Source organism: Plecotus auritus (assembly GCF_963455305.1).
Source record: "Plecotus auritus genome assembly, chromosome: 6".
In the NCBI taxonomy this organism is placed as follows: Eukaryota; Metazoa; Chordata; class Mammalia; order Chiroptera; family Vespertilionidae; genus Plecotus; species Plecotus auritus.
The window spans coordinates 7,675,638-7,747,726 of NC_137773.1; the positions used below are offsets into that span (position 1 = coordinate 7,675,638).

The 72,089-nt window shown below is 39.1% G+C and overlaps 1 protein-coding gene across 3 annotated transcripts; it reads right to left on the reverse strand.

The window, feature by feature from the left end:
- Positions 1–13,355: 13,355 nt before the first annotated feature.
- SPDL1 (spindle apparatus coiled-coil protein 1) lies at positions 13,356–36,147 on the reverse strand. 3 transcript variants are annotated; one of them, XM_080673216.1, is made up of 12 exons: positions 36,104–36,147; positions 31,220–31,401; positions 28,570–28,746; positions 25,611–25,805; positions 24,378–24,527; positions 24,183–24,281; positions 23,994–24,104; positions 21,930–22,070; positions 20,037–20,140; positions 19,300–19,487; positions 15,860–16,190; positions 13,356–13,928 (listed from the first exon to the last, which is right to left on the reverse strand). In XM_080673216.1, exons 2-12 carry the CDS (start codon positions 31,376–31,378, stop codon positions 13,781–13,783), a joined length of 1,803 nt encoding a protein of 600 aa, XP_080529342.1. In that variant the 5' UTR covers positions 31,379–31,401; positions 36,104–36,147; the 3' UTR covers positions 13,356–13,780. The 3 variants fall into 3 exon arrangements, with proteins under 3 accessions (XP_080529342.1, XP_080529340.1, XP_080529341.1); XM_080673214.1 differs by having other exon boundaries at positions 35,987–36,144; XM_080673215.1 differs by lacking the exon at positions 36,104–36,147 and adding an exon at positions 35,715–35,786.
- Positions 36,148–72,089: the final 35,942 nt, after the last annotated feature.

The following is a 72,089-nucleotide window of genomic DNA, read 5'->3' on the forward strand; positions in this document are numbered from 1 at the left end:
GCACCAAGTTTGTCCCCTATAGTTTACCGGGGTGGGCTCCCTTTCCTGTGTGTCTCTTTAATTCTCAGCCAGAGAACACCTGCACCCAGGGTAACTAGGAGACATCTACCTGGTATGTCAGTAGGTAAGTGCCAAGGGTTTTCTGTTCCATCCTCCACTGGTGTCTGACATGTGGCTGTTTTGGGGAACTGAAGCCTCCATAGTATTATTCAGAATTTCCATCTCTACTTGTGTTATTCTTAAGAGTCATGGCACATAGCCTCTATTAGCATGTTCTGAGTAGTTCTAATATCCTAGGGCTGAAACTTGTATTTACCCAGCTTTTACTTATCAGAGGAAACTCTAGGTGCCTGTCAGGACCAAAAAAGACTCTAGGTAAGAAAAACCTGAGTGCTCAGAAGTAATTACCTGCACCAAAGGAAGCAGCAACAGCAACAACAAAGACTAGATAAGGATGCATTTAAATAAGTCCGCCTTAAGGTAACAGTGAAATCTCCAGAAGTCAATATGGGAGTGGGGTTGGAGCTTTACTGTTTAATAGGGTTTGCTCTACTCCATTAAATGGTAATAGCCTCAAACCTTACTGCTAACTAACACTCCACATGGTGCGAGGGGGATCTGTCTAAATGGCAAAACTAAGATGTCAAGGCCCTGGTTAACATACCTCAGTGCATCCTCCATACCCTTTAGGATACTAGTTAAACTCCGAAGAACATCATGCAGGCCCCTCATGATTGGATCCCAGCTGTCCTCTACAGCTTCATTTCCTGCCTCCTCCACCCTGCCCCTTCTTACAGCCCCACTCCCCTGCACCAAACACACTCTATACCACGTGACACCGTAAGACAGAGGTGCTATCTTGCCACATGGTACTGTTTGAAGTCTCCAAGTCCTTACATGTGTGTTTCTTCAATAAGAACACCTCTTCTTCTGGGAAGACTTCCATGCTAACCACCCCCACCACCACCACCTGCCAACTCCTTCTTCAGTTAGACAACCCTCCTGGGCACCCACAGCAGCCCATTCTCATGAATTGCTTTTCTCAGTCTTTAGCTGCCTCTTCTGTCCAGAAACTCTAGGCAAAGCTGCCAAGACTCACGTGCACACAGTGTCACCAACCCTGTTTCTTACCCATGTCTGATTGGCACTGAGTGATTCCTTACCTAGAGAAAACTAGGTTGCAATAGAGATCCAGAACCAGTAGTGCACAAATTTGAAAGATGACCTATTTGTTTAACAAGCACATTTGATTATCACTGTGTTTAGTGTGTTTTTTTTTTATGTCAAATATGAACAATCAAGGGATTTCACCTAAACTTCTAGATTTATAGTTTTTCTCAAATCAAATATGAAGGTCTGGTAATACAGGGTCTGCATTTCCACAAGGCAGAAATCAGCGGGAGGTAACTCACTGCCCTTTAGTTTGCCATGATCTCCAGCACTCCCTCTTGTCCCCCTAATACTGAGGCCAAGTCTCATTTGCCATTTATCATTAAATTATTGTTTTTCTTAAGGTAAAGATAAAAATGAAAAACTGCTTGAGCCCATGTTCCATCACAAGTGGGAAAACAAGAGAGACTGACAGGATATGTTTCAGAAAACATGGGAGAGGCGGGTATATATTTATAGATGTGAAGAATAGTCCTAGAAGGAGGTGTGTGTCAAAAGAGTTTTTCTTCAGCTGCCATAATAAAGCAAACCCACTTTGCTTCATTCATTTAAGGTGCCTGCTGAGTCCTTGTAGACATTTGAGATGTGACCCCCAGTGGGTTTATTGGAAATTAGGTAGGCCAACACTTTTTGGTCTTTATTTTGGGTGATATGGAACCAAACCAGTCAGGAATACAAATAGTAGGTGTTCCTGGAGTGCCAGAAGCCAGTTCCAGGATGTCATAATTGCAAGAGTTTCATCAAAAGGTTGATGGAACTTGGAGACTCAACAAGGGCTGAGTCACATATGTAATCACCTGTTGGAATGGCTAAAGGCATTTCCCCCAAACCTGAATAGGATGATTGTTTGCTGCCAGACAGCTCAGGGCATCTTAATCTACATGTTATTGCCTCCTGTTGGCCAAACATCTGAACAGTCGTAGGCTATTCCCCAATCTGACAATGGATTATGTATCTAACCCTACCCGTTGAAGTGTATATCTCCACCTTGCCTTAGGACAATTTGTGTTAATAAAAAGCAAGGGGTCCTGAGACAAAAAGAACTTGGTTTCTTTAGCCAGGCTCCTCTGACCCCCAATGCCTTTCAAAATTATTTTTCGTCTTTGGACTCTTACTTAATCTACACACAGCCTTTCTCCAGATTGCTGAACCCTTCTTAATGCTGGAACAAGAACCCAGTGGCGAGTGGGCTGGCACTGCCCCCACCCCCCCCCCCCCCCCCCCCCCCCCCCCCGGCATCGGAGAAAGCAAATTGCTAGAGCCAAGGAGACCTCTGGAACAATCTCAGTCTAGAGAAATCAAGATTAGAGCAAGTACATGGCTAACAGGAGACAATAGATTTCTCATAAGCATTTGCATTCTGACAATAAGCCTCCAACAATCTGGGTGTGTCTCTCCCCTAAGAAGCACATCTGCACAGCATGCTCAAATTGTTGACTTACTTGGCTTCCACCCATCCCTAGAGGCTCAGACCTCCTTTACTCCACAAACATTTACTAAGAGCCCATCATGTGAAAAGCAGAGTGATAGGCACTGAGGATATACCTTGGCAAACAACAACAGACAAGATTCCTTCTCTCGTGGATCTTGTAGCCCAGCAGGAAAGTACACAATAAGGTTTAATAAAGAAAATAAACCAGCAAAGTAATGTAAACAGTGTCTTGGGGGAAGTGGAGAAGGAGAGAGTCAGAGAAGACTCCCTGAGGAAGTAATATTTAAGAAGTGACACCTACAAAAAGAAAATTCCAGAGTGAACTAACCACAGATATAAGAAGAACAAGCTTGAGTCATTCAAGAAACAACAACAACAAAAGAACCATTGTTATGGGAATGTTCTGCAGGTGTGGTAGGAGGTGAGTTTGGAAGTTAGGTAGGAACTAGATCATGTAGAACCTTGAAGGCTATGGTAAGGAGTTTGAATTGTACACTAAGTGCACTGGGAAGTGATAAAGAGTCAAGCAGCCTCCCGGACGGTCAGGTGCCTGCCTCACACTTAGAGCTCGGCTGTGGTGTTCTCCTGCTGAACATCAACAATTTCTTAGAACATTAAATTCAGACAAGGCTAACTCGTGGCCATGATGGATAAAGATAAAAACTAGACTGCTCTGCAATCATGAAGAAACAGGAAAAAAAAAAAAGAACATTGTATAAACTATAAAAATTACTAAAACATCTTCCTATCATGGCTAATACCAGTGACTGGTGCTTTTTTTCTTTTCATCAATTTCAGCTTAAGCCTCATTATAATCTAAAGTCCTTCTTTCTATGCAAGATTTATTAATATATCTAATTACAGAATTAACTTTGCTTCCTTAAACATTACCCGAAATCACCAACACAAGCCCAAATCCTGTAATAAAATCCTTTCTAATACCCTCTTACTGAGACACCCTATGGCTCTCCATGGTTGTATAGTCATAGGCAATAAACTAAACGTGTTCTACTTTAGGTTTGTTGCTGCTGCTGCTGCTGCTGCTGGTGGTGGTGGTGGTGTGTGTGGATTTTAGAGAAAGAGAGAGAGAAAAGGAGAGGGAGAGAGAAACATCAATCAGCTACCTCCTGCACACTACCTACTGGGGGTGGAGGCTGCAACCTGGGCATGTGTCCTGACTGGGAATAGAACCAGCTACCTCTCAGTGCATGAGACAATGCTCCAACCACCCGAGCCACGCCTGCCAGGGTGTTGGTGGTGGTCTTTTGATGGGGGCCATAAACCAATGTCACTAGAGGATTTTAAGTAGGTGGTGATAGAATCTTTTAAAAAATTATTCTCATTGAAAAATAAACTCTATAGGTTAAGAATAAAAGCAATAAGACCAGTTTGAGGCTGCTTTAGTACACAGGGAAAGATGATGACTGGATCAAAGTGGTGGGGGCAAAGCAGTTAAATTCAATAAATATTTCAGAGATGGTATCAGCAGGACTTGCCTGTAAAGAGTATGGATACAAAGATAGAGATAAGTACAGCCAAAGCCAGAGACCCAAAATTAAATCAGCCTATACAAGATAAAAGCCTATTTTCTTTTTCCCATAAAGTCCTAGATGGCATTGCAGGTCTATGAAATTATCAGAAATGCAGGCTCCTTCTTTTTTCTATTCCACCACCTATCCCTCATGTTTACAAAATGAAGTACAAGTACATGATCCACGATGGATCTACTACCGCATCCCCATTCCAGCTAGCAGGAAGTATGGCAGAGGAAAAAGAGGGCATAGCTGAGACGTAGCACACATCACTTCTGCTTATTTCTTTGTCCAGGACCTGGTCCTATGGCTACACCTTACTGGAAGAAAAATTGGAAAATAGAGTCTTCATTCTGGGTGGCCATATGTCTAACTAAATGGTCTACTACTGCAGAATAATAGGAAAATAGTTATTGAGACAGTAGAGGGGCAAGACAAAGCCTGGCTGGAGTTAGTTAAGGAGAGAATCCTATATAATAAAAGCCTAATATGCAAATCGACTGAACGGTGGAATAACTGGTCGCTATGACATGTACTGACCACCAAGGGACAGATGCTCAACACAGGAGCTGCCCCCAGCCCGCAGGCCCCAGGCCAGCCAAGACTGGTGCCAGCAGAGGCCCCCTGATCACCCTGCTGGTTGCCCCACAGAGGGAGGGGACCAGTGGCAGTGGCAGTGGCAGTGGCAGTGGCAGTGGCGAGTGGGCTGGCACTGCCCCCCCAATAACCCCGCAGGTGCCTCCTTCTGTGGGAGGCGATGGGTGGTGGTGGCAGGGTGTGGGTCTGGTGAGCAGGTGGCACTGGGCCGGCCAAGGCTGGTGCCAGCAGGGCCCCCCCGCCCCCGCCTATCACCTCGCTGGTCACCCCACAGATCGGCCCTGATCGCCAGCCATGCCTAGGGACCCTACCTGTGCACGAATTTTGTGCACCAGGCCTCTAGTATAAGGTAAGAAACAGCAGTGAGCATAAGCAACTCTTTGAAAGAGTTTTACTGGAAAGGAGAGCAGATAAATGGGTGGTACCTGGAGGAGACCATAGAATTAAGAAGAAATTATAAGAGGTGTGGTGGCCCTAACTGGGTTGGCTCAGTGGACAGAGCGTCGGCCTGGGGACTGAAGGGTCCCAGGTTCGATTCTGGTCAAGGACATGTACCTTGGTTGCGGGCACATCCCCAGTGGGGGGTGTGCAGGAGGCAGCTGATCGATGTTTCTCTCTCATCGATGTTTCTAACTCTCTATCCCTCTCCCTTCCTCTCTGTAAAAAGTCAATAAAATATATTTAAAATAAATAAACAAACAAACAAACAAATAAATAAATAAAAGAGGTGTGGTGAACATAGAAATGTGCCTTTTAAATCTACTGCAAAGAGCATAATTGCCTATGGTCCCAAGTGGTGGCTTCTGAAAATATTTCCTCCTCAGTCACACCGAGACTACATTTCTCATGGGTTGTTTATAGCCAGTGACTGGGGGTGGATAGGGTGACCAAGGTAGACATGTAAATAATATACTGTTCAAACATATGTGTATCCTATGTTTCCCAACTTTGTGGACAATTTGCATAGTAAAGACTCTTTTCATTTTACTTTCTAATGTACAGCAGTAAAATGAAGTTATTAAAAACAATGAGAGAGGGTTTCACAACCAGAATTTAGAGGAAATGTGAATAACGGATTATTCATGGTAAGGAATTCATTGTAACCAGATAGGAAAAACATTGCTTCAAAAGGCCATATGTTCAGTTAGAAGAAATCACTTTTTTTAGGTTTTAAATTTCACTCTTCTTATTCTCTTTTGAACTATTCATTGCCTGTGCTTCTTTTATAGTTTATATGCAGACTTTTCTTATCTTCTTTTTCTATATAATGAATCTCTCAAGGCTCACAGGATGTACCATTATTAAAAAGAACACTAGTTTGGGGATAAAATTTTCTGGATTTAAGACTGGGTTTTCATATGATTTCACTCATATGTGGGATATAAAACTAAAATTCATGAAGACAAACAGCAGTGGGAAGGTGGTGGGGAGTGAAGGGGGCCTAATTTATGGTAAGGGGAGAAGATTTGACTTTGGGTGGGGGCACACAGTGCAATATACAGATCTTGCAACATAGAAACTCTGAAAGCTCTCCTATATAATAATCCTATATAATAAAAAGCTAATATAGCAAATGACCGAATGGTGGAATGACCGGTCACTATGATATGCACTGACCACCAGGGAGCAGACACTCAATGCAGGAGCTGCCCTCTGTTGGTCAGTGTGTTCCCACAGGGGCAGCACTGCTCAGCCAGAAGCTGGGCTCACAGCTGACGAGCACAGCAGCAGTGGTGGGAGCCTCTCCCACCTCTGTGACAATGCTAAGGATGTCCGATTGACCCCAGGGCTCCCGGACTGTGAGAGGGTGCAGGCCAGGCTGAGCGCCCCCCTCCCCAAGTGCACGAATTTTGTGCACCAGGCCTCTAGTATAATCATATTAACCCATATCACCCCAAACATTTAATTAATTTTAATTAATTAATTAATTATATTAGGGGAATAAGACTGGGTTCCAACAGAAAATTCTCATACCTTACATTTACATCTGCAATACATTTAGAATTGATATTGTGTTAGGTGGAGATAGGGAAGATTTTTTTTCCCCATCCCCATATTTTATACAAATTGACCCAGCATTATTTTTAAAAAAGACCATCCATTCCACTCCTGCATTTGTAGTCACTTTTTGGTCACAAGTCAGATGAGCATATGTGTTTGGCTCTGTTTATGGATTCTCTATTCTCCTCCTTTGATATATTTCTCAGTGTTTGCATTTATATTATACTGAATTAATTATCATCTTATAACAAGCCTCTGTATCTCTTAGTATAAGTCCTCCATTTTTTTTCTTCAAGATTTCCTTGGCCTTTGCATATAAATTTTAGGATGTGTCCTGTTTAAAAACAAAACAAAACACACTTGCAAGGAATTATATTGGAATTGTGTTGAATCTTAGATCAGTTTGGAAAGAAGTGATGGTACATTCCACCATTTATTTTATTTTTTAATATATTTTTATTGTTGATAGTATTACAGACATCTCCCATTTTTCCCCTCCTTTGCCCCCCTCCTCCCAGCCCCTGCTCATCCCCCAGATCTTCACTACTCTATTGCCCATGTCTATGGGCTATGCATATAAGTATATAAGTTGCCGGGGTGTTTCTCAGCATCTAGAAGGGTTCAGGAATCTGGAGAAGGGCTGTGAGTAAATTAGTAAAGAGACTAGACATGAAATATAAATTGAGAAGGCATTTTGGGGAACCAGAGGAGACCTAGCTTCAATAACCAAGTTCCCTGAATCTCTGGACCCCTAGCTTTTTATTAACACAAATTTCCCTAAAGCAAAGCAGATATATATATCAATGGTACACAGTAGGCATTGTCAGGTTGGGGGAACTGCCTTTGGCTGTCAGGCAGCAGGCAATAATATATACAAATCTTTAGGTTTGGAGAAATGCTTTCAGCTAGTCCAGCAGGCAATAATATGTATCTTCAGCCCTGCTGAAGCCTCAAGGTCCACCAACCTTTTGATGAACTTCTTGCATTTATGACCTGCTGGAATTAGCCCACAGCAATAAGTTTTTTGCTTTATCTCTTCTCATCCCCCCAACCCCACCTCGAGGTATGTCAGTCTGTTCCATGCCTCCATGCTTTGGGTCTTATACTTTATTGGTCAATTCATTAGGTTCCACAAATAAGTGAGACCATGTGACATCTGTCTTCCTCAGATTGGCTTATTTCATTTCCAGGTCCATTCATGCTGTCCCAAAGGGTAAGAGATCCCTCTTTTTTAGCTCCACCACTTATTTGGATCTTTAATTTATCTCTACAATGTTCTGTAGCTTTCAGTGTATAGGTTTTGTACATCCTTTTGTTGACTTTATCCCTAGGCATATATATAATTTATGCTATTGTAATCCATGTAATTTTTAAAAATTCATTTTGATTTGTTTTTACATGGCATAATTAAATTTTTAAATACCCTGTATTTAATAGGTACCCTTAATAAACTCAGTGCTTACTTTTATTTTTTTTTTATTTTTTTTTAAATATATTTTATTGATTTTTTTACAGAGAGGAAGGGAGAGGGATAGAGAGTTAGAAACATCGATAAGAGAGAAACATCGATCAGCCGCCTCCTGCACACCCCCTACTGGGGACATGCCCGCAACCAAGGTACATGCCCTTGACCGGAATCGAACCTGGGACCTTTCAGTCCGCAGGCTGACGCTCTACCACTGAGCCAAACCGGTTTCGGCTCAGTGCTTACTTTTAATAGTTTATCGATAAAGTGTTTTAGATTTTCTACATATACTGTTATCATCTGAAATAATACCATTGTAAATCTTTTAATTTTAACAGAATTTCAGAGTCACAGAAAAGTTTTAACAGTTAAAAAATATCTGTAAACTCTTTACCCAGATTCTCCAAATGTTAACATTTCATCACATTTGCTTAATCATGCCCCTTTCAATAAGTGTGTGTGTGTGTATGTTTTTTGCTGAACCATTTGAGACTAAGATGCAGACATGATGCCCTTTTGCCTCTAAATACTTCATAGGGTATTCCTTAAAAACAATGATCAAATTCAGGAAATTATAATTGACACCATATTATCAGCTAATCAAAGTCCTCATTCAAAATTTTCCAGTTGTGCCATCAGTGTTTTCTATTGCCAAAGAAAATTACATATCACAAGTTGCATTCACTTGCTATATGTCTCTCTTTAACAGGATCTGTTCCTCCATCATTTTAAAAAAAAATGTTTTCATTGAATTTTTAGAGAGAGAGAGAGGGATAGAGAGATAGAAACATCGATGAGAGAGGAACATCATCGATTGCCTGCCTCCTGCACAGCCCCTACTGAGGATCAAGCCTGAAACCGAAGTACGTACCCTTGACGGGAATCAAACCTGGGACCCCTCAGTCTGAAGGCTCTATCTATTCAGTCTCTATCTACTGAGACAAACCAGCTAGGGCTGTTCCTCTGCCTTTACTTGTCACTCATGATCTCGGCATTTTTAAGATTACAGGCCAGTTATTGAATAGAATGCCCCTCAGTTAGGGTTTCAGGATGTTTTGTCATAATTAGATGCAAGCTATGCATTTTATGGCAGGAATATCATGGAAGTGATGTAATGTTTCCTCACTACTTCATATGAGGACATGCACACTATCAATTTGTCCTATTACTGTGCTGTTAACTTTGATCATTGAGTAGGGTGAGGTCTTCTAGGTTTCTCCATGTGAAGTTTACTATTTTTCCCATTGTAATTAATGTGCATTTGTGGAGAGATACTATGAGATGACGTAAATAGTCTATAACTCATCATACTTTTATTTTGTTATTTTTTTAATCCTCACCCAAGGACATATTTATTCACTCTAGAGAGAGGAAGGGAGATAGAGAAACATTGGTTGTTGCCTCTTGTACATGCCCCAAATGTGGAATAGAACCCGCAATCCTTTGGTGTGTGGGATGACACTTCAAAAAACTGAGCCACAGTACCCATGGGTTCATCATACTTTTAGTCCACTAGTTTCAGCAACTATTGATAATTCTTTTCCAAATCACTTATTAATTACCAAATAGTGATTTTTAAATTCTACCATTCTTTCTACATGTACTAAATGAGAGTCTACTGTGAGACTCTCTTTTTTATTAATTTATTAATGTATTTATTCAAAACTATGGTTTCATGGTTTCTTATTCTACTCAATATAATCCATCACCATCCCTTATTTAGAGGCTCAAATTGTCCTAGATTTGGACAGTGGGAGCCACTTCAAGCTGGCGCCCATGTCATTTTGACATGCCCCCATCATTGAAGCACTTTCTTACTTTGGGGAACAAGATGTTTAGGGTCATCTCATTCATTTCAGCCTAGTCCTGAAAGTAGCCATCTTTCAAAGAAATGGTTCACTTAGTAGAGAATGACATTATGAAACTAAGATCTGGGTGCTAGATGTGTTGAATGAGCTCATTGCTATTGAGATGCCATTTTCTAAGGATCAGCAGATAGAGCTAGGAAGAGAGTGTGTGTGTGTGTGTGTGTGTGTGTGTAAATGTGTCTATATATCTGTGCACATATTTGTATGTATATATATATATGTATATATATTATATATATAATTTTTAAAACTCTTATCTCTCAAAAACCGAGTTCATATGGAATCCAACACCACAGTAGTCATTTTTACCCCTTTTCATTCATTTAGCCTTCACCCTCATTTAGTTGGTTTAAATACATATATATTGATTTCAGTGATGAAGAGAGAGGGAGAGATAGAAACATCAACGGTAAGAGAGAATCATTGATTGGCTGCCACCTGCACGATCAGGGATCAAGCCTGCAACCTGGGCATATGCCCTGATTGGGTATCGAGCCATGACCTCCTGGTTCATAGGTCGATGCTCAACCACTGAGCCACATTGGCAAGGCTCCCTTCATTTAGCTGAACTTCCTTCTCCAACAGTGAGAAATCTGGTTCCAATTATCCACAATATATTTCTTTGTTCAGTTCTTCAAAAGTTTTCCCAGTCATCTCTTGTTGAGATGATTACTCTTGAGATCACTCAAGGAGGTTCATGGGTACAAAAAAATCCTTCTTGTCATTTTTAAAAGGTTTTCCTATAGCATTAATGCCTAAAGAGTAACTTCAATGCAAATAAAATCCAAGATTTACAATTTTTTTCCTTAAAGTTCTTTTAAAGTCTGTATGATTAATGCCTTCTTCTGAATACTGTTCTGGGGAAGTCTGATGTCAGATTAATTCTCTAGCCTCCGTAAGTGCTTGATTTTTTTTTTTTTTTTTTTGGTGTGTGTGTGTGTGTGTGTGTGTGTGTGTGTGTGAGTTTTTGAGGATTTTTCTCAATTTAAAAATTCAATAGCATTGAGTGTTCTAGAATCTACAAGAAAATTATACTTTGCTTCACCTTCATATGGCTTTTGGGAGGGGAGGGCTGAGTGGTGCTGGTGGGGTCATCAGTTCACAAGGTGGTCTTATTTTTTGTTTCCTTCTTATAAAAGCTTTGTCTGTTTTTGCCTGTCATGTAAATTTTGGGGTGTTTTTACAAGGTTCCTAGTCAAAGGGTGCCCCCTTCTGTCATCATAGTGAAGTACAGTCTTTAATAAGTAGTGTCAGTGGTGGTGATTTCTGAGTCCTCTGATAATGTGATTAGTCTTACAAGGCCCCTCATTTCTCTTTTGCTTCCCCCCTCACTTTTCAAACTACAGAAAGAGCCTTTTTTGTTAGAACAGTTTTAGGTTTATATTCATTGCCATGCTTGATAGTGCCTCATAGATCTCTTAGGCTCTATTCATTTTTCTTCCTTTTCTTTCTGTTCTTCAGTCAGAATGATCTCAATTGGCCAATATTTTAATTTTACTTATTCTATTTACTTTTCAAATCTGCTGTTGAATGTGAGCTTCTCATTTGTTATTGTACTCTTCAACTCCACAGTTCCAATCTGGTTCCTTTAACCTTTTCTCTTTATTGGTAGTCTCTATTTGCCATTGTTCTTATGTCATTGGCTCTTTAAGCATATTTAAAATTGTTTTGATTTAAAGTTTTTGTCTAGTAAGTCCAATGTCTGGCGCAGTTTACTTTTTCTTATTTTTGGATCATACTTTGTTTCTTGCCTTGTCATAGTTGTTGAAAATTGGACACTCTTGAGTATTATCATGTGCCAACCCTAGAAATCAGATTTCTCCCCTCACCAAAGTTTGTTGTTGCTGACTGTAGTTGTTGCTGGAATGCTATTCTCTCCATGCCTTGGGAAACCTCTGAAGGAATCTAAGCTTAAACATTAAAAAAAAAAAAAAGTAAAAAGCCACCAGGCAGTTTCTTGTTTCCGTCTCAGTTCCTTTAGCACATTGGATATTCTATTACAACTTCTACCACTCTTTTAACTTTTTCACCACTCACTAACACCTGTGCCGTTGGACAGGTAACTTAACCACTTTGAGGCCTTGGTTTCCTCATCTCTAAAATGAGAATAAGTTAAATATAATATCCAAATCACAGAGATGAGATTAAATGTGGCAATACATGAAAGGGCTTGAAACAGTGCTTGGCACATTAGGTTGATTCAAATGTTAGACATAACTGTTCATACTAGTAATACCACTACTACCATTACTCATCTATGTGGGTCTACTACACTGAGAGCTATGAAGGATTATTTTTGCACTCCTAACACATAGCTCATAGTAAAAACTCAATGTTGGAAGAAATTGATCTATATTCTATGATGTAGAATTCAATGAATAAGCTATTATTTTTCTCAGGTTAAAATAGTTTTCTAGTGCCTTCAGCTACTTCTTTTGGAAAGAGATGTTATTTAATGTGCAATATCTAATTTCCTGAGGGTATGCTTTTTGCAACAAATTAAGTTTATTATTTATTTAGAAGAGGCAATTTCCTTTTACTGAATACATTTCAATAGACTTATCTAACTAACCTACTGTGATAGTTAATTGTATGTCACCTTGGTTGGGCTATATGTGGTTAAGCATTATTCTGGATGTTTCTGTGAGAGTGTTTCTAGGTGAGAATAACATTTAAATCTGTGGACTTTGAGTAAAGCAGATTTCCCCTCATAACGTGTGTGAGCCTATGCATGTGATTAGTTGAAACCCGAGATAGAACAAAGACTGACCCCCCCGTTGTAGAATTCTCTAGCAGACAGTTTTCAAACAAACTGTGACATTGGCTCTTCCGTGGGTCTCCACCCTGGCACCTTTTGGACTGCTGATTTTGGACTTGCCAGCCTCCATATGCATGTAAGCCAATTCCTTAAAATAAATCTCTCTGCCTCTTTCTATACAGTATAGACCAGCAATTTTTAATTGGTATGCCACAGCAGAAACACTGGTGTGCTGCAAAACTTTATAAAACATGCAATACATTTAGTCAGGGGCACTGACCTCTTCCCTTAGATTGTCAAATAAAAAAATGACAACAGTCAACACAACAATAACTATCTGATGTGCATGAATCAAAATTATACTCCCCCCTTTTTGTTAGATCAGCAAAAAATATATTTTTTGGTGTGCCACAGAATTTTAGTAATTAGACTACTAGTATGTGTGTCATGAGATGAAAAAGGTTAAAAATCACTGAAAGAGTAATACACTCACCTATAGTATATATGAAATTAAGTTATAGACCAGTCTATAATCATTTAAAAGAAAAAAATCTTTATTTAGAAAGTTTAGTCAAAAATACAAAGATGAACATAGGTACTTTAAACACTGACAAAATCCAGTTACAATATAATATATGGCTCTGATGGTACGTGTTAATATCACTTAAAAATCCATATACAATGCAACAAATAGATTTATAACAACACCTTCCTTCATTTAGTAGTTTATTCACACAGAAGCTCCATGAAGGACCATCACTTAAAGAACTCTCCTGGTTAGAATAACAACCAAATTTAGAACATTTGGTCAAAACAGTATGAACATGCCAGGTCCTGGCACAGTGAGTAGAAAAAAATAACCTACAAGGTGGTATACTTCAGATGAGGACAATCTTAATTCACCTCCATAGCAACCTTTTGGGCAAGTGTTACTTTACTCTTATTAAAGATCAGTCTTTACTGCTGAGCGCACTGAGTCTCTGGAGTTGCTTTAGAGGACACGTATAAAACAGGGTGTGATTTCTTACAAGTTTTCTTTTCCAATTTTCTTGCAGTTTCTTTTTCTTCTTTAACTTCTGTTTGAAGCTTTGATTCAGCAGCTAACCTACAGGCATTAAAGCACCCACTCTGAATTCAAGTGTGGTTAACAAAAAGAAAGAAGAGAGCATTCTCTAGTATAATGGGCCTCTAGTAAGTATGGTGATTTTTTGATTTATATAAGGAAAAACATTATAGTTGACTCTAATACCATTAAGAAAACTAAGTCACTGACTCTCTAAAAGAATATTTTATGTCAATAGACTCACTTTTTTAAATGTTTAAAGAAATATCTTTAAGGTTGATAAAAAGTCATGGCAAAGCCTAAATTAAAGAACTAGAATATAATGAGGGTGCCTATCATAATAAGCACACCTAGTGAAAAGTTTACAATGCTGTAGCACTAGTTTAATGTTAACATAATATACAAAAAGCAAAATGCATAAGGTAAAAATAACATGAGATCCTGGGCTGCATAAATAGATGTGTATTTGTCTCATAAAAGAAATCAAATTGAGTCTCAACTAGCAGAATAATAATTTAAGAAAAAAATAAACAATGACGAGATATTTCTCTTCCACTTACTTTCTTACCTTTTGACCTCTGTTACTTTAATATTTTTTTTAAGGCTAAGGCTCTTAAAACATGAGTTTCTATAGTTATACATGTCTAGACATTTTCTATTTTAGTCACAAAATCAAATAGGCAGAAACTAGAGGCTTTGAAGTTTTGATATAAAACAAAAATGAACTTACTTTTGCCCTGGCTGGTTTGGCTCAATGAATAGAGTGTCAGCCTGCGGACTGAAGGGTCCCAGGTTTGATTCTCGTGAAGGGCACATGCCCAGGTTGCAGGCTTGATCCCCAGCAAGGGACATGTAGGAGACAGCTGATCAATGATTCTCTCTCATCACTGACGTTTCTATCTCTCTCTCCCTCTCCCTTCCTCTCTGAAATGAATAAAAATATGTATTTTTTAAAAATGAAATTACTTTTGATATTTAAAAATGTCAAAACAGGTATCAAAGCCCATACTTAAAGGCTTAGGATAAATCACTTAAAAAGCCATAAAAAATTTTATCGAAGTTTTCCAAAAGGCTGAAATTTCTTAGACCATTAGAAAGCCATTTTAGGAGGTAAGTTGATTTTTCTTTAATCACCATTCTTTTTTTTTTTTTCCTTTTCTTTTAATATACTAGAGGCCCGGTGCAAGAAATTCATGCATGGGTAGGGTCCCTAGGCCTGGCCGGCGATCAGGACTGATCGGGGCCTTCCGGATGCCAACCGGGGCCTTCCGGATGCCAACCGGGGCCTTCCGTCCCCCAGCTACTGGCGATCAGGGCTGATCAGGGCCTTCGGGCTGCCAGCCGGGGCCTTCCTTCGTTCCCTGCCACCCCCTGGTGGTCAGCGCACATCATAGCAAGTGGTTGAACTCCCGGTCAGTCAAACTCCCGAGGGGACAATTTGCATATTAGTCTCTTATTATAAAGGACTTTTATTGAATTCAGAGAGGAAGGGAGAGGGAGATATAGAAACATTAATGATGAGAGAGAATCAGCAGCTCCTGCATGCCCGCTCCTGGGGATGGAACCAGCAACTTGGGCATGTGCTGTGACCGGGAATTGAACCATGACCTCCTGGTTTGTAAGTCGATGCTCAACCACTGAGCAACACCAGCCTGGCCTGGTTCCTATTGAACCAGGAAAACAATAACCGTACACTTATCCAAACCAACAAAATGTTTAGAGGTATTCAACTGTGATAATTGTTTCATGAAACAGAAAAGTGTAACTTTAAAATATAATTTCCTTATTCAGAAGTGCTTTCCCCTTGCAATCATTTAGTCTTTCTTAACGTTTTAAAAATGTTGAAAGTAGACAGAAGAAATTATACTGCATGTAACACTAAGAAAATAGATGAAGAAACAGCACAGTTCATGCAGTCATAGAGAAGAGGTGGAGAGAAGTGCTGGTTGCCTTGAATAAGAGAGGACACTGACCTGTGAGAGTCAGGGGAGATTCCACTTCTTTCACTTATGGCTGGAACTTCTACAAGTTTCACACATTTCTTTTCCTCCGTTGGCTGAATATTCACGGTCAGGTTTTTGTGAGGAGAGAGAGTGACTCCTGGTATGTTTACAGAAACTGTCTTTCCCAACTGTAAGTTGTTAACTTCTAAGTTGCTAGTACAGGACTGTGCCTCCTCTTTCTGAGATGGTGATCTAGAAACTTCTACCCCGACAGCACTGTTAGAACATACGTTGTTAGGGGTGGTTATATCCACAGGCAGTACCTCACGCCTCTTTTTGAGTACAGGCACTTCAATTTTCTCTGAGAATAAATCATTAAAAGTACATCCAGTTAATAAATCAAAGACACAATCCACATAAAGAGGTAGAGTTATATAGTTTTCCTTTCCCCATTCTTTTAAAACCCACTAATTTCCTTAATAAATATTTTGTTTCTGTCTTTTATCTTTCTTTTTCATGGACTCCATTAATTTTGTCTTTTAAAAGTTATTTGCCTGTCACTTTCTTCAGGAACTCAATATATCTGTCTCTAGGAATGAACACTTCAATGTTCTTTTCTGGTATTGTGGTAAAGGTTGTGTGGGGCTTCATAAGATCACAGTGTGAAGGTGAGGAAGGATTCCATGGCTAAGAGTCAAGGAATCCAGGTCCAAATCCAAGTATACAAAGCACTCTGCAGGTGGATAACCTTGGGCAAGTATTTAACCTCTCTGAGATTTTCTTTATCTTTAAAATGGGAATTAAAAGTACCCACCTGATTCAATATTGTGTTTTGTAAGGATGAAGTGAAAACAAAACACAAAAACAGGTCAAAATGTCTGAATATGATAACTTGTGCCTATTAGCCTCCCCTACAAAATATATTCAAAACCTGAGTACTTCCACCATGGATACCTCCATAGTTCAAACCATATTATTATGTCTCACTGCAGACTACTACAATGCCCTTCTAGCCCCATTGCTTATCATAACACCACTCCATTCCCTATGCAGCTCCACATCCAGTCACAGTCACTGGTGCCCTGGACCACGGGATGGGAGGCTTGACCCTCTCCCAGGCCATAGTCCCCGTCGCTGGACCACAGGATGGGCAGTCTGGCTGGTCCCCATACCTCTCTCGCAAGCTCATTTGTGCCTGGCTGGTCCCCTTTCCTCTCTCCCCAGGGTTTAGTGTCTGAGCCGTTAAGGCATGAGGGCGCGACGACCATTTGCATATTAGCTCTTTATTATATAGGATTATTTCCCCTTTCTCTTTCACTGCTCCTTTAAAATCCACATCATCTAGGTTCACTATACTGCCTCAAGTCTCTTTGCTATGTTCATTCTGTTCAGCAACCTTTGAAATTGAAAATGGATTAATTCTTAATCAGGAGAGCCTATGAGAATTAGGGAAAGAGAAGCCTTTTTAACTAAAACACCTTACTACTGCTGACAGCTTTCCCATTATCGTTGAGAATAACTCCGGTCATCGAAACAGTAATGAAAATAGTGTTACGCATGTGAACAGTGTAGGCGCAAAAACTGCTGAAAATCTATAACCTAAAACAAGTAACAACACTTTCTTTGTATAAGAACCATCACATTCTTAGACTTATTTACTTTTAGCCTTTTATATCTTAACTAGAGTCCCAGTGCGCAAATTAGTGCTCCTTGAAAGAAACTGTGGGCTGCGAGGCCACAGTAGGCACAGGGGCAGGTCTCAGCCCATCCTCCGCGCCCCCGCCCGGACCCTCCCACTGTGGCCCCTGGTCCCATCTGCCGGCAGCCCCGCTCCCACCGCCACCACTCCCACACGCTGACAGTGCCGGCCCTGCTCGCAACCGCTGATGGTGCAGAGTGATTGGGGCTGGCGCCAGCAGCGGTGTGAGTGGGGCTGGCACCAGCAGCGGGTATGAGCGGTGGCTGCTGCCCAATCACACCCCAGGAGCATGGGGAGGTGGAGAAGCCCTGAAGGGCAATCAGGGCCGGCAGCCGCTGCTTGCACCCACTGATGGCACCGAGCGATCGGGATCGGCGCCAGGCACAGGCAGTGGGTGTGAGCAGCGGCTCTGGCGCTGGCAGCAGGTGCAAGCGGGGCCAGTGCCAGCAGCAGGTGTGAGTGCTGGGCGGGACTGCGGCATGCAGGAGCAAAGAATTTTCAGTAACCACCTAGGCTCGCCATAATGACAGTGACTGGTGCCCGCCTTGGTCTGGCACCCCCGCTCACCTGCTCCACCATCCAGCTGCAGCCAACACCCTCCATGTTCCGCACATGCCCCCTGGTGGTCAGCGCACGTCATAGCGACTGGTTGTTAGGGTTGTTCCACTATTCGGTCTATTTGCATATTAGCCTTTTATAATATAGGACTAGAGGCCCATTGCATGAATTCGTGCATCAGTGGGGCCCCTCAGCCTGGCCTGTGGGATTGGGCTGAAACCAGCTCTCCGACATCCCCCAAGGGGTCCCAGATTGTAAAAGGGTACAGGTCAGGCTGAGGGACCCCACCAGTGCACGATCGGGGTCGTTGGCCAGCTGGGGAGGGACTGCAGGAGGGCTCCAGGGTGTGTCCAGCCTGTCTCACTCAGTCCCAATCGGCTGGATCCCAGCAGCAAGCTAACCTACCGGTCAGAGCATCTGTCCCCTGGTGGCCAGTGCACGTCATAGCAAGTGGTTGAGTGGCCTGAGAATATCATTAGCATATTACACTTTGATTGGTTGAACACCTGACCGGTCGACCAGACACAGCATATTTGGCTTTTATTATGTAGGATTTAGGTATAGTAAAATCACTCTCTTTATTATATAAATGGGTATTTTCTATCTGAGTGATTATACTTGCTAGTTGTCTTCTAATATTTGGTTCTACTATTCTTCCTTAATAACAGAATCCCCAAGATTTCGTTGGGAACATGGACCCTGAGAAAAAGACTGCATTTCTCAGCTTTACTTGTAGGCAGATGAGGCCATGACTAAATTGTGTTCAAGATGCATATTGACAAACAATGCAAATGAAGTCTAGATCCTGACTCTGGCCAGTCCTGGAATGCCTCCTCCAGATTTTTATGAGGGGAAGGAGTAACTACCTATCCTGTTTAAGTCTCCATCATTTTAGGTTTTCTATAAACAGCTTTAACTGACATAGCTCCCAAACATCAGTTGCCTCAACAAAATTGAACTCTTTGGCATTACATTAGATGCTGCAATCTTAAGTGAAAGTCTCAAATGTCAAGGTTCTCCTATACAGATACCCAAAAATAACTATTATATTCATGCATACCTAGTATCCAGTTCTCTTTGAATTTTCCTACACATTTTGTAGCAGTAAATGCTTTACCATAAATACAATTCTTTTGTAATGGGATTTGTATAAAAATGAGCTGTAGAGCTTCTCATGATTAAAAGACAAAATTTATAAGACATACATACATACCTTCAGGTTCATACTTTAGTTTTAACTCATCTATTTTAGCTCTCAGTTTCATATTTTCACTCTGGGAAAACTGGAGGCATCTTTCATTGGCAAAAAGTTTTCGTTCAATATCCAGAGCCCGCTGACTCTCAAATAATGCATTCATTCGTTGTATGGACAATTCCCCTTTAGTGCTTTCATTTTCTTTGCTATATCAATAAAAAAGGGGAACCAAGGAATATTAAAATTACATAATATAAATAAGTGTAGTTGTTAGTGCAAATCTTTATTATATATTAGAACTTAGTAAAAAAATATATTAAGCTTTAACAATGGCACTTTTAAATAAAATAAAAACCCCACACTTTCTCTAAAGAAAATGAACAAAGAGGGGAAATGTTCTTTTCACATTTATTCATGTGTGAATAAATTCCTTTAAATTTAAAATTATATGATATTCATTCTTGAAAAATTTAGATTATAAGAATATTTTCTAAGTTATTTTCACTTACCAATCTAAAAAGCTAAACTTTACAAAGAAATAAAAATATTTAACTATTCATTAAAAGTATTTTTTTCTTCAATAATCAGCACTAATTAAATCTTAACTAAATCTTGCTTAATGCCCAGAGATATTTTTGTTACTTAACCTTTTTGGAATTTTTTTTGGCAATATTAAAACAAAAATATGTAGTCACTAATACTACTTATTATAAACAAGTTAAGAGTCTCCATCTTTCGATCCAACCAACACTTACTTTGAGTTGTCAAGCTTTATCTGAAGTAAATCCGTGTAATAGGTAGTATCTTTCAGAGTACCAGAGTTGTCTGAAGGCTTAGATTCCATACTTTCATATAAACTCTAAATAAAGCAACAATTCTTATTAATTAAAATAACAAATTAGGTTAGCAAAATGTTTATTAATAATATCAGCTACCATTTATTGAATGCTTATCCCATAGCAGGCACTGTGCTAACAAGCACTATCCACTCAACGCACTTACCTTCTGAACTAGATGCATGAATGAACATCCCTCTCATACACATAAGAGAACTGGTTTAAAATGCCACAGGCAAGTAAACTGAGAAGAATCTGAACCCAGATCTGTCCCCAAAGCTAAGGCTCCTAACCATACCTGCATCCTCTGATTTCCCTCTCCTTTTAAAGTAGAAGAAATAAATACTTCTGAGTTTAATTCTGGATTTTATGACAAAGCCATAAAGTAGAAAAATTTTAAAAAGAGTGGATATCCTTAAAGTTAATTTTGGTGCCCACTCTTATGAGATTCTGATGGAAACCCTGCAAGATTTCTCTAGAGTAGCCCCAACCAGTTTGGCTCAGTGGACAGAGCGTCGGCCTGCAGACTCAAAAGGTCTCAGGTTTGATTCTGGTCAAGGGCATGTACCTTGGTTGCGGGCACATACCCAGTAGGGAGTGTGCAGGAGGCAGTTGATCGATGTTTCTCTCTCATCAATGTTTCTAACTCTCTATCCCTCTCCCTTCCTCTCTGTAAAAAATCAATAAAATATATGTTAAAAAAAAAAAAAGATTTCCTAGGGTAAAAACATATAATACTGCTTAAAAACTTGTGAACAATTTTAAAGATTGCAGGCTAAAACCTCCTGGTTAAAGCCATAATTTTCAAAGTATAGTGCTAAGCCTGCTGGTGGCCCACATAAGCCTCACAATTGATATACTGCAAATTTAACCACAATTGTAGTCAACAGTTCTTATAAGAGAGAAAAAAAGGTTACGTACACTTAAAATTTCATAATACACTACTGACTACAATTTAAAATGCCCAAGAGGTTAACATTTTTAAAATCTGCCATTTATAAACTTTAATTAGTTATTCAGTTAGTGAGAAGATAGATATACTCTCACAGTTAATTTATAAATTTAATGTAATTCTAATAAAAAATACCAACAAAGTTTTTTTGAAGCTACACAAGATGTTCATAAAGAAAACAATCGTGCAAGAGTAGCCAAGAAAATACTGAGCTGGCCCAGACAGTGTGGATTAGTGGTTGAGCATGTACCCAGGCACCAAGAGGTCACTGGTTTGATTCCTGGTCAGGGTACATTCCCAGGTTGTGGGCTTGATCCCCAAGTAGGGGGCATGCAGGAGTCAGCCAGTAGATGTTTCTATCTCTCTACTGCTCTCCCTTTCTTTCTCTAAAATCAATAAAAACATTTTAAAAAATGGAGCTGGACAGCACTGAAAAATAATTAATTACTGATAACATGAGGAACAAATCTCAACTGACAGAACGTTGAGTTGAACAAGAGAGATATAATAAACGATTCCATTTCTCTGAAGCTCAAGACTATTTGTACGTCTAATGCTGATAAATGAAAGAGACATGTTAAAACTCATTGAATTATACACTAAAGATATGGGCACTTTAAGTTATAACTCACACATAATAACTATATGAGGAAGGTTAGTTACTCTGACTCTACTAAAAGAAGAACAGTCAAAACCAGTGAAAAGCAAAAAGAAACTAGAAGAAAAAAATTAAATACTGATCAATCTCAACTGCAACTATATGTTAATTATATAACAAAGAAACCTATTCAAGTACAAAGAAAAGTATTAATTATTCAATCCAAAATTTTAGCTGCATTTTAAAAAGGTGTTACACGTACCTTAAATTTCTCCAGATTTCTAATTTCACTTAAGAGATGTTTAATTTCACCATTCTTTTGCTCCAACATGGCAAACAACCGTTCCTGCTGCTCAAATTCTGTTTGAGAGCCTTTCATTTGTAACAATGTGGCAATTTGCAACTGGAAAAAAATTTACCGCCCCCCCCCCCCATTAAACTGAGTGAGGCAGAAGATTCTGATAACTGTATTTTTTGTATAATTCATATTTTGTACTATATTACTTTGAACGCATTTCGTAAATTAATTAGCTATTTCTAGTCTAATAATCTAATAACTTGGAAACATTTACACCAGTAAATTTAGTTACTTATTTTGACTACTTATGAATGATATCCGAAGTCCATAACAATTATTTGTACTTCTGTGAGACATAATTGAACTGCATAGCTGTGTTCTGGAAGCACACCACCTAACTGGTAAATAGCCTGGACAAAGGCTGCACTCTCATTAGGGTCTCATGGGGTTTCTCAAAAATTTTAATTAACTTCAATATTATAAAGTGGGAGAAATTATTAAGCTACTTACATTCATAAATGTGAGATTCAGAAAGCACAAGGATGGAAAGCAAAGGGTAAAAGGCAATCTAAGGATATTAAGGAAATATTCAATATAAATATAAATTTATTTTTTAAAATCAGAATTAACTTACCTAATTATGACCTCACCTAAACCTAAAGTTGCATAGCAATTGAAAGGAAATTAGCTAAAATCTATACCTAACATTTCTTTCTCCCTTCATATATTTCTGAAGTTCTGAAAAGTGCCAATTAATTTAAATACAATTTTGAGTAAAGTAAGCAATGATATGAGGGAGCAGGAATAGTTACAAGAAAGAGAGAAAGATGACTTCTAACATTTTAAAGGATCCACTTTTTGTTCCTGCTTCAGACTGGAGGCTAGATGCACTTAGCCTAAGAAGATCTAGACTGCTAGTGGCATCTCAAGATAGTTTGGGATATCATTGGAATGTTAGGTGGTTAATAGTAGGAGCTCAATAAATATTGAAAGAAAAACAAAGAGCAAATGTGAGAAAATTTACAAAGAAGTCATTCCCACTAAGTGGAGAGCCTCAGTAAACCAGGCAGCAGTCAAAAGTCTTAGAAATAAAAGCCATGGCTATTGTTTATTAAGTAGCACTTCCTTATTTGCCAAGCCCCATGCAAGAATTTTTCTGTGCTTACATTTAACTCCAGGACAATTGTAGGAGGCAGATTCTATTATCTCTATTGTACAGATTAGATTACTGATGCTCTGAAAAGTAAAAATACTTGTCCAAGGTCACACAGCTAGCAAGTGACAGAATGAGGATTTAATCCCAAATTCTTCAAACACCAAGGATTAATCACGGACCTCCCTATTTCTTTGGTAGATCTCATTATCCTAAACAAAAGGCAGGAAGCCTTCCAGTCTTTGAATTACTACCTTAGCAGAGTTAGACATACAGATCAGGGATCGGGACTCTAAGACTGGTATAACACTGAAATCTTTCCAACTTCTACATGTTTTTCTGTTACCACTTATTTGCCTAATATGATGACTAACAAACCCTTAAAATTAAAAGGGCCTAAACACTTGACTTGAGGAATTGTAAGGAAAGGCAATTCAAATTTTACCCTCTATATAAGCTTTTGGGGGAGAACTAAAGGATGAGAGAACTACTTTTAGTTTAAGTAGAAAACTCAGGACTATGCTAAAAAAGACACCAAACCAACAGCAAGAAATAAAAACATGTAATTCTTCCTTTTCCAATCCACAAAGAAAGATTTATACCTCTCTGGTAAGGCTAGTGAGTAACTATTAAAAAATCAAACAAACATTGGGTACTAAATATACTACAACTAAATCTTTACTATAGGATTTTAAAAAATATAGATGGATCTTTTGCTCAATTTAAAAATACTGATTTTCTAAAAGCATGTAGTTCTAGAAATAACTGTTGTAAGTACACTCATTGAAGGAAAAGAGGCTTTCTTTGATGTATCTGTACATGTAAAGCTGATACAAAAAAGATTTAGTAAACCTTTGATGGTGATAATTCCATACCTTCATTCTTTGCATCTGTTCTCTATTAAATGCATTTTGCTTCATTAGTGACTGATACTTGACTTTCATGCTGATAAACCTTCGTTCCATTGCTGCCCTTCGATCTTCCACCTAGAAAATATTAACATGTTTAATTATGCTTGTATTAAGTGAAATGCCAATTTAATCAATGGAATCTTTGTTAAGTACCTCTGCAAACAAAGAGTTGCCTTTACTACTGGGGTCCAGGGCTTGCTGGAGTGCTTGGTCTAATTGCACTTGAAGATCTTGATTTGCTACACGAGCTTTCTAAATTAAAAAGAAAACAACTTAGCTAATAGCGATTAGATTAGCAAGAAAACAATTTATTATGAATTTGAAAAGATATTACTGCAATCATAATACCTCTAAGGCATTATAACAAGAAACCGCTTCTTTCTCTCGCTCCTCTTTTTCGTCTGTAAGCCGGTCGACCTGGCGCATTAGATTAGAATTAAGAAGTTCTAGTTGTTCTAGTCTGTACTGCAGTTCATTCACTTCTTCTTTGAGGGTGGTCTATTCAACAGGAATTGAAAAAGAGGAAACTCTTGAATAATCTTTTATTTAGCAGCTGCTCAGGTTCATCTATCAGCAACGATTCACACCTAAAACTAAAGAACTAGTTAAAGGTTTTATAATGTGCATAATGAAATAAAAATTACTAAATTTTTCAGCAAGGAAGAAAAAAAGGCTCTAGAGACTATCTATCTTTCTTTCCTATGAATTTAAGGCTTTAATTTTTAATTATCCTTAGCCTGCAATGAAAATAACTACGTTCATATGCATATTAACTTGCACTGGACCAGCATTTTATATTGGGTTTTTTGTTTTGTTTTTATAAATGATACAAACTAGGATCAGAGTAAATGTCTCTAAATTATTCCAGAGGTTTCATTAATCTAACGATAAAGTCTGCCTTACATAATCACGTAATTTAAAGCTTTATTATGAGTGAACTAATCTCCAAAAAAACTCTGTAAAACACTTTAGATAAAAGTTAGGCCAGCCCTGACTGGTTTGGCTCAGTGGATAGAGCGTTGGCCTGTGGACTGAAAGGTCCCAGGTTCGATTCCAGTCAAGGGCATGTACCTTGGTTGTGGGCACATCCCCAGTAGGGGGTGTGCAGGAGGCAGTTGAACAATGTTTCTCTCTCATCGATGTCTTTAACTCTCTAACCCTTTCCCTTCCTCTCTGTAAAAAAAAAAAAATCAATAAAATATTAAAATATATTAAAAAAAAAAAAGTTAGGCCAAAAAATAATTCAGCCTTAAAACTAGCTTATAATGCCGAAACCGGTTTGGCTCAGTGGATAGAGCGTCGGCCTGCGGACTGAGGGGTCCCGGGTTCGATTCCGGTCAAGGGCATGTACCTGGGTTGCGGGCACAGCCCCAGTGGGAGGTGTGCAGGAGGCAGCTGATCGGTGTTTCTCTCTCATCAATGTTTCTGGCTCTCTATCCCTCTCCCTTCCTCTCTGTAAAATATCAATAAAATATATTTAAAAAAAACAAAAACTAGCTCATAAGGATTATTACAAAAACATGTAAAACATATGCAAAAAAGGGGACGAAATTCCGAGAACACATGTGCCATAAAAATTACCTTCATACTTTCCATTTCCGTCAGTTCAATTTGAAGAGCCAGCACCTCTGAAGACATGCTTTCATGCACACGTTCAGACATTACCCGCATTTCCTCTGATTTACAAGAGAGGAGTTCCTTCTGATGATCTACTTTGTGCTTCAGCTGCTTTTCACTAAGCCTAGCTTCATCCAATTCTGCTTTTAGTTTCTCTAACTGAAGTTAAAAAAAAAATAAAAAACAATCTCAAAAGGTAAATGAAGATCATCAGTACAACTGCAGTACAAACTGTCCTTGTACCTCAGGATAACTACTTTGGAAGATAGTTGACCTAAACAGAACTATTTAATAACTTTCTAAAATATCACATAGTTCTAAATCTTGGAACACTAAGAATACATAGCTTTACAGGGAACACTTATAGAAGAAGGGTGAAGCGTTAGGGTCAGGTCTAGGTTTAACTTGTGTCAGTTTCATTCCTCATATGTAAAACTGGTAAATGATTGTACTACCATCACAACTCTAAACTGAGATCGCATGGGTAAAACTGTAGCACCATGCCTAGCATTCACTAAAGGGTTCTGTTATCAATAAAAAGCTTTTACTTGTTGTTCAGGGTTATGATTATCATCTATATTGAATTATCGTCAATAGGGTTTCAACATTCTTAGAATATATCCTAATACATTTTAAAAATATTTTCTATTTAAAAAATCAGAGCCTCTTAGCTAGATTTGTTTTCCCTTTTCTACTTTCATAATGTAAAATAAAAATTTCAACTAAATGATTTATGTGAAAACATAGCCATCTTTCTGAAAAACATCACTGACTGACTCAAACTTACTGCATGATGAGACTGTTGGGGCTTCATATTTGGCCAAAGTTAGGCATCTTTTAAGCCCTGACCGGTTTGGCTCAGTGTATGGAGCGTTGGCCTGCGGACTCAGGGGTCCCAGGTTCGATTCCGGTCAGGGGCATGTGCCTTGGTTGCGGGCGCATCCCCAGTGGGGGGTGTGCAGGGGGCAGCTGATTGATGTTTCTCTCTCATCGATGTTTCTAGCTCTCTGTCCCTCTCCCTTCCTCTCTGTGAAAAATCAATAAAATATATTTTTAAAAAAAGATAGTGACATGCCTTGTTTTATAAACATACAAATAAGTCCATATAAGTAATCAGGGTAGGTCTGGATTCCTGATACCATTGGTGCTGTGTGAAGAATGAATGGTATAAGCAGCAGTGATAGACGCAGCAGGATACCATAGTAATTAGGAGAGAGATGATGGTGATCTGAACTAGAGTGGCAGTGGTATACATGGATGCTTTGTAAGTCAAACTCTTAGAACTTGTTGATAGGTTAAATATGGGAAGTGAAAGATCACAAATAAAGCTCCAAATTATGGCAAGTGATTTGAGAACTTCAGTAAGACTGAAAATATTTTTTGACCGATTTAGTATTTGCTCCACCAAAAAGACATCTCTACAATTGGCCTTGCCTCAATCTCTGGATATTTTCTAAATTACTTTTTGTTTAGGGCAGATAATGAAAAATACTGCTAAAATGAAAACAATACTGGGGGCGAGGGGGAAGAAGCACCATTATCAGTCACTGGTGTCTTAACCAAGATTAGTTCCAGACAAGCTGGATTACTATTTGCCAGACTGGTATGTGAGATGATTTTAAGTATTACACAAAAGAATATTTTAATAGTTATGTTTGTATTGCATATTAGAAAAAAAATATTACCAGTTAAAACATGCCATTTTACTGATATTACTTTAAAATGAGAAAATACTTAAAAAGGCAATTTAATGAGAAATTAAGTAATAGTATAGATAGTACACAGATACAGAAAAATTTTAAAAGATGCCACATGAAACACTGAAAATTAGAAAACAGACTTCTGAGAAATAAGGACAAAAGTCACACAAGTTTTACTGGAGAGGATTTTGAAAAATATGGACTATACAAAGAGGAGCATCATAAAAGTTCTGGATTCTTTACAAGTAACCTGAGGGCCTGTGTAGATGGGGTGTCCAAAGGGAATGGACACTCACTGAAGAACCATTTACTCTATATTTATGCTTGAAATGGAGCCAGTATTACATGCCGTTACACTAAGTGCAGCAACACAGCTTAGGAATCAGCTTCAGTTCAAATCTTGACCGATAATTTCTAGCTCTGTAATTTTGTCCAACTTACTTTGTAGGCTTAAACAATGGTTTTCTCAACTGTTATATGGAGGTAATAATGGTACCTCCCTTATGAAGTTGTCATAAAAACTGAATCATGTGTTAGTTTATCTTCAATAAAGAAACTATAAAGTATCAATTCTGATGTACATACATTTATAATAAACTGTTGTGGAATTACAGAGTGTATCACTAATTGTAGTGAAAACTAGAGGACAAATCTTTCTGGAAGAGGGCTGCCATACTATCTATACATATAAAAGTCAAGCAACCAGAACGGAACAACCAGAACGACCGGTCGCTATGACACATACTGCGGCGGCCAACTGGCCTGATTGGGTCCCTGATCAGACCCCGCAACCTCACGTGGCCCCTCCCCCTGGCTGGCCCTGCACCTGATCGCCCCCGCCCCCCACCTCCCTGCCAGTCCGACCCGATCGGCCCCCATCGGGGCAGGCCAGCCGGAACCCACCCATGCACGAATTTGTGCACCAGGCTTCTAGTCCACTATAATCAAAAAGGGCCATGCTGGTCACTAAACCAAAACTCTATAACAAATATCCAGCTACAAAAATTAAATAATTGTATTTAACTAATAGAATGTTATTTATACAAGTTCCTTAGGTAAACTCTTGTTTCTCAGTGTTCCCATGCCTCATATTAAGATAGGGCTCTTCTTGATCTCAGCTATTTTGCATAGATGGTACTAAGGAAAATCTTCATCACCTAAAGTTTACAGATTGCTGCATAAGCATGGAACATTTTTGTTCTGAAATACATAGATATTCAAACCTTATTTTTTAGTTCATTCATTTCCTGTCCATGGGTTCTGCTCCGTTGTTCTTCTAATTTCTCCAGGTGTATTTTTTGATCTTGTTTAATAGCTTCACATTCAGAACTCAAACTTTCTAACATTCGACTCTTGAGCTCAACTTCTCTCTGAAGAGTATATTTTTCTTGCTCATAATTCTGAAAGCAGATTCAATAACAATTCAATTGCATAAAAATAACTTAAAGCCATCACATATAAGCAGTTCTCACCTTCAACTGTTTCATTCCTGCTTTATACATTTGCTGCTTTCTAAGTAACAACCACATGTTAAATCTGGAATATCTTTGTAGCTAATCAATCTTAAAAAATTAAAAACCCCCTAAGGAGTATTTTGAGATTATATTCAAGTACATTCTAGGGATATGGTAATTGCTTTGAAACCTTGTCAAGGAAGTAAAAAGTATACCATGGCACATCAGTCTGTTAAGTAATCTCTGCTAGGAAAAAAAATATTTTAATACCACTTAAGTTTTCCTTGTGAGAATTACTTGGTTTGGTAATGATATGCTCTACCTGTAGCTCTGAAGAGAATGAAGAAACAGTGGACTAGGGGTAAAATGAAATACTAAGTCAGCTGTTACTTTTAGAATGTAGTTATCTAAGGAATGTTCACATATGACTCCTTGAATGAACACAGTGTTGAGATGAAAGGAGTATTTAATAGGACTTTTGCTTACTGACAAGAAAGCTTAAAGATAAAAGGGCCATCAATTCAAACTCCTTCAACAAGCTTTAAAAAATAAGATAAAAAAGTTCTGGCTGGTGTGGCTCAGTTGGTTGGGTGTCATCCTGTGCACTGAAAGGTTGCCAGTTTGATTCCCCATTAAGGCACATACTGGGTGGCGGGTTCCACACCTGGTAGGGGGCATGCAGGAGGCAGCTGATCAATGTTTCACTCTCACATCAATGTTTCTCCCTCCCTCTCCCTTCCTCTCTCTCTAAAAATCAATAAAAGTATTCTTTAATAAGATAAAATAAAATTAGACTAAATAAAAAGAGAAAATTAAAAAACAAGAGTTGCCATTAGTTATTTTTACCTGCTACATTTAAAATTTGAGACCAGTTTACCGAGCATATACTAAATAAACCTGATTTATTCCTTTTTTAATAAATGTGTTCCAGACACTGGAGACACACTAGTGAACAAGATAGACAAGATGTCCTCTCTCATGGTGCTTTTACTCTGGAGATAATTTTAGCACTACATAGAATTAAGAGAGTGAATGATGGAAGCTTTACAATATACAGGTTGTCCCAAAAAAATGTCTATACATTTTAACATCGGATAGCTCAATTTTTAAAACAATGTATTTTAATAAACACTGCCTTTTTAAGTATTCAAGTGTGTGTATGCATTTGGGGGGACACCCTCTAGAATCAGAGAAAAGCATCTCTACTGAGGTGATATCTTACAGAAACCAGAGGCTAAGAACTCAATCTACGCAAGTAGGGTATGAACAGCTCAGATGGAGGCAACAGCTCGTGTACAGTCCATAAGGCAGGACTACTACAGTTAAGAACAAGGGAAAGTAGTTTGAGATAAGGTCAAAGGTTGGCAGGGCTTAGATCACACAGGGATCTGCAAACCCAGGTAAGGAGCTCAGATTCTGTTATAAATATAATTGGAAGCCAGTGTATGTTTGTAGCGGGGCTGTCACATGATCTTTTGTATATTCTCCAATGACCAATTGGCTGCTAAGTAAAGAATGAATAGTATGAACAGAAATGAGAGAATCAGGCAACCTGGCTGCAAGGCTAGTGTAATAATCTAGGGAGAGAGGATGGTGGTCTGGACTAGAATGGCAATAGTATAAATAAGTGTGTTGTAGGTCCAGTTTCTGGAGCTTACTAATAGATTACATATGAGAAAGAAGGGACAAAAAATATTGAGTAAAACTACTAGATTTCTGGCTCAGGCAACTAGATGAATGTTATTACATTTACTGAATAAGTTAAAGAAAATTGCAAGAAAAACCAACTCTTCTGTTTATATTAAGTTTGAGATGCCCATTAGCAGGCAATTGAGTACACAGCCAGGGGTCCTCAAACTACGGCCCACGGGCCACATACGGCCCGCCGAGGACATTTATCCGGCCCGCCGGGTGCCGCTGCCTGTCCTGCTTAGCAGCCGACGCGTCCCGGGCCCGCAGTGAGCATAGGAATTCGTTCATAGTTTTTTTTAAAAACTATAGTCCGGCCCTCCAACGGTCTGAGGGACAGTGAACTGGCCCCCTGTTTAAAAAGTTTGAGGACCCCTGGAGTGGAGAACTAAGGACTTGGTGTAGTGTCCTAGAGCATTTAGATGTTACCTAAAGCTATGAAACAAGTGAGGCCACCTACAAAGAATACAGACAAAACAAAATCTAAAATCTAATATGTGGTGAAGAGAGCAATCATAACTTAATTTTCCAAAGTCAGAACACCCTGGGTCAGAAAGAACATCAGGAATTCATTTAGTTCATTCCTCTTTACTGGGATGGGGGTGGGTGGAAACTAGATCTAAAATCTTTAGAAAGGAATAAAAATAATAATATTTACAATAATCGCTAGACAGCACAAATTTTCAATAGCTAAGTACACCTTTATAAACAGAGAAGTCTAGAGTCCTACCTCAGTTATGGTCATCATTTCATTACGACATTTATCTAATTGTGCCTGCAATTCATTTTGGCTCTCCACTAGTTGTAAACCATATTGTGCAGCTTTTAGTCGCTCTTCTTCAGCCTCTTTGAGCTTGCGTCGAAGATCTGCGATTATATCTGCCTCCATAATTTTTTCCTGTTTTTAGGCTACTGTAAATAGAGAAAATAAAAGTAGTTAAGCTTAAACAAAAACTCCATATAATAAAAATTTAAAAATATAGTTACATATATATTTCAATACCACTGCCATATAAAATCATAGTATTAAATATTTTCTTCCTGACTTTAAAAAAAATTATATTTTTATTGATTTCAGAGAGGAAGGGAGAGAAAGAGAGGGAGAGAAACATCATTGATAGAATCTTCAATGGGCTACCTCCTGTACGCCCCACACTGGGGATTGAGTCTACAACCCAGGCATGTGACCAGGGATCGAACCATGACCTCCTGGTTCAAAGGTCAAAGCTCAATCACTGAGCCACATTAGCTTGGCTCTTCCTGACTTAAGTGGTCATATTTACGGTCTTGTTCTAAGAATGTCTCAAGATTTTATTACCTGATTTGAAACCGAATCAAACAGAGCAAAAAATGGTGAATATATTTAATTTTGCTTCTAAGAATTGCAGTATCAGGAAACTATTTAGTTGTTGTGTGCTAAGTTTCCTTAAATGCTAAGAAAAGGTGGGTCTCATAATTATATCTTTATACAGGTAATCAAGGTAAGAGAAGAATGAAAAAAATAAACTACTCTAATAAACATGAAAAGGCATTTTAAGAATATCATGCTCACAATTTTTCACAACAGTGTTAACTTCCTGCACAAATCATATTTGCCATTAAATATGCTTTACTGAAAACAGATTCACTAGTATCTTCCTAGTTATTTGTAAGAGGGCATGCAAACAGGAACCATGTTCAGCGTAATTAAAGAGCATTGCTGTCATTTTAGATTTTCAAGCAAAGACTTAAATATATATAGAAACATTCCACTTTAACTCAACATTACTTAACATCCTTTCCAAATTGGGGTCAGCCTCTTAGGCCAGACTCAAATCCAGCTGCCTTCAGAGAGCAACATGTCATTATTAAGGTGTTCCCTGATCTCTCCAGTCAATGTAGTCAAATATTGCTTAAATCCCTTATATGCTGGGCTCCATTCTGGACACTTCAGATACATTGGAGGTCAAATGGACAAAAAAAAAGCTCTTCTTTCATGAAGCTTACTTTCCAGTGGGAGAAGACAATATATCATATTATATCTGCCTTCATAGTATAATTAATTAGAATTAATTATTAGAACATAATAATTAGAAAGTAGGAATGGGGAAAAAACACAATAAGGGAATTTACAAGAGGCGGACGTGTTGTTACTAGGATGAAATTTAAAGTAAGTATTGGAGTGGGAGGAGGCCCTCAGGTGACTTCTGAGCAAAGCGCCCTTGCCGAGAATTACCAGCGTACCTATTTAGAAAAAGAATGGTCCAGGCAGAGGGACAGCATCTAAGACAGAAGGAAGCCCAAAGAATGAACAAGATAGAGTTTGAATTAGAAGACTAAATAGCAGAAAAACAGGTAGAATCAGGCCATTGTAAGGACTGGGTTTCTACTCTGGGTGAAATGGGGAGTCATTGAAAACCCTGGAATAGAGATCTGATATATTTAAAAGGGTCATTTGGCTGCTATGTTGAACAGTTTGGAGGGGAGCAAGTTGGATACAGAAAGACCAGGTGAGATGACTGCTCACACCAGGGTAACTGCATAGGAAGTGAGAAATGGTCAAATTCTGCATATATTTTGAAGGTAAAGCCAACATGATTTTCTGATAAATGAAATGTGGGATGTGGGGAAAAAGAGAAAAGTCAAAAATGCCTCCAAGGCTTCTGGCCTGAGCACCTAGTAAAATAGATTTGCCATCAGTTGATGCATTGAAAACTGTGAGTAAATATTGTTTTGGAAAGAAAATCAGGGACTTAAGTGTTAGACATGAAATATGTCAAGTAAGCAGTTGGCTACATGAGTAGAAGAGGGATCTGGGCTGAAGACATAAATTGGGAGTTATTAGCATAAATCCTTGAACCTTGATATCACCAGAGTATGAGCATAATTTGAAGAAAAGAGGGACAAGGAATAAGCCCTGGTAAGAGACAGGAAAGAAGACAGAAAAGTATGTTCAGGTATGACCGATGAGAAAGAATAAAACCAAGAGCATGTGTTGTCCTGGAAGCCAATAAACAAAAGTGTATTAAGGAGGTACATGTGACCAATTCTAGCAAATGCTAAGTCAAATAAGGGGAGATATGAGAACTGGCCAATGGATTTGAATTCACAGAGGTCATCATGACCTTAAGAGCAGTTTTGATAGATGGGGCAAAAGCCTGACTGGAATGAGTTGGAGAAAGAATGGTAGGAGAACAGATGACAGTATGTACAGTTTTTTTTTTTTGTTTTTTTTTTAATATATTTTATTGATTTTTTACAGAGAGGAAGGGAGAAGGATAGAGAGTTAGAAACATCGACGAGAGAGAGACATCGATCAGCTGCCTCCTGCACACCCCCCACTGGGGATGTGCCCGCAACCAAGGCACATGCCCTTGACCGGAACCGAACCCGGGACCCCTCAGTCCGCAGGCCGACGCTCCATCCACTGAGCCAAACCGGCTAGGGCGACAGTATGTACAGTTTTGCTGCAAAGGAGAACAGATAAATGTGGTAGGGGCTGGAGGGAAAGCAAAAGCAAACGTACTTTATTTTAAAGACAAAAGTTTTAAGAAAAATTTAACAGTATGCTTCTATGCTATTTGATAGATCCAGAAGAGAAGAAAAAGTTATAATATAGAAGACCTGGAGGACTGCTGAAGTGATGAATAAAGAGGATGAGGTCTAATGTATAGGAATTGATTTTAGACAGAAGCATGAATATTTCATCTAAAGTATGGGAAAGCAATGTCTATAGTTACAGACATTGATAAATATGTAAATATAATGGTGGGAGTCTGCATAAGTGCCCTTCTAACTACTACAGTTGATCTGTGAATTAGGAAACAAGGTCTTTAAGAATGAAGATAAAAGAGGAGATATAGGGGTTTAGAAGAGAAGAAAAATATCCTACATTACTCAGGGCTGGCAGTTACTGCTCTGAAATGCAAGCCCTTTCCGAAGCCTGTACATGATGGGGCCAGCTGCTAACTGTTGCACTGTTAAAATATGTATAATTATTGAGGATTTACCATTTGCCAGGCACAATGCTTCAAATCATTATCTCATTTAATTCTCTTGATAGTCCTGGGTTAAAATTTACCAAAGAAAAATGAGCTAGCTAGCAATGTCCACGGAAGCCGAAATATTAGCTCTCGTTCATTCAAAGGATTTGCTGGAATTCCTATTATATGTCAAGTACTGAGCTATTGTTGAGAACACAATGGTGACCCAAAACTAGACAATAGCCCTATCTTTTTGCATCTTACAGTCTCTGAGTAGAAAGGCATTAAATCAAATAACTCAACTGTAAAGTTAAAACTGAGATTAAGTGCAACAGGGAGAGCTGTACGGTACTATCTGAGCCTATAACACAGGGGAACTGTCCCAATCTGGGCAGTGGGGTAGCGTGGGCGGGGATCAGGACAAGAGAGATTTTCCTGAGGAAGTGAGTTTTCAGTAGAAGTCTGGTGGACGCGTACAAGTTAAACATCCATCTGCAAAGAGAGGTAGCCAGGGTTGAATAACAACTACAGCTAATGTGTGCCAGATATTGTTCTTGGTGCTTTGCATACTTTATCTTATTTAATCCACTCGACAACCCCATGAAATGAGGTATTTCCCCCCTTTACACATGTGCAAACTGAGGCACAGAAAGGTTAAGTAACTTGCCCAAAGGTTATCAGCTAGTAAGTGGTTAAGTGAGATGGGAAGGAGGGTCGCTCCACAGCTGGACCCAGCTCCTGACCGCTCCTCTGTTCTGCCTCTCGGAAGCATGGCCTGCACAAAGCATTTAGGAGATTGGAAGTTCTGGGAATCCGGTTGCCGAGTTCTTTCCCCACATTCACAAATCACTGGCTGCATGAACCAGAACATCTTATTTAATGTCTGGTTTTGTCATCCATAAAATAAGCACAATAACATCGACCTAACAGGGTTTTTGAGGAGATTGAATCAGCCAATGGCTGTGAAAAGCAGGTAGGGGAGAATTAGACACGCCGCTGTCTGGGGCAGCGCTGTCCAACAGAAATATAAAGCAAGCCACATATGTGATTTTTAATTGTCAAGCAGACACATTAAAAAAGGTAAGTATCTCTGAAATTCATTTGAATATTTTCCTTAACCCAGTGCATCCCAAATATCATTTCAACATGTAATCATAAAACTTATTAAGGAAATATGACTGTTGTATAGTCTTCGAAATCCACTGTATATTTCACATTTATAGCATTTCTCATACTGGACAGCGCAGGTCTAGTGTCTGTTACCTTTTGGAGGCCCAGGCGGCCACCCAGGCCTTCCAAGTTCATGCAGCATCCCCGGGGAACGGCGAGGCGGCCCAACGGAAAACTGAAACCGACTCGGAACCCCGTGTGCAAGAACTCAGGGTTCCGCGGGAGAAGCTGTTCCGGCTAACGCCCCAGGGCTGAGATCCAGGCCCCGGGTTTCCTAGGGGCCTCTCTTCCCCGCGGGAGCCCTTCAGCGCTGCTCCCCACCACTCCTCTCCACACGCACTTCCCTCCAGGCCCTTTGCCCCTACCTCTAGCACTCCTTTCCCCCGCTGCTGCCGGCGGCGGCTCGCGGTGAGTTCACTGCGCCCAGGTTCCTGCGGGTAACTCTACTCGCCACAGAAACTTCAGCCGACGCGCACACCTACCTTCCGGGTAAGCGCCAAGGCTTTTTGAATGCAGTTCCCGCGAGAACACGCACTTCTCACGAGAAGTTCAGCCCAAGCTGCACGTCAGCTCCGCCCACTTGCTGCGACTGCGCAGGTGCTAGCGAGAGCAGAGAGCTCGGAGTAGGCGTTGAGGAAGTGGTTCCGTCTCCTCAACTTTGCTCAGAATTGGTTTCCTGAGTGTCCACCAGGGGGCAGCTTCTCGTTGCTGTGTTTTTTGTTTTGTTTTGTTTTTTAAAGGCAGTACGTTCTGGAGAGACAGTGCCGCTGGACCGTGAAGCCGTGGGCAATTCTGAGGCGTGCGGGCCTGGCCTCATGAACCCGGCCAGCGGATGGGCCGCATGTGCTCTGAGGGCCCTTCCTTCTGGTCCTAAGGTCCCAGGATTCTAAATCTGTGTGGCAGAGCCTGCCTAAAAGCATCGTAGGACAGAATCACAGCATCTCCGTAGGACAGACTGATGGCTATTCTAATGGCGTTAATACTTGAGCCTTCCCCATGTGCCCATACGGGGCTATAGTTTACACGGATTGTCTAAATTACGCCTTGTGAGGTACGTGTTATTATCCTCTCTTAGTCTACAGAGGAAAACAAAGCCCCAAGAAGGGAAGTGTCATGGCCCAGCGGTAGAATCAGAATTTGAACTAATGCAGTAGGCTGCTAGGGTCCAAGCACTTGCGTGAGTGTTGAAAGGATGGATTTATGTTTTGTAAATCTGATGCCTATTCATTATTCAAAAAATTAATCAGAAATACTAATAGCCAACATTTAATGAGCACTTCTGAGTCCTAGCAGCTGCTCCATGGATCACGGGTTTTTGAGCCCATTTGGACATTTGACAGTTGATTGCTTAGGTCTTGGGATGCCTCACCCCCCTTGCTTTCCTCTTCTCAGATTTCTTTGCAGACTTCTGTTTCTGATTGAGCTAGGCCAGACCATAAAGGATTGATGTGGGCTGACTGATCAAGTGCATTCAAGGGGTAATTAGCAAAGTCATACAAGCTACTGTATCAGAATTAAGGTCATTTTTAGGAACTGTCTGGATGGAGTACAGCCACTACCACCACTGGACACTCGATGTCATAAGTGAAATGAATTCTAGGTGGTCCCTGTTTGTTTGGATAAATTGCTTACGATACACTGTAAACCTGAAACTAATATAATATTGAATGTCAACTGTAATCTATATATATAAAAGCCTAAGTTACCATCGCAACTGAAACAACTGAACAGATGACCAAACAGGCTGCATGGGGCGACCAGGCCAGCAGGGGGGGGCAGTGAGGGGCAACCAGGCTGGGGGGGGGGGGCAGTTGGGGGTGATCAGGCAGGCAGGTCAGCAGTTAGGAGCTAGTGGTCCCAGATTGTGAGATCAGGCCTAAACCAGCAGTCAGACATCCTCCGAGGGGTCCCGGATTGGAGAGAGTGCAGGCTGGGCTGAGGGGACCACCCCCCACCCTTCATGAATTTCATGCACCGAGCCTCTAAAAAATAAAAAATAAAAGGCAAGTAATTAGTCTATATATAAAAAAAAGAAAATCCACAGTTCTAGATGCAGGTCCACATACCATGCACTAAATGTCAAAGATCAAGGGGAAAAACAAATCTGTCATTATCCATTTACATAATGAGAGATGTGATTTTTGTCTCCTCACACAGAATAGTGGATTCACCAAGCATAGCAAGGGAATTTTGATGCTGGGAAACTACATCCCACACACACATTACCTGCCCCCTCCCCCCGCAATACAATTCCTAATACTACAGCTGTTCAAAACTGGGATAGACTGCTATTGTAAACTGGCAATCATTTCTTCACTATGACTGTTCCAGTGCAATGAGAGGATTGATAGGGAGTGTTGTATTATACTGAAAGCTGTGTATATTTTGACATGAACTTGTTCATTAAGTTTGATTTTGGTACCACAGGTCTCTGTCCCCAGGCAACTTAGAATTTAGTGAAAGGGACATTTACCAAACAATAAACCCTTACTCAGAATATGGTGTAGACTTTCTTGTTCCTTCATATTATTACGAAAAGCTCCAAGCTAGTCTTTTTGGGATCAAGCAAGATCAAGGCCAGGACTCTGAGATACAAAGTTTGCAAATAAGAACTAGATTAATTTACAAATTTCCATGATTCATAGGATGGAGATGAAGTTTGCAGTATGTGAAACCCGGAGGGGAAAGGAGAGAGAGAGAGAGAGGGAGAAGAAGAAGGAGAAGAAGAGGAGGAGGAGGAGGAGGAGGAGGAGGAGGAGGAGGAGGAGGAGGAGGAGGGGGAGGAGGAAAAAGGAGCGGAGATGGATAGAGGAGGAGAAGAGATGCTATGCTATGTGCAGGACTTCAGTGATTGTACTAATTCATGGAACAGAAGGAGAAGTATCTGACAATAGAAACAGAAGAGCCATCTGAGAAGACATCAGAAATTGAATTGTCACAATCCCTGTGTGATAATTTGATACCAAAATGAATAATGATACCAGGAGGCAGTTTCAACTATTTAATAGTAATAATGACAATGACAGCCCAGTCTGCAGCCTCTCCTGGCTCTGCTACCTATAGCACTGGCTTCAGCTCTTCATGAGCCCCATTGCTATACTCCTTTTCACCCTGAAGAGGTACAGTCCTCATTCAAAAGGTGCACCATTCCAATATTGTGGACTTCCATTGGCTAATTGCCCAGCATCAATCCTCTCTTCCTTTTTCTGCCAAAATCATTCTTTTCTTTTTCTTTATTCCAGTTTTATTGAAGTATAATTGATAAAAGAATCATATATATTTAAGCTGTACAGTGTGCTGATTTTGTTAGACGTGTATATTATAAAATTACTACCATACATATTTCTTGTGCTACCTTTGAGAATGCTTAAGATCTATTCACGTGCATAATACAATATTATTAAGTATCAAAAGCATAGTGATTATTCTTTGGGTAATTCATTTTTCCCTCTATTTTCAGCCATATGGATTGTTTAAAATTGATCCTACCCTTAAGCTTCAGCGTATCCCATCTCTCTAATTATAATAATTGGTTCAGAGATGTACATGTCACTGAATCCACGTCAATGAAATAAAATGAAATATTCACTGGGACTGCTGGAAAAATGGATTTTGTTAACCCCTTCTGTACTTAAACTTTTCAGGCCAGAGTTGCCAGCTGCCATCTTGGCTCCATGAAACTTAAGACTGCTTGAAATAGAATCAAAAGCAGAGCTGATAAATATAAAGAAAAGAGTTCTGGTCGTGTTGTTTGGGCCCTATATGAGGCATCTCTTGAAGCTCGAGTTATCTCTGAACCGTTTAGTTTGAACTCAAATGGATTCAATTTGAGTTTTTGTATTACTTGCAACGTAAAGAATTTTAAGCAATACATCCAATAATACTCATGTCTGGTTTTTAATGGACTAATTAACCTGTCAAGTACTTATTCTACATTTAGGATTTTATGAGGCTAACACTGAAAGTTGCTAATTTCCGGAGGTAGGATCTAGTGATGGCTCCTCTGAGAATAATGCCCTGGTTGAACCAGAAAGGTTTATCCTAAATGAGGGAGCCTAATGCATATAATAAAGGAAAGTAAGGATCCAAACAGCTTTTATGTAATCCCTCTCTTGGCATCACTTCACATTATCATTATGTCCCTGTTAAGCGGACTTGTTCAGGTGATTTTACCACCTAAGCCATTCAGAGTTAAGATTGAACTTTTGTATTAGTTATGATTTTTACTTGCCAAGAATAGTACCCACTCTAGTTAGTTTGGTACTTATGCATATAAAAATACTAGTGTCCTAATTTTTTCAGCTATTCACAAGACTTTAGTTGCTATTTATGACTTTTCTATCTTCCAGTGCCCATTACACATTCCTTTTATTTTCTGACATTACCTCAACTAGTTGAGGCTCTTTATCCAGTACAGTGACTCATAACTACACTGCTGAATAAAACATATTCACTGATGGTCTATATCACTTACTCTTCTCTTGGCCCAAATTTATCTGGTATGACTCAAAATGGGATGGGATTAAACTTAGGCTCCTGTTCTTTCTCTGGGAGCTTGAAACTGTCACACTACGTGTTTGCGTGTGTGTGTGTGTGTGTAAATACAGTAGGAAGTCTAACTACCTTGATGTTGTAATGTTTCGTTTAATGAATGTTATTCTTAGGAAAAACACCTTGGGAGCACACACAGTAAAGGGGAAATTAAGCCCTGGCCAGTCGCTCAGTGGCTAGAGCATCGGCCCAAGGACCAAAGAGTCACAGGTTCAATTCCCAGTCAAGGGCATGTACCTCAGTTGTGGGTTCCATCCCCAGTCTGGGTACATGCATGAGGCAACCAATGAATGTGTCTATCTCACGTTGATGTTTCTCTCTCTCTCCCCGCCCCCTTCCACTCTGTCTAAAAATCAATAGAAAAAATATCCTCAGGTAATGATTTAATAAAAGGGGAGATTGATAAATCAGCACCCCAAGGTAAGCAGCTGAATATACCTGTTCAGTAATACTCACCAATAAGGTACCTCCTGCCTGTTACCACTAGGTGACAGTATTTGCAAATATTTTATCTGAAGGAGGGTGTTACAGAAATTAGATTCTGTTGGTAAAGATGGTTAGTTTCAGCTAGAAGAGTTGCCAAACACACATATCTGTCATAATCTACACTCTTAGTCACTTGATATCATAGTTATTTCTCATCTGGAATACTCTCCTCCTCCTACTTAGTAGTTTGCTCCATGCTATAAGACAGAATTATGTCCCCCACCCCCAAATTCATATGGTGAAGCCCTAATACCCAATATGACTGTGTCTGAAGAGAAGGGATTTAAGAAGTAATTACAATTAAATAAGGTCATAAGGGTGGAGTCCTAATTCAATAGGATTGGTAACGTTATAAGAAATGGGGGGGAAAAAGAGATCTCCCTTTCTTTGTGCAGCACAGAAGAAAGGCCATGTGAACACACAGTGAGGCAGCGACACCTGCAAGCCAGGAAGGGAGCCCTTACCAGAAACTGACTTCCCAGCCTCCAGAACTGTGAGAAATCAATTCTATGTTTCTTAAGTGCTTTGTTACTGCATCCTGAGCAGACTGCCATACTCTGTCTCATCCTTTTCTTTGGAGAGGACCTATGACTAATGGTTCAGAATACAATATGTGTTCTGGAGTTAGCATCTGGATTCAATTGCAGGCTCTGTTACTTCCTAGTTGTGGTTATCTTAGCTTCAGTTTTCTCAAGTACAAAATGAGATAAAGTATCTAATTCAATAGGCCATTGTGTGGTTTAATGAGCTAATACTTTTTAAATGTCAGTAAATGGTAGCTAATATTATGAGCATTGTCTCAGCTCAAATATCACTCCCCCTGGGACCCCTTTTCTGACGCCTTAGCCTGGGGCAAGTCTTCTAGGTACAGTTCATAGTACCCTGTGTTTAGCCTTTGGAACATTATAATAGATTGTAGTAATTTGTGTAATTTATGTCTGCCTCCCTCACTGAACTATAGGCTCTTTGAGGATAAAAAGGCCTATATAAGTTTTACTCACTGTGGTTTCTCCCTGCAAGTGTCATAGTGCTTGGGACATGTTAAGTGCTAAAGTCAAGTTTGATGAATGGATGAAAAATGCAACTCATTGATTTATATGGGGATTCTATAAACTTTCTTTGAGGGATCAAAGTCAAGTAACTTGTAAAAGAAAGAACTATTCTTAATCTTCAGTGAAAAATGCTGAAAATGTATTAATCAGTTTATACAAAACAAATTAAAAGTACATCAAATAGGTAATTTAGGGTATTTGATACCCTCTGAAATTTTAATTGCTTCATTCACCTATGACAGTGGTCGGCAAACTGCGGCTCGCAAGCCACATGCGGCTCTTTGGCCCCTTGAGTGTGGCTCTTCCACAAAATACCACGGCCTGGGCGAGTCTATTTTGAAGAAGTGGCGTTAGAAGAAGTTTAAGTTTAAAAAATGTGGCTCTCAAAAGAAATTTCAATCGTTGTACTGTTGATATTTGGCTCTGTTGACTAATGAGTTTGCCGAACACTGACCTATGACAATATGTGTCCCTCACTTGAATCAATATTTTTTTTTAATATATTTCTTTATTGATTTTTAGAGATGAAGGGAGAAGGAGAGAGAGATAGAAACATCAATGATGAGAGAGAATCATTGATCGGCTGCCTCCTGCACGACCCCCACTAGGGATTGAGCCCGCAACCCAGGCACGTGCCCTTGGCCGGAATCGAACCCGGGACCCTTCGGTCCGCAGACTGATGCTCTATCCACTGAGCCAAGCCGGCTAGGGCGAATCAATATTTTTTCATTGAGAATTTATGTATTGATATAGTTTCTGTAATTCAAGCAGAATTGTACTAGTGAATTTGGTATATAAATAACCCTATCGAAGGAAGTCAGGAGAATCCTTGGCTGAAGTAAATGTTCATTTTGGATAAATGCAAACTTCCATGCATTAAGTTCTTTTAAAGGAAGAGCCACCTGGATGATCTTCAAGTTTTAAAACTTATGTTTTCCTAATATTTTATTATATTTTAACAGGTTTATTTATTTCCTGAAAACAAATCTTGCATATGTTGCCCTATTAATTTTCCCAAACTATAAAATATTTCAAAGGGGTACAGTTTTAATAATCTTTCAAGTCCTTTGGTTATGAAATGATCAACTACACGAGTAAGGCTCATATGTACAGTAATGAGAAATGTTATTTATATTTAAAAGGTATTTTATGTTTCAAAAAGTTTTCTCAAAATGTGAGAAAGTGTTTTGTGGGCTTTACATACCTTATATAGACAGTAAAATCTTCCTTTTTTTTCTTACCATAGTGATAAAAGTTTAGGCAGCCCTGATGCAAGACATGATCCTTTCTTTGTATTAATCATTGTTTTACCATTTTATTTGCCTCTGCATTATCAGGCAGGATGCTCAGACTTTGGCTTTATCACATATAAACCCTACAACTCCCCCATAATACACTATGTGCTGGTAGTACTTGGCTACTTTTGATAAATTGGCCAGTCTTGTGAAATGCTTTCCTAAGCTGAAGTTCTGGAACTTGTCAGGTGTCCTCTCTGACAGTCATGTCTTCCTTTGGCTCTCAAATTACCCAACCAGCTGGGGTAATATCCTCCCACAAAGCATGCTTCCTTGGAAATTTAGATCTATTGTTTTTTGGCACTAAAAGTCATGCTCTTGCACTTTCTGTCAAATCAGGGCTAAATAATTTCTTGAAGGTCAGCAACCTTTTAAATGTTGGAGGACTAACAGTTACAGGGATCGCTGTGTGTTCAGCAATTTGTAAGAGAGATCAGAAGACTACAATGTTCCTTATGACTACATTTGAATGTAGCAAGACCCAGGTGATTTTTTCTTCTTGTCAATTAGTCGAGAGGTTGGCATCACACTCTTCCCTCCAAGTTAGTCCATCCATTCATGCATAGAGCAAATTTCTATGCACAAGAGAAGTATGGCTTCTGAATTACATCAGCATGTAATCATTATTATATATGATTGAAAGCAGGGAATTACAAAAGGGTCTTGAGTGACCCTTATCCTCCCACTTATAAAACTCCTGGGAAAAGGATGAATAGGTGCCCTATAAAGAGTTAAGTTCTTACAAGCCAACCAACATGGGAAAAATAAGTAATATCTAAATGTATTCTTAAATCTGTTTGGAAGGTCTGATTTCATTCCTGCTCTTGCAAAGTAGTTAGTGCTGCTGTCATCCTAAGAAATAGAGGAAAGTTTCAGAGTAGTTTCCAAACTTTGTTCTACATCAAAACACCTGAGGAGCTTTACAACTCCTGATACCCAGTCTGTGCCCAACACCAATTAAATTGGAATGCCTGGGTGGGTGTTAGGCAACAATAGTTTTCAAAGCTCCCCAGGAGAATGCAATGTGCAGCAAAATTTGGGATCCTGGGTTAAAATAGTCATGCATTCTCTATCACCCTTCAACTTTTTAAAATTGCTTTGTTAGCACAGTGGTTCTAAATCTGACTGCTCATTGGAATCACAGGGCACCTTTAAAAATCCTATTTGGATTCACTGCGTCTAGGGCAGGGTGTAAGCATCAGCAGTGGATAGCTGTTCCCAAGTGACTCTAATGTGCAGCCATGGTGGAGAATTACTGGGCTACTTGATCCCGTAAAGAGGTAGGATAAAGTGGGTCCGACCTTCAGCCTTTTCTGGCCATTTAGGGCCTTCTACATTTTAAAATTACTGGTTCATTAGTTTTGTTGAGTGAATTTTCTTTTTTAGTTCACTGGGCTCTAAAATGCAACCATATTTCTGATTCCATTGGTAGTAGGATCATCAGATAAAATACAGAACAGCCAATTAATTTTGATTTCAACTAAATAATGAATACTTTTTAGAACAAGTATGTTTATGCAGTATTTTGGGATGTATTATAAAAAAAAAGATTTACTGTTTATCTGAAATTCAAATTTAACTGATGTCCTGAATTTTTATCTGCTATATCTGGTAGTGCTAATTGGTGGGAAAGCATGGCTCATTCTTGGGAAAATCAGCAGTTGAATTTGGGGAGCGTTCCATCCTTTTCATCTTTGAGGTTTATGACCTGTCTTTTAGCTCTTACCTCTTCTATCTGTAGAGGTGGAAGATAAAAAGGAATGAGTAATTTTGGAATTAAAAACTATTTAAAATTTCTTGGTGGCCAAGCAGACCCACATTTTTCTTTTGCGTAGGGTATCGTTGGGTGACCAGCAGGTGAGGAGTATGGGAGAGGAGGAGTGTCACCATGCAAGAAAATAGGATATGGAGAAAGGTAAGCTTTGGTTCCAGGAACCCCAGTTCTGTGCTCTTAAAAGGATTGCCATTGGAGCCATTTCTATGGCTTTCAAATATTTGAGACTTGATTTTTTGTTCAAAAAAATTAAAAGTCTATCTGAATATCAGATGTTTGCTGCTTTGGCTAGAGTTGAGATAGATAGTTTCCAGGTGAAACTGTTCTCCTAGCCTACTGAATCTGAACTAATGGAAACTTCGGAAGTCTCCCACAATCTTGTAAGAACCCCCAAGAAGTTTCCCCAGCAGTTTGGATGCCCTTCAGCCTCATCCTCTAACGACCATCCATCACTTAGCTGATTCCTGAAATTTCCTTCTTCCTCATCATTCCAAGTAGGACTTGAACTGTAAATAAAAGTCGTGGGTGGGTATATTTCTTGGCTAATAGCAGGCTCCATTCAAAGGGAAAAGGAGTGAGGTTTCATGATAATTCCCAGAAAGCAGGTGTTGTAATGATTTTACCAAATTGGAGCCTGACATTTTGATGAACAACTCTTGAGCACCCCTCATAATTTCCTCCATAGAGGAGATAAGCAAACAGGTAATATGTCAAATCTCCCTTTGCTGTCCAAGTTTACTAATGGAAGGAGGTGAGACAGGTGAAGCACATTAACTTTTAACCTGTTAACACTGATTTTTTTTTCACTAAGCATTAGATGTTTAAAAGGGAAATGCATGCTGGCAGAAAGGAGACAAGACAAAGGCTACTAGGAAGGGGCTGAAAGCTGGCCTGCATCATGGAACATATTTGCAAGCCAGCTGGGCCCACTTTGCACAGATGTTTTTATAGGAACAAGAGGGAGGGGCAAGTGCTCTAATATTTGGCACATTAGCAAAGCAGTGGAATATCTCTTTCCATGATGCTCCTCCTTTCTCATGGCTGGATGTTGGGGTTGAGAGGAGCAGTGGTCAGAGGCTTTGGGATAATTTTATTGTTCAAACTGAACTCCAGGAAATTACATACATTGATAATAGGCTTTTTTTCCAAGTTCATTTAAAAGGGTTAATTTATATTTTAGGATGCCAACTCTGAAAACCAAAGAGATGCATGTTTATTTACCTATGGATAAAACAGTCCAATCATCATCAACTCTTTTATTCATAAGTGAAAAAACATGTACTATTTGGAGAAAATACTTTTTCCAAATTTGTTTTAGGGCGATGTAAATTAAATCCTCCCTTTCCCAGATGGTTGGTTTTGCCTGAATGCTGTAGTAGCATGTCTATGTAGCATGCATTTTAGAACATTGAGGAAATCAATTTTTCTATATAAGTTGGAGGTTTGGTGGCCCACCATTGTGCTATTTAGCCCACAGAGTGAAGAAAGAAAATCTTTGAGCCAAAATTAGAAACTTGAGAATTTACACACACACACACACACTTACACACACACACACACACATCTGAATTGCCAGGTTATCTGGATTACCAGGTTCTCTTGAAAAATCAGATTTGGCTATGCTGTGACCTCACTCCTCATGCCAGTGGTTGGTGGATCTTTGTATTTTGTAGTGGGCACAAGTTTTCCATTTCATCACAACCCCTGTCACTTTATCATTGGGTTTAAAATGTGTCAGATATAAGAGACATATTACCTATATGCATGGTTCCTATATACATTTGAATTTGCCATTCAAAATATGAAGCAATCCTGGCCTGTGTAGCTCAGTGGTTGAGCATCGACCTATGAACCTGGAGGTCATGGTTTGATTCCCAGTCAGGGCACATACCCGGGTTGCAGGCTTGATCCCCAGTAAGGAGTGTGAAGGAAGCAGCCCATCAATGATTTTCTCTCATCACTGATGTTTCTATCTCTCCCTCTTCCTTCCTCTCTGAAATCAATAAAAATATATTTTTTAAAAATATGAAGCAAGATTAGATTATTAATCCAATGTTCTCTGAGCTGATTCTATGATTCTTCTCTTTTATACAAATGGAGTTCTTGAAATTGTTATGGATTATCTGACACTTTGCTTGAGGAAGGAACTTGACTAGATTGTAAACATCATCTCTGCCCTATTTCAATTTAGTTTACTTGGAGTGTGAATGAATTTATGACTAGACGAATAACTCTTCAGTTGATTTTCTTCTTTGGCTGTGTTTTCATTAGTGGAGAATTAAAATGATCATCTGGATAGGCTCATGTATAAATGAAAAACAGAAATTAGTAATTTGAATATTGAAAAGTAGTTGCCTTTACAGATAAAATCTAACTCAACTGTTGACTTTATTCCACCTGGTATTAGACAACTTTAAACCAAGAAGGGACCTTGGCAATAACATTTGACCCCTTTGTTTTATAGGTAAAACTGAACTTAGGAGAGGTAAAGTGACTTATTCTTAATCATGCTATAGGTTAGTGTCAGAACTGGGACCCAACCCCATCTTTCTTAACTTTCACCAAGGCCGATATCATTCCTATTATCTTTTGCCTCTAATTATGTAGGTACAGTTTCAGGTTTATTTTTCAATTTTCATTGTTGCTATTGTTTATTGCAATAATTTACAATAAAAATTATGATAACATTGTCATAATGACCTTTTAATCATCAGTTATGATGATGAAATTATGAACCATTTCATAGGTTACTTCTCTTGAATACATAAGGATGATGCTTAATAATGAAAAATTTATAATTCATATTTTAATTAAAAAGGCTTCCAGCCTGGCCAGTGTGGCTCAATGGTTGAGCGTCGATCTATGAACCAGAAGATCACAGTTCGATTCCTGATTGGGCACATGCCCAGGTTGCAGGCTCAGTCCCTGATGTGGCAGCCAATCAATGATTCTCTCTCATCATTGATGTTTCTATCTCTCCCTCTTCCTTCCTCTCTGAAATCAATACAAATATATTAAAACAAAAACATAACTTAAAAAAGACAATGCTAGCAGTAGTTGTCTTTGAATGACTTTAGATGGCATCCCCCACTTCTTTTCTTGTGTTCCAAATTTTCCATCATGAATCGACATCACTATTATAATTGTTAGAATTTTTAAACAGTTATATAAAAGAAACAAAGACAAATCCAGCCTGATAAAGACATGAAGCATTTATGTGAAATTAAAATGTTCCCACACCTCATTCATTCCTGTGAGTGGAATGTAAAGCCCATTTCCTGTGATTCAAATATGCACACACAAAGAGAAAGGATTTGACACATTCCCACAGTGAAAGAAAAATAGTGGCCACGATTGCAAGGGGTATGTGCTAAGGGCTGTGACCTAGAGTGCATTCCAGGCTGAGTGACACTGACTTTAAAATTTAAAATCTAGCAGTTCCAGTGCTCTCAGTATCTGGCTAATTGACTTAGTCCAGTTTTCTGGTATGGACTGTTATTTTCTCAGAAATTCTGAAAGCTAAGGAGAATTCAAATTTTGCTTTACCTTTGTCTAGTGTTAGGGGACTTAAAGAATGGAAAATTAGCACATGACCTCTCTCCCAAAGACTACTGTAACAGCTGTGTGGTTACCAGGGGAGGAGTTTGCTTGGATAGGGAAAGAAAATACTTCATTATAAATAATCTGTTTTTACTACTCCTGTTTCTGGGAAACCTGATACATACAATGCACCTAAGTGTATTGGAGGTCAAGTTCCGACTGTGTTTTTATTAAATATTTGACTGTTTTATGTGTTAGTGTAATTGACTGCATTTGAGACCTGGGTGATTAAAGAGCTTGTCTGTAGGAAGCTTGCCTCTTTGTCGCCTACCTTTTGGCTCTGTCTCTCTCGCTTTTCTCTTTCTTCCCGCTCTCTCTGTATTTTGAAAATATTAAGTTTTTAAATATGGCTCACTGTACTTTCTCATGCTTCTTAATTTTCATTTCTTAAGAAGGTGAAGCATCAGAGAACATTGCATAGCTCAGTGTCAATCAATAAATTAGTACCCTCAGTCCTTTAATGTCCCCTCTGCAAAGCTGGGATGGTTGGGGGAATAATACTGACAACTAGATCCAAGGTTTTGTGTCTGTGAGGAAGACACTATTTTATTTACTTTCCATTCATCCTGGAAGGGACACAGCTCAACTTACAATAGGATATTTTAGCTCCCCAGAGAAACTCTTTTCATGCTTAATCTCAACAAAATATTGCACCAACTTTTTGTATCAGCAGTTAGCTCTTAGAGGTACTGCTATCTTTAAAATTATTTTTGGTAAATTTGTAGGTAAGTTACGACCTCTTTTGACTTCTAAATAAACATTAAAATAGACATATCCATGCACACCCCTCCCTAAACTGCATCTCTAGACCTTCCTGTTACAGTTGGGATGTGGCACTGTTGCTGTTGCAGTTGAATAAAGCCTAGTGACACTTCACATGGCATAGACATGAAATCACCTCCCTCTTGTTTCCCCCTTGAGTATTTTGGTAAATTACACTTTCTCCCTGCCTCAGAGTGAGGAGTGGTGAGCTATGGCTTCATGCCGGGATGGCTGAGGCTCTGACACAGACAGGGGAGTACTTGGAAGTGACAAGAGCACCTCAGCTCAGAAGGAAGAGTAATTGAAAAACCCCAGACTGCTCCATGCACTGTCAAGTCATTCTTGGAAACAGGCTTTCATAGTCAAAATCCCCTCTCACTCGTGAGTCTTCTTGCTTCTCACCCTGCAATGAATGACACAGGTACAAAACAAAACACATTCACAGTTAACAGGTGCTGGTGAGGAAAATCCCAGAGGGGAACTTTACCACAGTTTTGGCTTCTATTGAAAGTCTTTAAAAATAACTTTTCAAATAGTTGTTGGTTTAAAATGCTAGTTAAGTTGAAGGATGGGTGAACTTTTCATGTTACCTTATATTTTATGAAGCACTTACAGATGCGGTATATTATTTAGTAGAAGAAAATCAAGTTACTCAGTGGAAAATGGGTTGTGCAATTAGTCAGAGCCCTGATTGAATATGGTGTATTAATTGTAGTAAAATGTGCAAATTTGGGGGGAAAAACTTGGACAGGCAATGAAAAAAACATGACTGGCAGAAGCACCCAGCTTTGAAAGTCCCAGCTTGCCACCATATTATGGGTAAGTTTTGCCACTGGAGACAAGCAAATCTTGATTCTCATCTCTGCTTTACTACCTTTTAGGGAATAGTCTGAGAGTGGAGGCGTTGGAGCCAAATTTCTTGGATCCATGTCCTGCTTTATTCACTTGTTCTATGTCCCTGGGCAGCCTCCTCGTGTTTCTGTTTTCTCATCTCAGCACAGAGATGATGCCATCTGGTGCATAGTGTTGTGAGGATTAAAGCAGACATATGTAATTTAATTGGAAAGGCACTGGCAGATTGCATGTCTTTAGAAAATATCAGTCATTATTATTAAATGTGTCACCTTAGCAAAGGTGACTGCCTCTATTTCAATGACTGCCCCTATTTCAATGTCCTCAGATATAAAAGGAAAGAAGGGAATTATTGTAGGGATTAATTGAGTGCATGTGTTTTGTTAATTTAATTTTAACCTTTTTATTTTAAAAAATTACAAACACATACAAAAGTAGAAACTAATGTGACTTCAGTTTCCAGTTACGCATGTAAGGAACTTAGAAGTGACACTCTGTCCTAACAACCAGTAAAAAGCCGACTTGAAAAATTAACTTTTCTAGGATCTGTAGGAGAGGGGAGGACACAAGGCAAACCCTTGCCCCCAAGATTGGTGGGACAGACCCCTGAATGCAGGGAGGCATGGCTTCCTGGAGCAGAGATTCAGGAGCCCATAGAAAACCCGAGCTGTAAGGGGCGAATTGCTAGAGGCTCAGTGTGGACAAGTCTGAGAGTTAAAAACTCCAAGGGACCCAAGCATAAGGAGAGGCCCACAATATTGTGAGATTTACCTTCAGGAGCTTGACCAGGCTCCCACAGCAAATATCAGAGAAAAATCCCATCATGCTTCCCGCAGGAGAAGGAGAAAGGAACCGTTTTAAAATAAGACAGAGCACTCTGTTCCCTTAACAAGGCCTGACTCCAGAGAACGTAGTTAACCAGAGCCCAACATTGGCGTGTTATCAGAGCTTACTGACCTGGAGGTGGGAAATACTCGTGAGCTCTAAGCATTCTGTCCCACCTAAGTGGGGAGAAACCAACTGGGAAACACTGTGACATTCACAGTCCAGAGACATAGGCCCACTAGAAATCTGAAGCCTGACAATGGGACTGGGGAGCAGTTCCCCTTCCCCGCACCTCACTCCGAAAGGACTGTTTACAGGAGTAAATAGGTGCATCATGTCTGGCTAGCATGAAAAATATGACAAAGCATCCCAAAAGTAAAACAAAACAATAAACACCACAGTTTGAAGAGACAGAGCAAGTCAGAACCAGACATGGCAGGGATATTGGACTTACCGGACCAGGAACTTAAAACCCCTCTGATTAATATGCTACAGGCTCGCATGGATAAAGTAGACAGCGTGCAGTAACAGATGGGCAACGTATGCAGAGAGATGGAAATCCAAAAAAGGGCCAAAAAGAAATACTAATGTAAATAACCCCATGAGTTCATCAAGTTTTAACAATGGTCACTTTTTACGGTTTTTGTTTCAACTATTGCCCTATCAATTTTTTTCTTGGACTTTTCAAGCAAATTACAGATATGATATTATTTTAATCATAAATTCTCTACATGCAGGTGTAGTAGAATGTTTGCAAGATGACCACACTGTTCTTCTCTGTGTAGCCCCATTTGCACTGTGACCTGCAGGTTTTCCCATTAGGAGGCGGAGTCTGTTTCTGGTTTTGTGAAATGCCTCGACTCATGAATGTGGCACAAGTGATGAGGGATTCCAAACCCAGGCCTTGGAACTCCTAGATAGGAGAATTATTCAGCTGAGCCCCGTCTAAGTTGCTGACCTTACAGAACCATGAGTAGGTAACAGTACTAATTTTGGGTGGTTTATTATGCAGCAATATATATCTAACATAGTGATTTTTTAAAGTGCTTAATACATGTCTTCATACATAAATATGAAGCCTTTACCATACTGACCAGGGAACTGAACTTACAAAGCATGAGGCATTTTATGATTCTGAGGGAGAGTGCCAATGTGCTAACATCAGTGTAGAAATAGTATTCCATGACATTCATTCTAACTATGAGCCTTCTGTAGCTGAATTAGATATTCCAGCTTAAGGTCCAAGGGGTGCTGATCCTTGATCTAACTTCTCTTTTGAGAATCTGATAAAACCTATAGAACTTCTTCCTAGAAATTAAATGCACGTGTACACAATCTCCTTTGCTCTACACACACACTCAGACACACACACACACACACACACATTTGCCTCCATCGTGTCTAACAGTGACTGACACATAGTAGGTGCTCAGTAATAATTTCAATTATTTTTTGAATGAATGGCTGAACAATTGAATGAATAAATATTCATAAACTGGCATCTCCCAATGTTCTCCCAACATTGGCATGTATAAAAATCTTCTGGGGAGGACCTTTAAGAGACAGAGCTCTCCAGTCTGTATCTTTTGAGACTCAGAATCAGATGTTTAAGTTCTCTGAGTAATGCTGAGGCAAATGGTCCTTGAGTGTTTTATATTTCCTCCAAAGATGTACACCAGGAACACAGCCAAACAGGAGAGTCGGATCCTTTGTCCCTGGCAATTTGGGACAAATCAAATATAATCAACATTTTAAAATAATCAAATAACTAATTCAGAAACCCATTCTCATTTAAAATAGTTTTCTTTCTGTTTTTGTTCCTCATCTCTTCACTATATTTCTTTTTTTTAAATAGATTTTCTGAGATACATATCTCACAAAGGCTGAAAATTTCTCTTTAGATATTTTTGTCAAACTGAGAAAAATTCGGAAGCAGACATTGAGAATGTAAAAAGAAGTGTTTGGAAAATGGTTAGGCTCACTTTTGCCACTGGAGTCTGTAATTTAAAGAGCATATAGGCTAGCCACTGCCTACAAGAACAATATCAAATAAGCCTTGAAGGATCTAATCCTTCATTTTTTTAAAAAGGAATTTGAATGGTTAAAACATTTTTAGTTTAAAACTTTTTTTGATCAGAGAAATACAAATTTAGAGTAATGAGATTTTCTACTGAACAGTTATGAAATGGTGTGGAAAAACAGGCAATCTTATGCATAAAAACAAGCACTCCTACATGGCCTGGAACCAGTTTTCTGAAGGGCAGCTTGGAAGTAAGTGTCAAATTTCAAAATGTTGGATATATTTTTGGCCCAGCAATTATATTTGAGGGCATGTATCCTTAACAAAATTATTGGATATGTGTCCAAAGATGTATCCTATTCTCAAGGACATTAATGTATCCTATTCTCAAGGCCACTCACAAATCAAATATTTTAAAACAATAATAATATCCACTAATTCGGGATTAATGAAATTAGTTGACATAGCTCCATACAATAAAAATAGCTGACACTTACTGAGCACTTACTATTTGCCTAACCTGTACTTAGTTTCTTATAGGGATTAACTCATCTAATATTTTCAAATAATACTCTGTGTAGGTAGTATTCTTATCTCACATTAAAGATGAGGAAGGTAAAGCACAGAGAGGTCGAGTAACTTACCCAAGATTATGCAGCTGCTCATGGTAGAGTGTGTGTGTGTGGGCGGGGGGGGGGGGGGGGGGGAGGGGGGCGGGGAGGTGGCGGAGGGTGCACCCAGGCAGTCTGGCTTGAATCTCTACTCTTTAACCCCTACACATGGAATATGACACAGCAACTACATGAAGAGGGGACAAGGACATATTTAGTGAAGGAAAGTAGATTTCAGAAGAATCTAGCATAGTTAACAGAAAGAATGGAGTGGAGGAAGGAAGAACAAATGTAGAATGCTTAGAAAAAAAAAAACCATTTGAAAGGTCTTATACCAAATGTCAGGGGCAACTTTCACTTTTTTTCTTTACAATTCCTAACAATCTAAGATTCTTGTTTAATAAGCTGGTGTTTCTTTTACAATTAGAAAGTTGGTGTGTTTTTTTAATTGAGCCAACTTTAGCCTTAATTTGTTTTGACAAATGTTGAGGCATTCCTGCTTGACTCAATTGGTATTAGTTTTTCCCTGCTAGCATTTCCTGTAAGCCAGTACCTTCCTAAATTTCAATTATTTACTAGTTTCATATTGGTGCATGTTAGTGAAATCCTAGGTATAACTATCCTGAGAGTTGTAATGAAGGAGATATGTGGAGAAATTGAGATGTAATACTGAAATGATAGGAATGGACATGGCTATATGGCTGACCCTGCCTAGAGCCATTGAAGTGATCACCACCCTGTTGGCTGGAAAAGCTTACTACTCACTTTTGCAGCCATCCTTGGCCCTTCAGTCAGCCATGTGATCCATGAGACCAAAGGGGATGGCTGCAGGGACTTCTACAAAATATTTTGTTTTCCATATAGAAAGATCACACTTAACTGGCACCACACTTTTCTCCCCCAAGCTAGTTAGCCAGTTGTGAGGGTATGATTTTTGCTATTGTAGGAGCCATTTTGTGAATCTGAGGCTGCAAGTGAAGAAAAGATCAAAAGATAGTCTGATTCTAACATGTGGTGCTACTGAAGCCTATCTTCAGATTTTTGGTTTTGTTGAAAAATATACACACACAAAAAACAAACATCACCCTATTTTGTTGAAGCCATTGTTAACTCTTTTATTAGTTGCAGCCAAGCATATTCCCGATGGATACAGTGCTCAAAATGCTCAGATATTATTCTTTCTTGATTATAAAAATGTTTTGTATCTTACCTTACATAGAAAGAAATATTGTTTGAATCATTTTCGTGGAATCCTTGAAGACTAAAATTAAAACTGAATTAGAATTAGAGTTCATCTAGTTGAATTTCTTCTTTTTACATGCCCAAAATAATTAGGGAGAATAAATGATTATACGACTAGTGGTTATTTTCTTTTATAACCATTTTTAGAAAGTTGCATGGTGACACCTTCAGGTGGCTATTTCTATTGACTGAAAGTTGTAAGTCTTTAAGTCGTAAGTCTTGACTACTATTCATAAGTCATGAAGTACAGATGGTAGACTATGAACATCCTACAGCATCGCAATAGATAAATTGCCTCACGAGAAATATGTGTATTCCTTGCCCTGAGCATGAAACTGCTGGCTGATGAATTTGCAGAAGATGTGATTGGAAGAATGCTTGCCTGGGTGTGTTGGTAGCTGTTCTTCATCATAAGCACTTAAAGAGTCATTTTGTTGGATGATTTTGGTCACTGATAGAAGCTGAGATGTGCAAGCCTATGGCAGCCAGCACAGCAATGAACTCATTATTTTTGTCTCTGCTGGAACATCTTTTTGGGATTTCTGTATCACTCACAGCTAATGGGTCTGGACTTGCCACTTATATATCCAAAGTGGATTCCAGTGGTATAATATCATTTTAGAATGAAGTTTAAAAAGGAAGAAGGGGGACACTGAGGGTATAATATAGAACCCCACCCACAAGATGTTTATTCTAATAACCACATTTGAATGTGTACCAGTGATATCTTTTTCTCATGACTAGACCATAAAATGACCCAAAAAATCAGAAGACAGAGCTATATCCTAAACACTTGTGAGTCAGCTCTCAGCTCAAAAATCACCTCCAGTGGAATGTTCCCTGATCCCTCAATCTGGGGCCACCCTAAGCCACTCTAAGATACCACTCCATTTTAGTTTCTTCTAGGCTCTTATCACCGTCTAACCATTATTTTTAAAATTTTGTTCTTGTTTATTGTCTCTCTCCACTCACTAGCATGTTAGATTAGAGGCAGCAAGACCTACTCTGCCTTGTTTACTGTGGCATCCTCTGCAAAGATGCCAGGTCCCAGAGTAGGAGCTCAATACATATTTGTTGAATGAATGAATGAAAGGGTGACTGCAATGCTCTCTCTAACAGCTTTAGCTTCAAAGTCAAGTCCAGAAATTGTCTTTAAGAGTGAAATGAAAGATGGCTTCTCCCTTTTTAATTTTGATGATGGTATTGATCTCTGTGTTAGCCAAGTGCTTGTGTATCTCAGTCCAAAGAGTTACAATATAAATATGTGGAAAAATATTGGAGCAATTAGAACTAGCATATGCCTTACTTGGTCCCATTAAAATTGATATTTGTATGTGTGGGTACACATCTAAGTCAGGGTTATATAATGCTATTGTCTAAGTGGCCAATGGTCTGGGTTATTGAGAAAAAGATATATTTTTTAAATTGTGCCAGAATTATACAGATATCTTCACATTTCACTGCATATTATGCTGCACAGATATTTTTGCACTCTTCAACTGATCCTGTGCTTTACTCATACATAAACATTGTTCTGAGATCTCAGTATAAAAAGTACTGAAACCAGGCCAGCATTAGCCTTGCTGAGGAAACCTGCAGAGAGCTGGATTGAAAAGAAACCTAGGCCTTTGCAACTACTGCATAACAAGAGCAAGAGCTTAATTCTATGACCCAGGAGAAGAACCCATATAGAGCTCTAAAGCACCCCCCTCCCCCCCGCAATGCGGGATGGAAAGTCGTGTGGGATGTAGTATAGCAAGAACACTATTCACTTCCAAAGATCAGCTAAGCTGCCAGCACACTGAGTTTTTAGAGTAAGATAAAACATTAATTACAGATGTCAAGATTAGAGTTTGCTTTTTCTGCAAATTCCATGGGGTCTGTAAGCAACTTGATCTTTGAATTCCCAAGGTACTAAAAATCTACAGAGAAGAGATTGTTATTTTAATGTTGCAAGAATCCCCACCTTGAGTGCTGCCAAGTAAAAATCTAGCTTAATAACACAGACTATAGGGAGTATTTCTCTCTCTCTCTCTTTTTTTAGAGGACTAACATTTACTGGTAAAACGCAATTTAAGCTGATAATTGTAGTTGTAAATTTTCCCAAAATTCTGTGAGGTGCCTTGCCTGAGCTCAAAGAAACAACTGTGTTATCACTAAAATTGGATTTTGATTTTAGAAAGCCTTCCCACACACTCGTTTTTAAAAGTATTTGTCACTTTAAAAGTGTTTGTCATTTTAACAGAGAAGCATTTCCCAGAAGAGGAATTTGGCTGCTGGAAGGCAAAATCTGGGTAATCATATTTGATGTTCATAAATGTGAAATCACCTTCTCTCTTTTTGCCCAGGTCATTAATACTGATCGCAGAGAATTATTGGGAACAGAATACAGATTAGATTACCAATGTCCAAGGTTTGGAATAACTTACCAACCTCCAAGTAATATCTGCTTATTAGAGAGAAAATGTTGTTGTGGGTATAGACTCTGAGGCCCCAGAAACTCAGGTGTACAAGAAACATAACACTCTTTTTTTTTTTTTTAACCCTCATCTCAATATCAAGCCCCATTCTGCTGAGTGGCATGAAACATAAAATTAGTCACTTGTGGGTAAACTCAGTCTTTCCAGGTTTAAATTCAGGAAGTTGAGAGTTTCTTTCTCTTCATCCTTCTTCCTAGAGTGGCAGATAGAATCATGGTATCAGGGAGATGAGCTCATTGCAGGCAATGTATAAATCCCTCTGAAGCACTCTGAGGCAAAGCTGAGCTGCCCTGCTCTGCCTTGGGTAATGTGGTTGGCTGTCTTGAGCCCTCTTGGCCCTCAGCACTCTGCCTTATTCCTCCAGGCAAGGCCACTGTCTCCCAGGAATCCAGGCAGAAGTGGGGTACAAGCCCCTTCTATTATCACATTTGAGCATTATATCGTTTCCCCTGTAACACTAGCCTCTTTGCTGAGAGCCCTGGATCAGCATGTCACTATTTTATTTTCTAATTCTCTTTTCTTTTATCTCAAAAAGTATGTTACGTTTTAAAAACTCAACCTTCTAACCCAGCTGGCGTGGCTCAGTGGTTGAGCGTCGTCCTATGAACCAGAAGTCACAGTTCAATTCTAGGTTAGGGCATATGCCCTGGTTTCAGGCTAGATTCCCAGTGTGGGACATGCAGGAGGCAGCCGATCAATGATTCTCTCTCATCATTGATGTTTTTATCTCTCTCTCTCCCTTCCTCTCTGAAATAAATAAAAATATATTTTAAAAAATCAAACTTCTGAAAAGTTGTAAGACTAATATAATGAAGATTATGTACTTTTTATTTAGATATACCAATACTTAACTTTTGTCTCATTTGCTTTATTTCTCTGTTTATATACACACACATTTTTTCCTGAGTTAATGGAAAGTTAGTTGTCTACATCATACCATTTAACCCTGAAATACTTCACTCCGTGTCTACTAAGAACAACACATTCTTCTACCTTATCACATTGAGAATTTAATATGACACAATGCTTTTACTAGAATTACTAATATATATTTATATCTAACATTTTTCAATCATCCCAGCAATGTCTTTTATAGATTCCTGCTCCTTCCTCCCTGTCCCCATCTCCTCCTCCTCCCTGCCTTCTCCTCCTCCACCCACCTCCTCCTCCTCTTCCCCGCCCCCTCCTCCTCTGTTCTCCTAATTCCCGTCCTCTATTATATTATGATTGATGCCAAAGAGCAAATACTTTTAGTTGGCTTCTTGGTGAGACATTTTGGACACTGACTAAATTTAAAAGGACAATCATGTAGATCACATATGAAATCAGTGATTTGGCAAATGAAAATTTGTAGGATCCTCATGAGGAAGTGAATTACTTTCACACAGGCCTGATGTAGCTAAAAGCACAATAACAGCCTCAAATGTAGCAAGTTAAGAGTGTCTGCTTTCTGATAGTCTCTGAAATTGTCTTTTGGAGGATGAGCTCATTTTATTAATTTGAGCTGATAACTTGTGAACTTTAAATCAGTTGCAGATTTTCAACATGACAAACTTACTACTTTTGAAAGGCTTATATGTATTATAAAGCTGACAACTTTATGACAGTGAAGTAAGGGCCTTTGTGCTGTTCTAGGCAGTATTTAGTTGACATCAGGGAGATATTGTGTAAATACTTCACTGATGAAACAGAGAGTAATCTTGTTCAAATGATAGCATAAACAGTTGAGCTCAGATTCTGGGATTTACTCAACCAACCCTCAGAACATGCTTTGCTGCTTCTGAGATGTGCAGGAAAAACAGAACAACAAAACTTTTCTTTGAAAGTTAAGTCACAGACTGGAAAAAAATACTCACTATGCACCTGTATGATAAAGGAGTTGTATCAGAATATACAAAGAACTCTCACAGCTCTACAATAAGAAGGCAAATGACCCAATTTAAAATGGGCAAAAGATACAAACAAACAGGCACCTTATTAACAGAAGAAAAGGGCACCGATTAACTGTAGTCATTGGGAAATGTAAACTAGAATGAGATACCACTTCACACCTACTAGAATGCCTAAAGATGAAAAGACAGCTAATACTAAGTATTAGCACCCCAAATGTCTATCAACATCTGAATATATTACTATGTCCATACTATGGGATACTACTCAGAAAAATAATAAAAAGAAATGAGGCAACAGCATGGATATATCTCAAAATAACTATACTGAGTGAAAAAAGCCAGGTAAAAATAGTATCAATTGTATGATTCCTTTCATATAAAATTCTAGTAAATGTAATCTGTAGAGGTAGAAAGCATACCAGTAGGTGCCTGAAGGTGGGGGTAGGGAGGAGAGGAGATGAGGGAGGGGGGTGGATTATACAGGAGCAGAAGAAACTTGGGAGATGATTTATGTACTCACTATCTTCATTGTGGTGATGGTTTCACAAGTCTAAAGATATATCAAAACTCATCAAATTGTACACATTAAATATGTGCAGTTTATCATATGTCAATTATACCTCAATAAAGATGTCTTATAAAAAAGAAAGCATAGTTTAGGAGAAAATATTTGCAATATGTAAAATCAAAAAAGGACTAAAACTATCCAGAATGTTGAAAATAAAAGTTTCCACAGATCAATAAGGAAAAAAGGCAACACGATAGGAAAATGGACAAGTATCTCTAAGTGGGTAACATACGTATATCTGACCATAGGCAAGAAGGAGGTAAATGGAGTTAAAGTATTGTAATATTCTTGAATTTCTTGGGAAATGGGAAAAGTACTCATTTATATTAGACTAGAGGCCCGGTGCACAAATTTGTGCATAGGTGGAGTCCAGCTGGCCTGCCCCGATGGGGGCCAATGCAACTGGGCTGGCCGGAATGAGGGGCCACAGGCAGTCAGCTGGTCGGCCCCGCCCCCGATGGAGGTGGGGGTGGCTGATAGGGGGCAGGGATGGCTGGGGGAGGGGCCACAGGAGGTTGGGGGGCCGACCGGGGCCCTGATTGGGCCAGTAGGCTGCCACAGTGCACATCATAGCAAATGGTCATTCTGGTCATTCTGGTTGTTCCGGTCGTTCCTGCATTCTGGTCATCTGGCTTTTCTATATATACCAGGTGTGCAGTGCACGAATTCGTGCACCTTGAAAGGAACTGTGGGCCACGAGGCTGCAGGCTCCTCCTGCCATGGCCCCTAGACCCCTCTCTGCTGGCAGCCCCCCTCCCACTGCCACCTCCCACAGGCTGACAGCACCAGCCCCACACGCACCCGCTGATGGCGCCAAGTGATCGGGACCAGCGCTGGGCATCGGCAGTGAGTGCAAGCAGTGGCTCTGGCACTGGCTGCAGGTGCAAGTGGGGCCAGCGCTAGCAGTGGGTGCAAGCGGCAGCTCCGACACCGGCATGGGTGCGAGCACCGGGCAGTACTGAGGCACGTGGGAGCAAAGAATTTTCAGTAACCACCAGAGGCTCACTCCAATGACAGCGACTGGTGCCCGGCCTTGGTCTGGCACTCCCGCTTACCTGCTGCTCACATCCTGCTGCGGCTGACACCAGCCACGTTTTACGCATGCCCCCTGGTGGTCAGTGCATGCCATAGCGACCAGTTGTTCGGTTGTTCCAGTTGTTCCACCATTCAGTCTATTTGCATATTAGCCTTTTATTATATAGGGTAGATTGGCTACATTAAGGAAGAGTATTTCCAGAAAAAACACTGTAAGATAATATAAAAATATATGACTAACAACATACTAGAGAAGACAAATCTACCTAATAAAAGAGTAACATGCTAATTGACCATACCTTCATGACACCCACCAGCCAATCAGGAGTGAGTATGCAAATTAACCCAATAAAGATGGTGGGTTAATTTGCATACACAGGCGCCAAGTGGCCGGGAGTGGGGTGGGATGCTTGCGTTGTTGCCCTGGTGATGATGCAGGGATTCCGCACAGCGCCAGCTACTCCCAGCTTCTGGGCAGTGTGGGAAGGCAGAAAGGCGGCTCCGGGCCAGAGTGGAAAGGCGACTTCAGCCAGAGTGAAGGCAGTGCCGGCAGCCAGGGGAAGAAAGGCCCATTCTTGCACAAATCTTCGTGCATTGGGCCTCTAGTCTAATAATAAAAATACTTATTTAATGGCCCCCCAGCACAAGAGCTCTGAGCCTAAATTTTTCACATCCATTTCTAACCCTGATTCAGTGTTCAAAAACATTAATAAATTTGTGGATTGTTTAAGTTTCTTACCTTTTTCCCCTACTGTGAGTTAAGAATTGTGTGTGTGTAATTTTTTTGTTGTTGTTTGCTTCTGCTTATTACTGTTGTTGTAATTAATGTCTTGAAATAAAGGGTATTGTATTAGGCTGCCAAAATCTTTCTTAGAGAAATTTTATCTCTTTAAACATAATCAAAAGGAGATTCATTATTTGTTCTAATTATTAGAAGATAGTTATGATTACAACTCAAATTTTGTGAATTGTCTTAAAGTAATTTCATTAAAACTTTTTTCATTTTGTAAAATAAGTCCCCACTCCCCCCGATTAATATGGAATTTTGGTTCTTATTTTAAGTTAATTTGCTTCATAATGGCCTTTATCTGGAATCAGTTTCCCTTGGATAATGAAGGCTTACACTTGAAAAATGCATCATGTTTGGGGAAACAATCTAGTTTGGTGTATGGCATTCAGGAACTATTGTCATTTAGTGGTATTGCCAGACAGGTCAGAGGACTGCTCTGGCCAGGTGGCTCAACTGGTTGGAGCTTTGAAAGGTTGTAGGCTTGATTTCTGATCATGGCACTTACCTAGGTTGCAGGTTCCATTCCCGGTGGGAGCATGCACAGGAGGCAACCAATTGATGTTTCTCTCTTACGTTGATGTTTTTCTCTCTCTTTTTCTCTCTATCTCTAAAATCAATAAAAACATCCCAGGGTGAGGATTAAAAAATCTTTTTAAAGGAAGTACTAAACCATCATCTTAATATCTATAGGTATTAGCTCATATGGTTAGACTGCACATGAAACTATTCATTGGGCCATAGTCTTAATTTTTTCCAGGGTTGATATTCAAAATTATTTACAAACTAGGGGCTCAGTGCATGAAATTCATGCACGGTAGGGTCCCTAGTGGCTGCTGGCCAGGGCCTCCCTTCATTTTGTGCTGCCCCCCTGGTGGTCAGCACACATCATAGTGAGCGATTGAACTCTCCCTCAGTCGAATTCCCAAGGGGACACTTTGCGTATTAGGCTTTTATATATAGATAAAAAAGTCATGGGCACTGACCAATCAAAATGAATGTCTTCTATAAACAAATGGTAGGGCCATACTGGGGCATTTCAGGCAAACAGACAAATACTACTCTGTTTTGGCTGTTTAATTTCTCTCTAGGTCAGCATCATACTGCATTCCTACCCCTAGCTTCCTAGAAAAATAATTATGCTGATATCACACTAACCAAAGGAAGAAGGTGAATTCCCTGTCAAACCATTTTGAGAGTCTAAAGCTTAGTACTAAAACATTTAAAAAGAATTCAGAAAACTTTTCCCTACCTCCATTCAAAAAATCTTTATTTACTTTTTTGGGAGGCAGAGGGCAGGATGACATTCCCAGAGGGAAAATTGAATAGCTAGAAAGAGGATGGGGCTTTTGTTCAGTTTGCATTCTGAGAGATTGCACCTGGGATACATTAGACTTAAATTCCAGAGGTTAAAAAACAATGGTTTAAAAATCAATTAAGTTATATTTTTTCTTTAAAATGGTGGTGGAGAGAGAAAGAAGTCTATATATACTATACAGTCCTGGACATTGGCTTTGTGCAATACTGACTGCTAAGAAGCAGAACCTTGACTTTGAGGATGTTTTCAATGCAATGTTAGACTAGGGCCAGGCCCAAGATTTGTGCAAGTCATGGCCCTTAAAATGAGTGTCTCCTTTTTCTTTTTTTTCTACTGGCCACCTCAATTTCCATATCCTAGTCCTGTCCTTGTATTAGACCTGTGACCATAGACTGAGAAGTCCTACTTCCTTTTTCCTAGGAAACTCAGATTGTTCAAACACTGCATTCCCTTGTTCAGAATTGTTTTCACTATTTTCGTATTGCTCATTTACTTATTTATTTGTCTCCTTATATTTTCAAAATTATACAAGTAATATATAAATTTATGCTTATAAAACAATTCCTTAAGAGCAGAAATACAGAGAGGAAGAAAGTGAAGATCTCCTTTCAGTTCCTCCTTCCATCCAATTCAATTCTTTCTGTAGAGAGCATTGTTGCTATGGCAGTCCTTCCATGCATTTATATATACACTTATGTGTGTTTGCCTATACACACTTAAAATTTATATAATAATCCTTTATGTATTGTTTTGCAACTTTTTTTTCCCTGTTTTTTAAAGCTCACAGTGTATTTTGCAGTTTTCTATGATAGGAGCTACAGTAGGATCCTAATCTTTTTAAATGTTGTATGATCATGTGTTCAAAACCAGTATCATCCTACCATGTATTGGGTACCAGCTATGTGCCAGACTATGTTCTGGCTTTTTAGACTGAAATCTTACTTAATTTTCACAATAGCCTTACAGAAAATTAAATTTTGTCATCTTCTTTTTAACCTGGAGGGAAAATGAGTCACTGAGAAGCTAAGCAATTTGGCCAAAGTCACTTAGCTGATAAGCAGTGGAACTGAGATGTGAACCCAAGCAGCCTGGTTCTGGAGACTTGATTCCAACCACTATACTTTGCTCCTGGTATAAATATATAATTTTCCTTATTTAGTATGCCCCTCTTCATGGACATTTAGGTTGTTCAAATTTTAGATTATTATAAATGCCATTTCATAAAAAATCCTTGTTTATCTGTCTTTTTGTGCATGTGCAAATATTTCTGTGGCATAGAGCCCTAAAAATGTGTTCTCTGGGTCAAAAGCCATGTACATTTTAAAGTGTGGTAGTTCAAGTAAGAGGAGGCCTGTTGCATATGGTTAATTATTGACCCTGACCATGATCTAATTCAGAGCAAGTTGTAACAGGTACGTCTGCAAGATTTGAGAAAAGTCTGAACTCTGAAGCCCAGTCTATCTTTCTATACCGTGATCTCATCCTCAGACCCTCCAAACTCCTCCCTGATCTGTCTCCATGGAGGATTTGGCTAGTCCACATATCATTCTGCCCCAGATCTCTGTTTATTTCATTTTCATTTGACTTGTTTCAACATAATGATGCAATTAGCATGTGGAGGAGGTCTGATTGCCCAGGGATTGTAAGTGGGGACCAGAGTTCCATCTCACTGGGACCTCTTCAGATCTTTTTGGTTGGTTGGACTCTTACAGTGCTCTTGTTTATGCTTATTCTTGTGGTCACAAGAATATAAACATGTTCTCTGCCTTTTTTGTTGTTGTTGTTTATTTAAAGAGCCTATACTATTTTCTCCTTAAATTTTCTAGTTTAACTCTTTACTTTTACTTATTAATCTTACTACATTTCTCTCTTCTACTATAACGTATTCACTTTCTAAGCAATATTGAATACTCATCAAGGATATTGTTTATACAAGGTCACATATTTATGTGAAGGGTCTCATTTAGCTGGGTGACTTCACTGGGTCCAGAGAGCTGGAATTTCTGAGTGGTCAAGTATCTTTGCCTTGATTTACTGGAGATGCAAGCATGGGTTTACATGAATGCCCTGGGCACAGAGAGAGCAGGGAATATGATACAGAGAGTACAAAATCATGTTTAATATGAACACTTCTCTCTCTTGGGAACTACATGGAAAGTCCCACCTGGATAAGTAAAGAAGTACATTTTTTAAGGGACTGACTCTTATAATTTCCAGAGAAGACAGAATTTGAGCTTATAGGCTGTGCTTGTTGGTAGAATTATATTCTGCTTTCCTGAGAAATATTGTTTATGCTTGTACCTCATAGCAGCTATGCTCCATTGGGCCCTTAATAAATATTTGATATTGTATTTTGTTTCCTTTCCCTCTGGTAAACTGATGGAAGAAAGTCTGAGTCAGGTGTTTAAGAGAAAGTCAGTTACAAGCCTCTCTTCGTTTTTATGTGCACCATAAAAACTCCTTCAGTCAGATACATTAAAAAAAATTAACTCTCCATTGCCTGTTTAAGTAGTGACCTTTCTCATCCCTCTGAAGACAGAAATTAATATAGAACTCTTTGAGTTAAAGTCAATTCCTAAAAGATAACTTTGACCTATTTCCAGATTCTTGTGAGTTTCTCCCTTAAAATTATTCTCCACCTGTGTGAGCAGGGGTGCGGGGGCATGAAGACAGATTCCCTCCTCCCACCCAAGGGAAAAGTCTGCTGGTGACTGTGCAGTATAGGGAGCAGCAGGCAGACTTGAGCCATCAGCGAAGATGGAGCCAGTGGAATTGAGGGGTCTCCTGTAAATAGTGCCTTCTGTTGTCATGAGTTCTGCTCTCACACAGAATAAGCCACAAAGGATTTTTGAGTTCTGGAGCATTTCCAGGTTTATTCCATCTCTTCATTAGTAGGAGAGTGCCCAAAGTTATGTAAACAAAACACAAAGGCAGCTTTGCTATGCACAATAAGTGAATGTTTTTGGATTTATTGATGAGATTTGAGACACATACTTTGTTTCCTATTAAAATATTATGTCCTAGGAAAAAGCATTTTTGGAAAAGAGAAACCACTAGACAAAATACTAATAAAGAAGTTTTAATATTCAGTGAAATATCTACCTTACATTCTCTTGGCTAACTAGACATTGTGAGACCAGATTAATTGAAAAAGACAGAAGATATATATCGCCTAGTTTGCTGTTTAAGTTACAGACATTGCCCTTTGTCTCTGGTAATTGAAACCTTATTATTAAGAGGCTGGAGTTTGAAATTATTGCCATTTGATTACTGAGAACTCCTGTTTTCCATTGGAGCAAGAAAGTGTCCTGATAAAAGGTAAGATCATCATTATCATCATCACTGTCATCATGATAATACGTACGCATTGAGGAAAAGACCATTTTGACGTTACAAGCATCTATGGATTTTCATAGCTCTCCCTGGCAGTTTTCATATATGTTTTAAAAAGCATGGAAGTTTCCATAGGAGAGGCTAACACTGCTCATCCTTTTGATCTAATAGGCAAGCAAACATTGTGTTTCCTTTCTGACTCTATAGTTAGGAAAATATACCTCACTTTCCTGTGGGATGTGATTACATGGAAGGAAGCCACCGCAGATCTCTTTCTGTATGTTGACATCATGAGCTATACTAATCATATTAATGAATCACTATTAATATCCTGCTTCTAAATCAAGCAGAATCAAAGAGGTCTCTGAATAATCCATCTAAAGCTACCACTGAGATTTACAAATAAATACATTTTTTGCTGGGTTATCTCTGGAAAATCTTACTAAATGGGAAAGGAGCTTGTCTGGGCCAAAATCCTTCAAGTAAGAGAACAAATTCAAATCACAGTGAATTCTGAATTAGTAGTATTTTTTAGGCTAAGATTTCTTTAAACAGAGATGAGAAGATTTCTATTCCTATTTAACTTCAGTGTGAAATTGTATAATGGAGTTATTGGTTTCTTTGACTATTCTATTGAAATAAAGGGGAGAATTTAAAACATATATGGAGTTTCTGTTTTGTTTTGAGATTGTCTATACTAGAATGAGAATGACTTAATGACTTCCCATGACACAAATATAAATTACCTTCAGCTTCCTGCAGTGTGCCATTGCGAATGGAGCACTTCCTGATCTTGAGGCAGTTGAGTTGCTGCCCTGACATTTTGCTGATCCCAGGCCCCCTAGAGCAGCTGCTGGCTCGACTCCTCCTTGAGTAGCTGATCGCCAGGAACCATGACAAAGAATCTGTCTAGTTCTGAATATTGCCTCTGCCTGGAATCATGTGCAGACAGGCTCCCCTGCCAGCCTGGATCTAGGCTGAGTTTATTCATACTGTTTTAGGCCCTGGATATTGAACTTCCGGCCTTGGGAGTTGGATCTAGAACTCCTCAATGGTTAGTACTCCCAGTGCTAGTTCTACCTGTCCTTGGTTTTCTCCTCTGCCCATCAGCTCATGCCTGTAGCAGACATTACCAGAATTATGACAGGCATATCTTCAGGAAAGGAAAATGCAAACAGAAGTGAATATGAGACCTCAAACAATTGGGTAGGCAAATCTCCCATAATCTCCTAAAGTAAATTTAATGTTTTAAGTTTCATCTTCTGTTTAGGGTTTTATAATACTCCTTTCTATTTAAATTGATAATTGAGAGCTGAATAGGTTTCCAGATGCAATGCAATGAGTGATTAAGTTATAAGCCACTGGATGTCACTCTTAAGCTATGCAAGTGTGGCCGTAGTAGAGATTTTTCCATAGCGAACTGCAAGTGGATAGCCAGGGGTAGAAACTAATTGAACTCTTTGGGCAGGTACATTTGCAATGTCAGTGAACTATGGCAGAGATTGGTTTCTGTGTATCTTCTACAGAATCTCTCAGTGGCAGTTAAACTAATATTAAATCCCCTCAGCACCAAAAGCCAAAAAGACATTCATTTATCCATTCAAGACATACCTTAATCACATGCTATAAGCAGGATAATGGGCCAATGAACTATGGGTACCAGAACAAGTAAATGTATATCATGCATACATTCAACTTACTGGAATTCAACTATGGTAAAATAAAATGAAAGAAAATACTACCTTTTATCCCATTCAATGACTTTATGCCTGAGAATAATTTTGCCTATTGTCTGTCAGCTTCAAGCCTAGGATTTTATATTCTGCTCTGATACTGGGGCTGAGACTATGTAAACTACATTTCCCAGTCTTCTTTGCTGCCTGGCTTCTGGTCAGGGTCTGCCAAATAGAGGCACTGGCAGGAGATTAGAAGGTACTAGGAGAGCAGAAGGAATATTCTTCCTGTTTTCAGTTCCAGTCAGGTTCCCTCCAGCAGTCAGCACTCACGTAAGACTGCAGCCTCCAGCTTATTTCAGCATTTTTAGCACCAGTTCTTCTGTGGCCCCTTTGAAAGTGTTAATAGCAACTGTGCCACACTTCCTCTTAGAGCTCGCTGTCAGAGTTCAAGTGGCAGTCATGATGTGCCTTCTCCCACCTCCAGAAGTGCCAGAATCAGTTGAGCTGTGGTACACTGGGGTTCTGAGCACCTGCTCTGTAGAGACACTTCCCCAAGCTCCCAGGTTCTATTAAAACCATTTTTTTCTCTTTTACTCTCTCAGCCCAAAGAGTGGTAGCTGCTTCCCAAGCAATTACTACCAGGGTTACCTTAGCAACCTTTTTTGCTTTTTCAGTCTTCCAATCACTGTACAACTCATCCCCTGTATTAAGTCACCTTTGTCTAAAATACCTAGAATGGTTTCTGCTCTCCTGATGTGATCCTGGCTACAGTAAACATGAGACAACAGATATGAATGTTCTCTTTCCTGTCAATATCAGATTTTGTGTACTTCTCATGGTGGAGATATCTTATAACCCTGAATAAGTTTTTAATGTTTATATTTTCAAAAAATATGGCCCCTAAATCACAAACCAACTGGTAGTCAGCTAAAACAACAAACAAAAATAGTAGAATATAAAGCTTCATACAATTAAAAGATGTAGTGATTGCCCAGCCAGCGTGGCTCAGTGGTTGAGCGTGGACTTATGAACCAGGAGGTCAGAGTTCCATTCCCTGTCAGGGCACATGTCCAGGTTGCGAGCTTGATCCCCAGTGTGGGTTGTGCAAGAGGCAGCTGATCAGTGATTCTCTCTTATCATTGATGTTTCTATCTCTTTCTCTTTCGCCCTTCTTCTCTGAAATCAATGAAGATATAATGAATGAAAAAAAAGGTAGTGAGTGATACACTGACCTGTTTCAGAAGAAACCTCGCCATGTTGGACTTCATGAAAAATGGTCTCCAAATTGTCCTTCTAAGAGATTTCCAAGGATGATTTGACATATAACATTTTTGCCTTTCATGTTGAATTTAGACACTGAATTTCTCACAACACAGGTCTCCACAGTATAATCTTGCAAAATTAAGTAGGACAATACTTCTTGCTTCCAGAAGCTTTCAATCTAGTAGAAGAACAGGCATGTACAAACAGACAATACCTAGCCATGTTAGATAGTAGCAGTTCCCAAGGACAAACCCATTTGTCACCTGTTGGTAGTGAGACTTTAACAAATAGGCTGACAGAGTAGGAGGAGAACAGGGAACGTGATGCATAGATTCTGCTAGAAATTTCATTCACCTGCTTAGAACAGGAATTTGTTATTATTATCACTAGTTTAGTTTTAAGACCTATTTGGAAGAAGATGCTTGCCCAGTCATAGTTTTGCTTAGTATATAATCTTATCTACTCCTCAGGTATTTCAGTGCCATTTAATTTTATTTTTCTGAGTGACATTAGAGGACATCTGATTCCTTTCTCAAGCCCCCTCAATAATATTCTTTAAAGGTTTAATAGACCAGTGTTAATTCTTCATTTTGTGTTATTAGAGTTTCTTGAGGTTTTTTTTCCCAGTTTGTTTGTTTGTCCCTCTATTCTCCCTCTAGAAAACAGGTGACTATAATCCCTTCTTCCAATTTATGTCAGCTCTGACCCTTCATGTCTCACTTCTGGAGCCGATGAAATGATCATTGTCCTTTCAGCACAGAACACCAGGCTTAGGAAGACAAGAAGAGAAATCTTTCAGCTACAGTGCTGGGACCATCAGTCCATGGGAGCTTTTGAACCTCAGTGCATTTCATCCTCTTACCAGGTCATTTATCTTTGAAGGTGGTGACATACTAGGGTGAGAGATGACCTAATGATGAGGGACGTCTTCACAAGTTATCATTTAAAGAAGTGGTTTTTGAAGAATAAAGGAGGAGATGTGGGAGGGGGATTAGCAGTGAACTCTTTTCTTTAACTACTAAATCTTTTGCGATTCATACTTTCTTCAAAATATATTTGCCTAAAAGTCCTCTGGGGTTCATTTAAATGAGAAGAGCAAGAGGAAAAGAGAGGGGTTTGAAGAGAGGGTATTTGTTGCCTTTTTCCTCATGATTTTTACGTATTTGAACAGTTTTTGTCCTGCCAAGTGATTTAGTTTGAGGTATTTATTCCCTGGTTTTGAACAGTGGTGGGGGTATAGAACAAATTTTCCCTGAAAATGCCCCTCCTATTACTTTGAACTATATCAAAGCATGCTGCATGCATAATTCTGTTCATTTATCTGCTCTCTTTATGGCAACTCATTCCAGATGAATGTGAAAACCTGAGAGGCACTAATACAATGGAAGTAATAAACTTATGTAAAACTGGTTTTATTTTACCCTAAAACAAAATACCTATGTAACTATGGCTTGCTGAGTAGAATGTAAAGCTTTTACAAATGAAGGATCTAATGAGATACTGATATGTTTTGAATATTGGTCCATGAGATTGTTAGAAGAACTTGGCTGCCTTACAACATTACGTTATAAAAAACTTCAGTGTAGAGTAATACAATTCATATACACCTTAATGGGAACCTCCTGGCTCTGACTCACAGCAAGAAATGAAGCCAAATACTCCAGTCCATAGTGCTTGTTCAAGTTCCTGGATTGAAATCCGGAGTCATATTTACTTTGCATTCATTTTCTGAAGTGAATGATATCATGGTGGCCAGGATTCCAGGTATGGAACACTAACAGATAGTTAGGAGATACTTCACCTTTCAAAAAAAATCAGTGTAAAAGGTTTTTAGAAGGTGAGCCAGAAGAGACTCTATTTCCAAACAGAAAAGACATAGGCAAAAGCCAACAAGGAGAAATTCACTGGAGGAATTTAACTTTATTAGAAGTCATCCAACCAGCATCTGTGAAGAATAATAATGCTAGTTTCCAAATAATAATAATAACAATAATAATAATAATAATAATAATAATTAATGGAGCTAAATCTTAGCCTGTAGTACCTAGGCCATGAGAGGGTATAAAAGGAATCTCAAACTACAGTCAGTTAATTAAATAAAAATGTCAAACCAGCTGTTCGTATTATTTAAGTTAGACAACTGGTTGATTGACTGGTCATTTTGCTATCTTATAAAATGAAACTGGGAATAAGTTTAATGTTAGTCATATCTGTGTAATATGATTAAATTACTTCAGGACAATCAAATTAATACGTTTTACTGGCCCCACAATTGATTGTGTTAAAGGTAATTTAATCCATAAGTGATACAGTAAAATTCTCTCTTTGAGACAGGCCCCCATGACTGGTTCAACTATGGTTATTTTAGTTGTGAAAACACAGTCTCGGTCTCCATGACATAAGCAATACAGGTGGTTGGGGCAATTATCCAAATACTCTAATTCAGAGAAAACATTTGCTCTTCTGGAAATTACCTGGGTCATTTGACATGTGTTTTGCTTGAACTAGTTCAATAATTTTTCCAATCCTTTACTCTGCTTTTGCCAGATACACACAACCCTATGATGTCTAGACATAAAATATAAGCCAGAGATGCAGGATTTTCTTTCCTATAAAGCTTAACCAGGATTTTTCTGAGCTAGCAGGTGTAGTATTAACTAAAATTAGGAAATAAATATTTGTTGATCTAAGTCTTTGTTGTACAGGAAGTGTGTAGAGTGAATAGCAGAGATCATGGCTGTTCTAGGTCAGGAACCAGAATGCCATAATACCAGTACTTAGCTTCAATCAAACCTATTATATAATAGGACTGTCCACCCCAATATTTTAAAAAATTTTTATTAATCATTCTTTCCAATGATCAGGATTCCACTAACTTAGAAAAAAATCATCATTTTGAAGGACATGTACATGATTATAGTAAGAAATTTGCAATAGTAATATTCATGCCCCATCTAGAGGTGGCATCCATTACTCAACTTTAGCCAATGGAGACTTTCTATAAAAATCTATAGTAATAAAAGCATAATATGCAAATTGACTGAAT

Excerpts from the sequence above, each read along its gene's own strand:
- SPDL1 (XM_080673216.1), bottom strand. The coding sequence starts at position 31,378 with ATGGAGGCAGATATAATCGCAGATCTTCGACGCAAGCTCAAAGAGGCT. Across the intron at positions 24,282-24,377 it reads CTTGTTATAATGCCTTAGAG|AAAGCTCGTGTAGCAAATCA; the intron begins GTATTATGATTG and ends TTTTTAATTTAG. Across the intron at positions 24,105-24,182 it reads GCAACTCTTTGTTTGCAGAG|GTGGAAGATCGAAGGGCAGC; the intron begins GTACTTAACAAA and ends AATATTTTCTAG.